Below are 72,089 nucleotides of genomic sequence, written 5' to 3'. Positions count from 1 at the left end.
CCTTACCTCGCTGCATCAGAACACATCCGAGACCTTGGTTCGATGCATCGCAATAGACAACGAAGTCTTCTATCCCTTCGGGGAGGGATAGTATTGGTGCAGTGCACAAGGCTCGTTTGAGCGTTTGGAACGCTCTCTCCTGCTTTTCTTCCCAGTCAAAGGATACGCCCTTCGATTCTCGTTTAGGTTGCGTCGGCTAAAAATCACTCGATCTTTATTTCGAGTTTTTAGCTGTCTACCGCTATTCCGAAACTTAGAAAAATCATAACTTCCTCATACGAAGTCAGATTTGGGCGTTCTTTTTATGAAAGTTCTCGGTTTAACGAATACCACGACTTTCATTTAGATCACCAAGGCTAAAAAGTAGTTTATCAAAAACTCACTTTTTACGTCATTCAGCGTCGTACCGGTTCTGTCACGAAACTTCGATTGGCCATAACTTCTTCTTTATAACTCGGATTTCGATGAGGTTTTCGCCTAAATGTTTCTAACGGGATTCTCTACAACTTTCAATAATAAAATTTTACTTATTTCAAATTTTATATTTTCGTTAAATTCCAATATTAGATTGGAATCTCATAAGACTTCCAATATTTTCCGATTGATTCTAAACATAGTTTTACTTCATTTCTAGTAAAAACCATCTGTTAGAACTCAATACTCAAATTTCATATAATATTATTCACTTTTAAAATTACATAACACGATAACTGAACGTGTATGTTACATGAGTTCCCCAAAATACCACACAAATCGCATTAGCCTCTCATGGCTATCTCGAATAAGACCCTCCGGTCAATGTGTCTCAGTGGAACCCTCTGGTCCCACAACTCGGGTGGACCCTCCGGTCCTAACTCAGTAAAGCTCAAAATAATATACAACATAAATCACAAAGACAGAATGCATAATATCACATAACTTAACATAAGTACCTAAGACCCTCTGGTCATAACTCAGTATATACACAGAATAATAGCATAAGTCACAAAGACAGGATGCATGATATCATATATCACAGTATAAGCAAATAAGACCCTTCGGTCAATAATGTAATAAGACCCTCCGGTCAGTAATGTAAGTAAGACCCTCCGGTCAGTAGTGTAAATAGACCCTCCGGTCAATAATATGAATAACACATTTCTCTGTATAAGCACATAAGTGATGGGTTTTAGGTACAACAAATAAACTAGAAAACAATTCCTAAGTTCACATGCAACCTACTTTGGATCTATGTTTTAACTATTGAACATACAACTTTGAATTGCAAAACTAGAACCCTAGAGGAGAGAGGCTAATTTCGAAATTAACAAACTAGGGTTTAGGGTTTACATACCTTTCAATTGTTATAGCAAACAATTGATATTCCTTTGATCTTGATCTTGATCTTCTTGGAAGCTTCAGCACCACAAGTGTAATGCCTCTAATGGAATCACACCCAATGACTAGCAAGAAGGAAAGTAGAAGAGAGAGGGGAGAGGGAGTATGCAAAATCTCGGCCTTAGGGTTTCTTCAAAAGAAAGAGTGACCAAAAACATGAACCAGGAGGCTCCTTATATAGCTGAGGGATCTAGGGTTTAAGGGAAACCCTAGTTATCCTTTGCTTAGGGCCTAAGCAAACCCAAGGGCCTTATCCAAGCCCCTATGGACGAAATTATTAGGGTTTCCCCTAAAGATTTCGTCCACCCTCTTCCAAGGGGGTTCTAGAGCCTTCCACTCAACTATTAGATAATTGCAAACTAGTCCCTGCACCTTATAATTAATTCTTTTAACCCCAAAATCAATTCTGATTAATTTCTGGCTAACAATTAATTAAACATAATGATTTCTAATTAATATATTAATCCATTAACATATTAATAAATCATTTATATATATATATTAATTTATTAATCTTATAAATTAATATCTCTCCTTTCATAATTTCCTTGTCCAGTTGCTAGGTTGAGGGCAACCCAAAAGGATTGTGCTGCTATCAATTCAAGTACATACCAATTATAGTTATGGGCTTAGACACCTAATCCAACAGTCTCCCACTTGGATAAGTCTGTAACTATATTTGCTAGTATGCCTTCTAAATTTGACCAGCAAATTGTAGCTTCCAAAAAGCTGCTGCCGAACTCTGACCCAGTCAGTTACGTGTCCTAAGATAAGTGATCATATAACCCTTCGTTCTGCTTGATATCCCCAGACAAAAGACATGGAATGTAATCAATCTGTTTGTCCAGAATCTATGTTTCCCGATTCCTGATTTGTGATGATGTAGGACTTCTAATCGAACACATCAATTTAGTCCTGGCTGGGCCCAGCATATAAGTCAACACCAAATCATCGAGGGGCCCACATATATCACTTTTCCTGTTAGGGCAAAAGGAACGAATAAACGTTGACTCATATGCTTGTATCTTTTACTCATCAAATTATGCATGACAATACGTTTTATAACACCAAGTTACTGATGCGTTTTCGTATCACCGATGCACAACCGACTTGTAAATTACAACTCATATATCTTCGTTTCAAGATTATAAGATATTATCGTCTCAGTATTACTCGTGATGAATTCCATGAAGTAATACTCTGAGCGAGGGTTTATCCAATACTCAAATCTCAATTTCTGAGTACTCATGAACGTTGCAGCAATTCTATTGCCATGTCTATCCTTAGACAATCTGCAATCCAATTCATGACAGTCTTAATTCACTACTTACTTCCAAGAGTACGAGCGACTGTGGAGTTTGAATAATCTCATTATTCAGGAAGTAAAACATGCAAAAATGAAACACAATAATAAACAATCGACAAAAGGTAGTAGCCAAACTTATAAATAATACTTTATTATTTAATCACCAAAAGTCAATTACATTTACTTTGTTACAAGTTTCAAAAACTAATCTAACTACTAAAACTAATATCATCTTTCAGTCCTATGCTCCGAGCATGCTGAATATGCTTAGCCCTACTCAGACCCTTTGTGAGAGGATCTGCTGGGTTATCTTTAGATGACACCCTCTTTACTATAAGATGGCCTTCTTCTACTCTATGTCTGATGAAATGGTACTTTCTGTCGATATGTCTGGTCTTACCATGATCTCTTGGTTCCTTTGTCAAGGCAACCGCTCCTTCATTATCGCAGAACAGTTCCATAGGCTCCTGGATGGTTGGAACAACTCCGAGATCCCCGATGAAGTTCCTCAACCAAGCTGCTTCTTTCGACGCTTCACTTGCTGCTATGTACTCTGATTCACAAGTAGAATCAGCCACCGTATTTTGCTTGGAACTCTTCCAAGTAACTGCTCCTCCATTCAGTAAAAACACCCAGCCTGACTGAGAACGGAAGTTATCTCTATCCGTCTGAAAGCTGGCATCACTGTAACCATCTACTCTCAAAGTATCACTGCCACCAAGCACAAGGACCCGGTCCTTTGTCCTTTGCAAATACTTGAGTATATTCTTAACTGCTACCCAATGAGCTCTACCTGGGTTTCCCTGATAGCGACTGACCATGCTCAAAGCAAATGCCACATCAGGGCGAGTACATGTCATAGCGTACATGATCGATCCGACAGCGGAAGCATAAGGTACACGACTCATGTCATCTATTTCAACATCTGTACTCGGGCATTGAGTCTTACTCAATTTGGTATTGCTCTGGATAGGTAGCTCTCCCTTCTTGGAGTTTTCCATACTAAACCTCTTTAGTACCTTATCCAAGTATGTGCTCTGACTAAGTCCAATTAGTCTCTTCTTTCTATATCTCAATATTCTAATCCCAAGAATGTAGGCAGCTTCTCCAAGGTCTTTCATGGCAAAACACTTTCCAAGCCAAGACTTAACTTCTTTCAAGGTTGGAACATCGTTACCAATGAGTAATATGTCATCGACATATAACACCAGAAAAGTTACTATACTCCCACTAGCCTTGATATACACACAAAACTCATCTTCACTTCTAGAGAAACCAAACTCTTTGACTTTCTCATGGAAGCAAAGATTCCAACTGCGAGATGCTTGTTTCAATCCATAAATGGATTTCTCAAGCTTGCACACTCTATTGGGGAACTTTGCATCAACAAAACCCTCTGGCTGACTCATGTAAACATCTTCAGCCAACTTCCCATTAAGGAAAGCAGTTTTGACATCCATTTGCCAGATTTCATAATCATGAAAGGCAGCTATGGCGAGCAATATCCTAATAGATTTAATCTTAGCTACTGGTGAGAAAGTCTCATCATAGTCAACCCCTGGGGTTTGAGTGAAACCTTTTGCAACCAGTCGAGCCTTGAATGTGTGCACATTTCCATCCATGTCTGTCTTCTTCTTGAAGATCCATTTGCACCCAACTGTCTTGCGACCTGGTGCACTATCAACCAAATTCCAAACTTGGTTGTCATACATGGACTTAATCTCGCTGTCCATTGCCTCTTTCCACTTGGAAGCCTCTGGGCCTGCCATTGCTTCCTTATAAGTGACTGGTTCATCTAAGTTTACCAGTGTTCTGTCACTTATGAATGTGTCACCATCTGAAGTAATATGAAAACCATACAACTCAGGTGGCACACTCACCCTAGTGGATCTTCTAAGAGGTAATGAGTTATCAATTGGTTCAACAGGAACTGTTTCCTCTGGTTGAGTGCTAGTGTCATCTAAGGTTCCCTCATTGGCTGACTCTTGAATTTCTTCAAGGTCAATAGTGCTCCCACTGTCCTCTTTGAATATGAGCTCTCTTTCAAGAAAGACTCCTCTTCGTGCTACAAAGACCACGTTCTCACTAGGCCTGTAGAACAAATATCCAAAAGACTGCTTTGGGTAACCAATGAAAACACATTTCTCACTTCTAGCTGCTAGCTTGTCGTGAGTCTCTCGTCTTACGAAAGCTTCACAACCCCAGACTTTAATATGCGCTAACGAGGGAACTTTCCCTGTCCACATTTCGTGAGGTGTTTTGGCAACCTTCTTTGTAGGGACAAGATTGAGGATGTGGGCGGCTGTCTCTAAGGCATACCCCCAGAAGTGAATAGGAAGCGAAGCCCGACTCATCATAGAACGAACCATGTCTAACAAGGTTCGATTGCGCCTCTCAGCTACACCATTTAACTGTGGTGTCCTAGGAGGAGTCAATTGTGAGACTATCCCACATTCTTTCAGATAGTCGTTAAACTCGATACTAAGATACTCCCCGCCTCTATCGGATCTAAGTATCTTTATCTTTCTGCCCAATTGATTTTCGACTTCATGCTTAAACTCTTTGAACTTTTCAAAAGTTTCTGACTTATGCTTGATCAAGTAGATATATCCATATCTGCTATAATCGTCAGTGAAAGTCACATAGAATCGATTAGCATCTCTTGTAGTTGATCTGAAGGGCCCACACACATCCGTGTGTATGAGATCCAACAGACCTTCACCTCTTTCACAAGACCCTGTGAATGGTGATTTTGTCATCTTTCCCAAAAGACAAGATTCACACATATCATTTGATTTTAGGTCAAATGATTCCAACACTCCATCCTTTTGGAGTTGGGCTATGCGTTTCTTGTTAATGTGTCCAAGACGACAATGCCACAAGCATGCCTTGTCTATACTATTAGACAAGTCAATATTAAGTACACTATTTCCTAGGCTATCAACACAAGTCACTGTTTCATACACACCATTACAAGGCAAAGCTTCAAACATAAAAACACCATTCTTATAAACAGAAATTGAACCATTCAAACCATTAAAAGAATATGTAAAACCTTGTCTGAACAATGCATGAAATGAAATAATGTTTCTCGTCATCTCAGACGAATAGCAACAATTTATTAAATCTAATCTAACATCATTACTAAGCAGAAGCTGATAAACTCCGATCTTGGTTACTGGTGAAGACTTTCTGTTTCCCATGATCAGGTTTATCCTTCCTCGCTCTATCTCCTCACTTTCCTTTAGACCCTGCAAATCAGAACAGATATGAAAACCACATCCTGTATCAAGGACCCATGAACGAGAAGATAATGAGTTATTAGCAGAAATAGTGTAAATACCTGCCGAAGATGGCTTCACTTTGCCATCCTTGATATCTTGCAGATATTGTGGGCAAGATCTCTTCCAATGCCCCTTTTGGTTGCAGTAAAAGCAAACTGCCTCTTTTGGATCAGAAACATGGGGAGTGGAACCATTGGGCTTAGCCTTTGGGCCATTACTAGATGACCCAGCTTGAGCCTTGCTCTTCCAGTTTTGCTTGGGAGGACCTTTCCTCTTTTTCCCCTTTCCCTGTCCAATAGCCAAAACAGGGGCACTCGTAGGTGTGGAGGGTATACTTTTACCCTTCATCCCTGCCTCAGCTGTCTGCAACAAGTTGTGCAATTGGGCCAAGGTCTGCTCAGTATTGTTCAAATGGTAAGTTAGAATAAACTGACCATAACATTCAGGAAGTGAGTTCAAGACCATGTCAATGGCCAATTCCTCATCAAAGTGAATATTGAGCTTGACCAAACGCTTTATGTAGCGTTGCATTCTTTGCACATGTGACACTACCGACTCCCCATCCTTCATCTTGCAAGCCATGAGTGACTTGACTACTTCGAACTTTTCTTGACGAGCTCGCTTATGGTACTTTTCCATAAGGTCCTTGTTCATCTCGAAAGGCCAGTAGTCCTCATAGTACCTCTGCAGTTCTGGGGACATAGTTGCCACCATGATGCATGCCACTTTGGTAGCATCATCGTAATGTTTCTTGTAGGCAGCAAGATCTTCAGGAGTAGCTTCATTCTCATCAAGCTCTTTGAGCTCCTTTTCAAGAACATATTATTTGTTCTCGAAACGAAGAGCCATCTTGATGTTGTGCATCCAATCGTTATAGTTTGAGCCATCCATAACGACTTTGGAGCAGATATTGAGCAAAGAGAAGTTCTGGTTGGAGGAGGATGAAGCAGAAGTGTTTCCAGGAGTAGACATCTGAAAAGAAAGAAAGTTTTAGTTAGATTTCAAGATACCTTAATAGAATAACCCAAAGATATAATATCAAGGTTAGGATCCAACTATGAAGATTCACAACTTAGAAATGGGATGCCGAGATCCAAGTGCAAATTTCATAAAGGTAGGTGAATGACGATTCACCAATTCCACCATTAGACGAAACAAACGAAGTGAAATTCCTAATTCTTTTGAGATACATTGAAACTATTCAATGGCATGTTTTAATCTCAGATTATGCTCTTCTATTTGTGACTGGGATGCCGAGGATCACAAACAAGATGTGAATAACCATGCAAATGTGCTTGGTAACCTCATTGTCTTTATCATTAACTATTGATGTGTTGGTAAACCACACACGCTCCATCAAAATGACAATTATGAGATACCCATTACTACTCTTTATTAGTGCCTTTTAGTGTGCTGGTTAACCACACACGCTCCACTAACGACCAATAAAGCATAATGTGCAATTTCATGGATTAGCATACTTTTCACATTTTTCCTAAAGTAACTAGAGTTGGGATTTTGAAAATAATGTTCTAGTACTTTCTTTAATATCATTATACTTTTAATGAGAAGTAGTTGTCCTATCAAATCCGTTCTGCTAACGACCCTCCACTAATCAAGGAAGCGGTGGGTGAGAGTGGACACCCATTCAACTACCATTTTATAGGCAGTTTCCTTATACCCCCCTTATAGATTAGCTTCGTGAATGAGGCATACTAGCGATTTGACTGACCATGTTCTTATACATATATAATATTAAACTTTTAATTATAATATATATATATAAGGTGTGTTTTAAAACATTTTAAAACTTCAAGGGTTTATAAATTTCGAAATTTAAGCTATTAAATTTAAATTTAAATAAACCAATTAACTAGATTTAATATTTATCTTTTAATTAACTATTAATCAAATTATTAAATCTTGTAAGGATTATCTAATTAAATTAATCCATTAATTTAATCCTAATCCTTATCCCTCTAAATTTCGAAAAATAGGGTAAGGATAATTATCCAATTAATCTAATTAAGCAACAATTATCCAAAACAAGAAACCCTAAAACTTCTAAGCAAATTTCGAAATTTACAAGGGAGGAGGCTAGGGTTTTCAAAACCCTAACCCTAATTTCGATTAGGGTTCTTTGGAGGCTAGGGTTTTCGAAAAAACCCTTTGATCCAAAACCCTAGAAATCGAAAATTTTGGCCTTTAGGGTTTAATAGCTATAAACCCTAATTTGCAATTCAACAATTGTAGCAATTCAATTTAAAACAACAATGGCTCTGATACCACTGATGGGTTTTAGGTACAACAAATAAACTAGAAAACAATTCCTAAGTTCACATGCAACCTACTTTGGATCTATGTTTTAACTATTGAACATACAACTTTGAATTGCAAAACTAGAACCCTAGAGGAAAGAGGCTAATTTCGAAATTAACAAACTAGGGTTTAGGGTTTACATACCTTTCAATTGTTATAGCAAACAATTTATATTCCCTTGATCTTGATCTTGATCTTCTTGGAAGCTTCAGCACCACAAGTGTAATGCCTCTAATGGAATCACACCCAATGACTAGCAAGAAGGAAAGTAGAAGAGAGAGGGGAGAGGGAGTATGCAAAATCTCGGCCTTAGGGTTTCTTCAAAAGAAAGAGTGACCAAAAACATGAACCAGGAGGCTCCTTATATAGCTGAGGGATCTAGGGTTTAAGGGAAACCCTAGTTATCCTTTGCTTAGGGCCTAAGCAAACCCAAGGGCCTTATCCAAGCCCCTATGGACGAAATTATTAGGGTTTCCCCTAAAGATTTCGTCCACCCTCTTCCAAGGGGGTTCTAGAGCCTTCCACTCAACTATTAGATAATTGCAAACTAGTCCCTGCACCTTATAATTAATTCTTTTAACCCCAAAATCAATTCTGATTAATTTCTGGCTAACAATTAATTAAACATAATGATTTCTAATTAATATATTAATCCATTAACATATTAATAAATCATTTATATATATATTAATTTATTAATCTTATAAATTAATATCTCTCCTTTCATAATTTCCTTGTCCAGTTGCTAGGTTGAGGGCAACCCAAAAGGACTGTGCTGCTATCAATTCAAGTACATACCAATTATAGTTATGGGCTTAGACACCTAATCCAACAATAAGACCCTCCAGTCACACAATATTACCACTCAGGTAAGTATAGTGAGAAGACTCACCTCGCAGAGTAAAACAATGTATCCCACACTCGAGTTGTTGGTCTAATCTCCGCCCCTTCATGGCCTCCAAAATCCACAGTTGACCAAAACCCTAAAGTCAACGGAAGTCAACAGTCAAAACTGACCCAACTCTAAAAGTCAACAGTCCATGTTGACTCAACTCGCCGAGTACAGCTCATGAACTCGTCGAGTCCCTCATCACTCAGTAAATCGCGAAAACCTGAGTCTACTCGCCGAGCTGCTAGTCAACTCGTCAGGTCCATACAGTGTCCAAAAGACCAGGACAACCCCACCTACTCGTCGAGTTGTCTCATCAACTCGTCGAGTCCACTCTGAATCCATAGGCGGGTAAACCCTCTCAACTCGTCGAGTTGTCTCACCAACTCGTCGAGCCTGTAACGCGTCCAAATCATCGGGGTAAACCCTAACCGACTTGTCGAGTTGGCTCATCAACTCGTCGAGTCACGTAAGTCCATTTTCTCATTCAGACGATTTAAGGCAGAACTATAACCCCAAACTCTAGATCTAGCCTCCCAAGGCTGAAATACCACATAAAGCTACGAGCTTTACGTCCATGCATGACATCTAGGGCTCGAAATGTCAAAACAAGCTCTACATAGGGTTTAATGCATAAAAGCTTGCCACTAGCTTGATAAAGCTTGGACCTTTGGGCTCAAAGAACCTCCTATAGTCCAGATATGAGGTTTCAATCTCATGACATGCTCAAGTGACTCAGTAGCCAAAAGATAGATGGGAGAAAGCCCTAAAGCTCCCTAAAATGAGATCTAACAAAAGAATGGGCAAGCTGGGAGCTTTTTACCTCCAATCAGAAGCTAATCACTGAAGAATAATGGATCCAAACGTCCCTCCTCGATCCAATTTGTGTTTCTCTCCAAATGCCTTCCAAAATTGCATAAGAAAACTCAAAATAATCTCTCTCTCTCTCTCTCTCTCTCACAATGAGTGGAACTGGTCTAGGGTTTCTCACAAGGCTCTCAAGTGACAAGGGAGGCGGATATGAAGGGTTAAGGTCCTTTAAATAGGACACAAACCTTGAAAACTATGGTTTTCTCACCCAGCCCCAACTCGTCGAGTTGGTTTCTCCGACTCATCGAGTTGGTTTCTCCGACTCGTCGAGTTAGTCACTAAAACACACGCGGCCAACTCAGTTCCTACTCGTCTAGTTGGGGCCAACCAACTCGTCGAGTAGGCTCTATATTGTGCATTAAAGCTCTCAAGTTTCACATCCAGGATTCGGGGTGTTACAATTCTCCCCCACTTGAATTAGATTTCGCCCTCGAAATCGCTCCTTAACAACACATAGCTCGAAACTAATAACCCGAGAAGCACCACCGAAAAATCTCATATCATACAACAATCTCCCTCCCACGACACCCGAAACCAAACAGGAATTCCCAACGTGAAGAAGGACGGACCCCCTTAGTCGTTGCGGTACCAGTTCTGACTCTCCAGAACCTGGAACTCTAGTGGTCTGTCTCCCTGCCAGACCGCCCATGCAAAATATCATCATGTTAATCGCTCATCGAATAACAGATTCTGATAACACACTTCCAACTCTGATTATCTTGTTGCGACTGATGGGAACAAGTCGTTGACTAATAATTTGTTGTTGATCACTCATGTCAGACATACTAATCGATCCATATCGTAGCTCAAAAGGTATGGAAGGGTCACATCTCACCAAGGACCCACCACCTGTACTGCTATCAAAACCCATCTGAAAATGAACCTCAATACTTTCTCCTCAGACACAAGAACAAAATGATCGTTCCCGCTCGGAACCATCCTCTGACATCCATAATCATAAGCCCCAGCTTTCTCTCAAATGTCCCTTCCAACACTAAGCACCAGGTCAGCTCCCGACCCATCAGTTGAACCTCCAACGGCTACCCCTTGCACACCCAGTGAAACGACTCTACAACCTTCCATCTCTCAAAGGCTATCTCAACCCCTCATATGGCACACCAATTCACGAAGTTCGCTTTACCCCCAAGCGATTACTACAACCTCTCTGAAGTTGCCTCACCTCCGTCCACTGTCGTCTACCACAAACTAGTTCCACGCGTCACACGGTTTTTCCCAAACCAACGAACCGACCTACTCAGGTCTAAAACATCAGATGGTAACCATTACTTCTCAAAATGAACCCATCCGGAAATCCAGAATCTCATCCTGCCTACTCAATACACAAATAAATCCAAACTCAGGCTCGAGAGTCTGTTTCAATAGCATAATTGGAAACACTCCTATCCAATCTGATACTCAACTCACGACCCGTAATCCGCGAATCTACGTGTACATTACTTCTCCAATCCCTTCTGATTTGCGACAACACCTCCCTAACTTGAGATATAATGGTTCCCGACCATCACAGAGACCCCATTTTCGCCCCTGGTCCGGCCACCAGACTCCCAAAGACTCAATCGTCAAGGTTACCCAAGCCTAAGAACCCCAATGTGTCACACTCTGGCTAGTAGATGCTACGGCTCCCTGCAGTCCTACAACACTCTCTTTATCACCGACTCATGAATGCTACGGCTCCCCGCAGTATTACGATACTCTTTCTCACTGTCTCGTGTATGCTACGACTCTCCGCATTCACACAATACTCTTCCTCATTGTATCGTGAAGGCTACGACTCTCTGTAGTCTTACAACACCCTCTCACTCGTCGTGGGCTCATCCCACGGTTTTTTCCCGACTGTACTAGGTGATTACTCCTACCCGGATCCACTCACTCTCTTATCACCCCACAATCTCCACATCAAGTCTTCACCACATTGAGTTCACTAACTTATGCTCCTCGTTCCAACATAGTGTAACACTCCGTTTGAAATTAAACAAAATGAGTAAATAAATAATAAACTCTAAGCCCTGAGATGTAATTTTTATTATTATTTTGTAGCCCTAAGTCCATATTAATTAGTGGAGTGTTGGTTTTGGGGAGCCGGATGTTAAAATTTGGATTATTCGGGGGTTAAAGCGTAATTTCGGGACTTATTTTGTAGAGATTTTTAGAGGACAAGGTGTGTTTGGTATCATATGGACTTGATATGAAAGGATTTTGGATGGTTAGGGCAAAAAGGGTAAATAATGTACCTTAGTTGAAAAGAATTTGTCAAGCAAGGGGCTGTTTTGTAAAAATTCGGACTTAATTAGTAAAGGTTTTAAGGGGCAGGGTTTAAATGGTAAATTATGGGCTTTATTTGAAAGGAATGAGGTCGGAGGGACTGATAATGTAAATATGGTAAAGTAGTTCATAATCGGGTATATAACCCATCCCGTAAACCCTAAACCTAATAAGTCATCGGCCGCCACCCTTATTTCTCCCGTTTTCGGCCACCAACCTCATGACCCCCACCACTGGTCATTGTTTCCTCGCATGCTGAAGTCGGAGAACCACCAAAATACACCGTCGTCACCCCTGTCGCTGTTCGGTTGCGGATGAAGTCGGCGAACGGATCCTGTTCGCTGTTGTGTGGTCGTGAGCGGCCGAAAATCTCCGGCCAGGAAACGGAAGGGACTCATCACCACCACCTGTTGCCGCCGTTCCACCACCTGATGTCGCCGCTCCGCCATTGTTAACCACCATCTCGGGTGGCTGTGGGCTTCGGTTGCGTTTGGATTGATACTTGGAGTACCTTTGGTGTTTTGGCCGGAAAATCAAGAAAAAGGCCACCACCACCACCGTGAGGTGGTGGCTGCCACCATGTGTCACCGCCGGCCACCACTAGGGTGGTTGCGTGTGTGTTTGTATTAGTGTCTTTGTTATTCGGGTTTTTCCTTGTAATATTGTAACCGATGCGAAATAATGAAAAGAAAACCCGTAACCACCACCGTGAGGCGGTGGCCGCCGCCGTGTGCCGTCGTTGACCACCACTACCCGAGGTGGTAGTGGGTGGTGCCCAACTAGCGAAACCCTAATGGGCCTAAGGACTTAGATTTTGGGCCTAATTGGATTGTAATGGGTTAGAAACCCTAATTAGGGTTTAGAAAACCCTAATTTTGGGATTATTGGTTTGGACTTATCGGACCCGCATTTTGGACCATTGAGTGAAGATATGACTCAAGTCCGATTTCATTGTATGTTTGGACTTAATGGATTAAGTCCTTAATGGGTTAAGAAGGAACACTTAACCCTAATCGTCATTTCATGTGAAAAACCCTAATTGGGTTTTTGGTTCTTATTAGGCCATTTATTGGACTAAGCTGATGTGGGCCTTTGTGGGCTAATTGGGAACATATTTATGGACTAAGGAAATTATTGGGCTTTAGGATAAGACCCATTGGAAAGGCTTGGGGCCAATTTGGAAAATTGGGTCATAATTGGGCCTTGCGGTTTATTAGCTATTGGGCCATCAGAATGTCAATTGTTTGGGCCATATGTTGGGCTTTGGTCCTTTACTTGTCTATTGGGCATTTGGAGTGTAAGTTGGACCTTGGGCTTGGAACCCAATTATTAATTGGGTGTCATTTTGATGTTGACAGTTCGGGAATCTGTCAACCAACAATGGGAGTTTTATCCGCGGGACTTCAGCAGTGCCAGGTGAGTCTTCTCACCATACCAATGGGTCTAAGGCACCAAGGTCGGCCCATTCTATGATATGTGGTATATATGTTGTGTAGAGATGTGACATCCCCAAATTCACGGCCAGAAAAGACCGGTTTAATTTATGCTTTTGAAATAATTTCAGAGTAATCATTTGATTAAAAGTGTTGCGGAATTTGTTCCCAGAAAAACATAATAAATATGTTATCAAATCATTTCCGAAGAAATGTATTTTATTCACTTAAACCATTGGGATGTCATTATCAATACAAAAACATAAGCATAAACAAAACTTACATTCATTTATACTAGTGACCTACTTCTCTTTTAATCTCTCAGTGTAAAGCAACTTCGTATCGATACCTGTGATACAAATAAACTGAGTGGGTCAGGCTTGGGAGCCTGGTGAGCATATAGGGTTTTCAACCCACAATAAATAATAAACTTATTAAGTTCTCAATCAACAATAAATTTATTAATTTCATCAACCAAAATAACCCTAATTACTCATTCCCATTATCCTCACTTTACGTCCCTATACATTTTCGTACTGCCGGGATGAATCGAGTACATGGTCTTGTGAGCTTCTTCCATCAGAAGATCTCTTACTCCTCCCATATTAGGTACCCAAATCCTATCTTTGAATATCTTCAATCTTTGACCGTTTGTATCAAACACTAACGTTTTTCCCAAACGTTCCTTCTTTCGGTCATTTTTCTCTAAAGCTTCCTCTTGAGCTTTCTTTATACTTTCCACAATTGTCAAGACAACTTCAATTCTCAACGCTCTTGGCCTTTTCTTTTCAAGATTTACCTTCTGACTGAGAGCATCAACAACAACATCTGCTTTACCAGGGTGGTAAAGTATCTCACAGTCGTAGTCCTTAAGTAACTCTAGCCAGCGCCGTTGCCTCATGTTCAATTCCTTATGATTAAAGAGATATTAAAGACTCTTATAATCAGTGAAAAGTTTGCATTTAGTACCATAAAGATAGTGCCTCCCTATATTTAAGGCGAATACTACCACTGCCAACTCCAGATCATGAGTGGGGTAGTTCTTTTCATGCTCCTTCAATTGCCTCAATGCATACGCTATCACTTCATCCCTTTGGGTCAGAACACAACCTAACCCAACTTCGTTAACAACGAATGCGATACTTCTATTGATCGCTTTGATCATCCTTTACTTCAATTCGGCTTAAGTCAACTACTACATCGAACTTGGTTCTCTGAACCACGCAATAAACTCATCGTAGTCGGACTCAATTTGATATGACCACTAGGGTCGGAATAACAATCATCTTCTTAGTCATTACCGAAACGATGGTAACGACAGACTAGAATAAGACGGAATCAATTACTAACTCCTTGGTAACCTTGTGACTTTCCCTGATCCAAGTGTGAGTCCTGTGCTTCCAGTAGTATAGATCTCTACTACTATTCACACCTACTCATACTCGTCCCAAGTACTGTCTCGCAGTCCCCAAGTCCTAAAATCACAAAACAATTTAACACATACGAATGTGTCCAGTTAATCATAAAATTTTCCTAGACTCTACTAGGACTTCTTCCATGCGTATCTTCAATCATCAATTCTACTTCAACTTGGTTGGTGATGGAAATTCCAAACGATGGGACAACTTCAAGAATTACACCAATCGTTCCATCATCCTGCCAATCGAAGGTGTACTTCAGACGTACCATACTCCTCTCAACGTTTCATTATTTTATCAAACATATTCTAAAGATAAGATACCACTCTTACGATATCTTCTGATAGGTATCATTCACTATCATAAGCTTTTCATTTCCTCCATCTACTCAATTATTTACGAGTCTTCACCATAACGTTTTGTACATCCAAGCAGACGTTTGGTGTACCAGGCGAGAATTTAAGATAGGAAAACTTTATTTACGATAACGTATAAATCTCCTTATCATTTCGAAACGTTTACATGTTAGTTCTAATCTCGTAATCATACGCTTAGAATCCTACACACATAAGGTTTCCAGATCCGGTCGGCAACAGACCATAGATCCGAACAAATAATAGCATATAAGGCATCCTTATAGCTATAAAATAAAATATTTAACACATAAAACATTTTAGGCATCTTTCCTAAAATAAACTTGTGCTCGTGTCTACAATATAGCAGGCACTCATCTCACAATCATCATTTAGCATTCTAAGTTTAAGTCTAGAAATCCTACAAATTCCTAGTTCGCTTAAACTAATGTTCTGATACCAACTGTGATATCCCCAAATTCACGGCCAGAAAAGACCGGTTTAATTTATGCTTTTGAAATAATTTCAGAGTAATCATTTGATTAAAAGTGTTGCGGAATTTGTTCCCAGAAAAACATAATAAATATGTTATCAAATCATTTCCGAAGAAATGTATTTTATTCACTTAAACCATTGGGATGTCATTGTCAACACAAAAACATAAGCATAAACAAAACTTACATTCATTTATACTAGTGACCTACTTCTCTTTTAATCTCTCAGTGTAAAGCAACTTCGTATCGATACCTGTGATACAAATAAACTGAGTGGGTCAGGCTTGGGAGTCTGGTGAGCATATAGGGTTTTCAACCCACAATAAATAATAAACTTATTAAGTTCTCAATCAACAATAAATTTATTAATTTCATCAACCAAAATAACCCTAATTACCCATTCCCATTATCCTCACTTTACGTCCCTAAAACAACTATCACAAGGGACCTAGCCTAAGGATTTTCACAAGGGGTGACAACATTGTTTTCCTCAGCAATTTATGTCAAACAAGACATCCTAACATAAAACAACCAACAAGGTGACAACATTGCTTCCCTCTGCAATATATGTCAAATAAGACAAACATCGGGGTGACAACATTGCTTTCCTTCAGCAATTTATGTCAAATAGGCACGAAGTCACATCGTCGCCATGTGCTAAGTTTATAGCTCTTGTTCATCGACGGTATTTCCCACGGGAGTTCCCCCCCCCCCCCCCGCAATACATGTCAATGGGTTTTCCATACAGCTGATGAACATACTAAGGGGTTTCCCCAACCATAAATGCACTAAAGGCACTCATGAGGGGAATAGAGTACAACGAATGAACACTCAAGTCCATTAACACCTACAGGTTGCGAGCCTGCTAGTGTTCCACAGACCGTCTAGAACAGTCCATGGTTGTCATCCATACTCTGCTGAATGACGGGGGTCAACGTTTGGGTAAGGGCTTTTCTCATATTGCACCACTCACGCCAACGTCTGAGTAAGGGCTTTTCTCATATTTCACCACTCACTCTCAACTCATGATCTATATCACTGATCATCTCATCTATCCAACTCACCTTTCATCACACACCCACTATTTAACTCATGATCTATATCACTAACTCACGAAGCTAGTCCGATCACTTCATAAAAGAACAAAGACTCCAAAGCTCTTCCAAATAAAAGTATAGGGAAAATACTGATAAAGTACTCCCGTACGCTCCCGTACCCCGACACGTAATAGTGTCAAAAAGAAGAACTAATGGATGAACACATAGTTCAAAAACACGTAATGAACATATAGTTTAAGAACACTTTATGAACATATAGTTCAAACATACGTACCGATTACAAGTCTACTAACGTTCCACTGGACTATCTAAAATAGTCTGTGGCCGTTGTCTATACTCTGCTAGATGACTAGATCATCTTAAACATCGATACCTCTCATCACTTTTATTTCATCACACATCATCTAATTCATCTACCCATGTTTTACCCAACATATTTGTAGATAAAAATATATATATATACAGTTTAAAACTTGTATAAAACATCTATTCAACAGTCACCTTAATTAAACAATCAATATAATTACACATAGCACGTATTTTAAAGAAAATACTTCATATATATGTGTAAGGTGAAAGTAACTACACACTCACTTGATTTAACGATAACCGGGCAGCACTTCGTTGCCTAGAATGACCGTTTCTAATAAAACCGGGAGTTTTATTGAGAAACCGGGCTCTGCGAGGGTCGGGCTTCGAAACCGAAAAAAATAAATTTCCCGGGCTTCTCGGGCACTCCGGGACGTGTTCCGGGCATTGGAAATGATCTCGGGGCATCGGGGGAAGCGAAAATGGCTAAAATATTGAAAAAGGGGGTGAAAATGACAAATTTCCAAAAGTACCCGGGCAATCTCGCATGCCCTCTATTTATAGGAGGGGAGATCCGGAGTCGGCCGAGAATAGGCGGTGCCAGCGAGGGTTCGGACGCGACACGCGTCGCACATGCGAAGGCGGCAGGTGGCAGCCGCGGAGCGAGGCCAGGTGGAAGGTGCGAGCTTCGGACACGCGAAGGGCACGCGACACCCTCGGATTGGACCAGCGAAGCTCGGATGACTCAGCTGCTTCGGTGACTCAGCAGATCGGAACAAGGGCGACACGCAGCTTGCTTCGGTTGGGCCTCCCTTCGGTCGAATCAGAAGCGAGCACGTGGCTACTGTTCATGCGAGGTGACTCATCCATTTCGGACACGTGGCACTCATACAACGAAGGTGACGTGGCCTATGCGAAATTTCTCGGATTTTAAAATAATTTCTCGATTTTCGCTCCAAAACTTCTAAAATCCATAACTTTCGCATACGAGCTCCGTTTTTGACGTTCTTTATATGCACGCGTAGGTAAAATTACGCTCTACAACTTTCGTTTAGACTTCGTCGGCTAATTTTGACTTTAATTTTTAAATTATTATTTTTAACAGACCGGGACAGAAAATCCGTTAAAAATTCATAACTTCTTCATCCGAAGTCCGTTTTCGTCAGACTTTTTACCGTTGTGCTACTATTTACGAGACCTTCGATTCTCGTTTAGGTTGTGTCGGCTAAAAATCACTCGATCTAAAATTCGAGTTTTTAGCTGTCTATTGCTAAGCTGAAACTTCGAAAAATCATAACTTCCTCATACGAAGTCAGATTTGGGCGTTCTTTTTATACCTACTCTCGGTTTAACGAACACTACGAGTTTCGTTTAGATCACTAAGGCTAAAAAGTAGTTTATCAAAAACTCATTTTTTATGACATTCGGCCCCGTGCCGGTTTTGTCGCGAAACTTCGACATGTCATAACTTCTTCGTTATAACTCGGATTTCGGTATTCTTTATATATCCGTAATCCTTGTCACGCCCACTACAAGTTTCTTAATAGATATTGGCTTTATCTAATATTTAATTTTGACGCTCATTTTTATTCTTAATTAATTAAACCCTAATAATTAAGCATAAAACACGTAATTCACATAAAATTCACATAATTCCCTTTCATTTCTTCAAAATGAGTTATAAAGGTTAACCTAGACCATTATGTCAATATTAATGCCTAGCCTAGAAACACGGGCGTTACAAGAGATATGTGACTTGTTGTGTAGAGATATGTGTGATGATTGCTAGATATGCTTGGTATTATGCTAGTTATATGTGTGATGTTTGCAGGGAAGACCATGGGAGGAGCCCATGACACTTGGATGTAAGACCATGTGGGGGATCCCATGGTTTTCCAGCTGAAGACCATGGGGAGCTCATGACACTTAGGTGTAAGACCATGTGGGGGAGCCCATGACATCCTGGAGTAAAACCTTGGGGGAAGCCCACGACATCCTTATATGTTTATGTATGTGTTAGGTAGCATGATAGATACCACTGTGATATATGATATGCTAGTTGATTATGTATGTGATTTGCATGGAAGACCCCGGGGGGAGACCGTGGTAGTTGGATATAAGACCATGTGGGGGAGCCCATGGCATTCCCAGCTAAAGACCATGGGGGAGCCCATGACACTTAGGTGTAAGACCATGTGGGGGAGCCCATGACATCCTGGAGTAAGACCTTGGGGGGAGCCCACGACATTCTTATATGTTTATGTATGCATGGATTATGTGGTAGAGATAGCTTGTATAGCTAATATGATATGTGGTATGTGGTAGAGATAGCTTTTATAGCTAATATGATATGTGTTATGTGGATTGTGTGTGGGGTATGCTCTGGGGGACTCACTAAGCTTTGTGCTTACGGTTTACAGTTTTGGTTTCAGGTATCATCGATTTGGAAAAGGAGGGCTCAGATTGATCGCAGTGCACACACCTATGATTTCCGTAATGAATGATTTTGGGATGAACTCTGATAAATGTTTTACTTAACGATGATTTGAAATGTTTGAAATAAATGGTATCAATGTTTTAGCTATATTAAAATAAATTTTTTACCCTTGATTTTTGGGTCGTTACAAATTGGTATCAGAACATTGGTTTGAGGGATTCAGACATACTTTCGGGTGTGTCTGAACTCAAACTGAGGATCTGTAAAGTTTTCAAAAGAAAAATGTTTTAAGGAAAGAATTTATAAGACAAGAAAGGGTGTGGTGCATGCAATCAGCCGAGCTCATGTAAGTTTCCCCAGAATACCCACATTTGTTATCTGTTATGATTTGATTATGAATTTGTGAATCGCATGCTAGTTAGGGCTAGGAGAGATGCTAGTTTTCAAGGAATAAAACGTAATTAATTGCTTAGTCGAGTTGGTTAGGGTCTTCGACTTTTGTGGAAGAGACCCGGGTTCGAGTCATGGCTTCTTTTTTTGTGGTTAATTAATTTTTTGAGCAAACCAAACATACTCTAATCTTAGAACCAAACATCCCCTAATGTCATGGAAGGGTAAAATCGGAAAAGAGAGCAATTATCACAATTTTTGCCCAATTGTACAGTTATTGCGGACATAAAAATAAACTTAGGATATAACCGAACATTTTTTGAAAATTTGAAGGTCTTTATGGCATTAGCCTTTTCATTGTGCCCCTTTTTTATTTATTTTTGGCATAATTTGTGTTGGCATACAAAGCATTTGATGTCAACTGCTAAAACAATTAAGGTCAACGAGGTTTCCAACATCTTATATATTAAAAGAAAAAACAAACGGTTTTGTGGGGGTTTTCCGTTTTCCCGAATTGATCCTTATCAAACCCTTGATCGGAAAACCGGATTTTTGGGTTGGATTTATCATCCGATTGGTATTTGCGTATATATTCGACCAATCATCAAGATCTTAGCGTACAGTTCTCCACTCTCTCAATCGGATCAGTGATCAATCAATCATGAACATATTCAAGAAGAAACCAACCCCTAAAGGTACGTCGTATGTGCCCTAATTCCTTGTTTTGTGATTGAAATTGATTGTCTTTACACGATTCTTAGTTCAATTACTTCACCTATTCGTGTTTAATTTCGGAAATTATGTTTTTAAACTTGTTAATTCCGTTTTCGTGGCCGGATTCAAGCTTGAACAAGTCTAATCACTTTAATGATAAGTTTTTTTGGGGTGTTTTTGACTGCCTATTCCCAAATTCTTTATTGGACGTATTAATTGCAATATAGTTTCCTTCTAAATCGTTTGCTAATATGTTTTTCTTTCTTATATGATCCAGAAGCACTTCGAGAGAGTAAACGAGAGATGTCCAATGCTACTAGAGGTAAGTTTTATCTTATAGTTAATTGAGTTTCTCTATTAAGTTTTAAGCAATTATTGAATTGCAACATTGTATGTACTTTGTAATTTGATAATCATCACTCAATCAACAGTAATCTCCATTGATATGAGTTTAGACCATACTCAATCTTGTATGTATGGGCTGCTGAAAGTTGCTGTACTGAATAGCATATCATCAAATTTGATGAAGATTTGATAATTTAATATATGCAAGTGCTTTACTAATCACTGAGATTAAAAAATCACATAACAACATGCTACAACATTGATACAAGAGCATGCTTATTAATTAGAATCCAGCATTTCCATCTTGTTCCACACCTGGTTTTCTTCCATCCCATCTTCAAACTAAATGGCATTCTCGAGGTGAACTACAGAAGCATCTTGCTTGATCACATGTTGATTTTCCACTCAAAGTGTAATTCATTTGGAAGGTAGATGATGCTAGTTTTGAACCATATGCCTGTTTTCTGTGATTCAGGTATAGAGAGGGAAATCACAGCATTGCAGTTAGAGGTAAGCTTTTAGCTCCAAACCCCTGAAATATGTAAAACATCAATGCAATCTTGGTCTTGACACAGCAAATACGTTAATTACCACATTGGATTTGATGTATATTTAACTTGCATGTATCCAAATACTAGCACTTTGTTCCTTTAAAAAAGAATGCTAGTATCTTATACATATAAACTCGAGCAGGAAAAGAAGCTTGTTGCCGAGATAAAGAGAACTGCTAAAACAGGAAATGAGGTTAGTTGCTTACTTTTAAGTTTAAACTCACATAGCATATATATAAGTAAAAGTATATACTTTGTTGATTATATGAAGATGAAATTTTTGTGCATTAACATTTGGTTTGTGCAGGCAGCAACAAAGATTTTAGCACGCCAATTGATCAGGCTTAGACAACAAATAGCCAACCTACAAAGTAGTCGGGCTCAAATGAGGGGCATAGCAACACATACACAGGTAAATTTTTAAATGCCAACTTTTTTTTTTTTTTTTTTGTCATAAATAAATTATACCATTTGATTGACTTTCTATGGTTTTAACTTCTCCCAGGCATTAGCTGCACACTCTTCTGTGGCTGTTGGGATGAAAGGTGCTACCAAAGCAATGGCAGCAATGAATAAGGTTGGTTATACAGCAACATATATTTTATATTTTTCTGTTTTCCTCAACATCTTTATGATGTGAATGTGTTGTTTGTAGGAAATGGCTCCTGCAAAGCAAATGAAAGTGATGCAAGATTTCCAGAAGCAATCTGCACAAATGGATATGACTGTAAGATAGTGCATGCCCTTACAATATAAAATTAAAAAAAAAAAAAAAAAAAAAACACTTAGGATTCATTTATTTAGTTCAATTCCTGCTTCCATGGTGTGAGGGAAAATGGAACTTAATACTGGATTATTTTTTTTGTGCAGACTGAAATGATGTCAGATGCGATAGATGATGTTCTTGATGATGATGAAGCTGAGGATGAAACTGATGATCTCACCAACCAGGTAAACTCTATGTTGTTTGGATAAATGATGTAAGAAATATATTAAAGAAAAAAAAAATTGGATGAGGGCAGATTTATAAAAAGTTAGGGCTTAATGGGAAAGGCCTCTTGTGATTTTTTTAATTGTTTTTCTGCATCTGGTTAAAAAGAAACACTCATATATAGCTTATGGAATCAAGTCCATTAAGTAAAAATAAAAAAAAACACCATGTTTTTCACCCAGCATTATTTTTTACCTTTTCATATATAAATGTTTGAAATTGCAGGTGCTAGATGAGATTGGTGTGGATGTGGCTTCACAGGTTTGTAGATATAATTATTACATTGTACTCTTGTTAATCAACAACATGTTTTGTATTTAAGTTTTTGTTGACCTTTTTGCAGTTATCCTCAGCTCCCAAAGGAAAAATTGCTGGGAAAAATACCGAGGATGCTAGCAGGTAAAAAATATTTAAATCTTTTTGCTAACATAGAGCTATTCATCCTAAAATAAGTGCAACATTTTCTTGTCCCTAAACTTTCAAAAACCAGAATTATTATTATTATTTTTTTGTTAATATCTTCATCTTAGTGATTATGATCTTCTTTGTTTGTATGTATATGTAGTTCCGGGATAGATGAACTTGAGAAAAGATTGGCAGCCCTACGAGGTTAATATCAAATATCATACCATTATATCATCAATGGAGAGAGCTTTCCGCAACTTTTTTTTTTGTACATGTTCCATCATATTTCATGTTTTCATGTTGATGTTACTCAATTCATCTTAAATCAATGTTTGTTGCCGTAATTGTGTTGAAGATTAATCCATTTTATCTGAGGTTTTGATGTGTATATCGTTGCAACCAAATTGACAAAGATTTTCACAACATTGATTACCAAACTATTTTATGGAAAACAACAAACAACATATATATTATCCATGTTTCGTCATCACCTTAACATTACATTGCAGTGTAAAAACACAAACTCTCATTTTTTACATATAATTATTATAGTAATTTTTTTTTTTTATATCATATCTCTCTGTTATTATTACTTCCTGATTTGGAGGAACTCGAAGCTTCGAAGAGGATCTTCCCGGCCAGGCTTTGAAGTAGTGGGTTGGGCTCCTCTTTGAGTGGTTGATAAACGGGACCCACTGCTTGAAATCACTCGGCTGGATCTGCCATCTGTCGCCTCTGCTGAAGAACCCGGTCTGCTGCTTAGGTGTTTCGACAAATTACCGTTTCGAGAAGACCGCACTTTTTCAGAATCAGTTTGCTGCTGTTGCATCAAAAAATACCAAAAATTAGGTCACCCAGTCTACCTACAAACATGAGAGAGAGAGAGAGAGAGACGTTTTCCGAAATCCTGGTTCTGGAATGTTCCGGGCGGGTGCCACCTGGCGGATTTCTTCTAGAGTATGGTGCGTCTACTGCACCATGGAGTCCACCTACATCACAAAAAATAAGGCAGGCAGGCTAGTTTAGTTTATTGGACTCGCCTTATACTTGTACTGCATTGGACTGGGACTGAAAATGCAATTCATGTCATGTTCCATCCAAACAGGTACAGGTGACTTGCTTTTTATCTCTCTCCTCCCTCCTATGTGCAAAAAACATAAATGCCCTTTTTCTTTTGGAACCATAGCTTTTAAGTGAGATAGATACCCGAGGCTCTTCCTGTTTTTTCCGCGGATGTCCCAACATTTTGACCACCAGCACCGGCAGCATTCCCAGTTTGTGGCTACAAAACAAAAACAAAAACAAAAACAAAAACAACACAAGATTAGTGTATTTATTTAGTATTATCGTTGTTGTCTTAAATAATAAAATCCACTAACTCGTTCTCGTGAGCTGGCTCCGATTTGTGGATATTTCAATATTGTCCAATCGAATACATAGTCGAATTGATAGCCTGATAAAATAACTCAAATCTCAATCATCAAAAATATCATAATATCAAGATTCAAGACTTGTTTAGTCTTATTCGGTATTCACCTTCACGAATAAACAAGTCGCGGAAAAGCCTTTTCAAATATGAATAATCCGGTTTGTCTTCAAATCTCAATGATCGACAATAATGAAAGTAGGATGTGAACTCTGGCGGATATGATTTGCACAGCACCTGTTGAATAATTAAAATTATTTATAGAATAGAATATGTATATAAATGGCTTGAAATATACCTACCTCTATTGGAGTCAACATCTTCTTTTCACTTATCCTGTCATATTTCTGTTTTTTGGTTCCCGCTTTCAGTCCCTGCCATGGAAGGCTAATGCAAAAACACACATACATGTAATGTAAATCATCCACATACTAATTACTAATTACTAAAACTAAAATATACACTGCTGCATGCATACCTTCCTCTTAAGAAATACATAAGAACATAACCAAGAGATTCCAAATCATCCCGCCTACTTTGTTCTACAATATTTAAACGTACTTGATATTTAATATTTATTACCTCAAAATAAAAATAAATGAAAATTTTGCCAGACAAATCACTTACCAACCCCAAGGTGTGTGTTGACACTAGCATAACGAGCCGTGCCAGTCAGATTCTTGTTTTCCCTACAAGTCAAGTCGTACACTAATAAATAGAAATACCTTATATTATAACATTAACAGGTGCCAATAAACAATAACATCCCCCAAATCATGACTTATTTAACAATATAATTCCAGGATAGCTAAGCTAACTTACCTGTAAGGTATGTGTCTATGAGTTTGAAGATCCCTATACTTTTTTGCAAGCCCAAAATCAATGACATACACCTGCCATAACACACATTCATGCACCATTATTACAACTTCTTTTTTTACCATGCAAAATACTACAATTATTTAGCTTCTGTTTCTTTTATACTTAATGATCTTAATGGGTTAAGCACTTAACCTGGACAGCTATACATGGCAGTTTCATTTTGACTTCATCCAGACGGAATTACTTATTGGGTTAAGCCAAAAACATGACTTAATGTATTAAGACAATCATTGATCAATAGTATACTAATTATATGTACCCATAAGGGTAAAATGGTCATTTAGTCTCATTCCAATGATTTATTCAGTCTAGAAAAGAAACAGACTGACAGACAGCAATTTATCCAGACACACATCATTACTCATTCAGCCACTTTACTCATGACTGAAGAGGGGAAAAAAAAACAGCCCCTACGACAACATTTTTCAATCACATTGAAACTCTACATATAAATAAACCAATAACATAAGCATATAGTGTCCCAAAAGATCAACAAATTTGACAATCACCTGATTTGCTTTGCGGCCCAGGCCCATTAAAAAATTGTCAGGCTTTAGGTCACGGTGAAGAAAACTCCTTGCATGCATGAACTCAACTCTATTAATCTGCATTATAAGTAAGTTGCATAAATAAATGAGAAATGATTTTTAAAATATAAAGATAGCACTTACTAATTGATCTGCAAGCATTAGAACAGTCTTCAAGGTAAATTTTCTATTGCAATAGTTGAAAAGATCTTCCAGACTTGGTCCAAGGAGGTCAATCACCATGATATTGTACTCACCCTCAATTCCAAACCACTTAAGACTAGGTACTCCCGCTTCATTAACAAGATAAACAAATTGTCATTTTATTTCTAAATTTTGTATTTACTTTTTGCCCCAATTAGATTGAGCATTTGAGTGAGAAAGACTCACTTCCTCCCTGGAGAAGCATATATACTTTCGATTCATAATGAAGTTGAGGATGTTTTGTCTTCGTGGGTTCCTGGGAATGAAGCCACAACATGCCTGTTAATGGAATAATCAAGCAATCATAACATCCAAAGCTAATAGTCAATCAAATACCAGTTTAACGCCAACTTCTTCCCCACTTTGAATATTAACACCTGCATATCATCAAACAAAGAACGAAAATGAATGGATATGAAGTACTAAAAACACAGATATAATACCTGAAATTGATGCTTAAAACAGAGAATCTGGAACATACCTAAATAAAGCTCACCAAATGATCCGCTCCCAATTTTCCTCCCAAGCTTAAACTTTCCACCAACAATATGATCCATGATTATTGCTTCAATTAACTCCAGCTGTAAACATGAACTGCTAAACTATACTCGGATCTATATATACCTAATTACACCTAGACTAGGGTTTGTAAAAAAAAACTCAACCCAACTTGATAATAATCATATCGACCCTCGATTTCTACCAAAAACGATCCAAATTAACAATCGATTCCGGTACAGTATCTACAGACTATACAAAATCAAAGCATCCTGATAAAAATCAGAACCCTTTTCACGGAACGCATCAAACCCTAATTTCAACAAGCAAAACATCAGCCTCTTGACAATAACATAATTGAGAATAATACGAACCACAATTCTTCAACACCGACTAAAATTCAAAAACATCATCGAAGCGCATTGATCGACATATGCATGCAGATTGACCCTTCGCTTTATTTGATTGCAGGGGGCGAGTGAACGAGGATCGGTGAACCCCGGATGAAAAAACGAGGAACGGATTGCGATGAATTTGTGCTAGGAAACAGAATCCGATAAAGAGACAGAAATGGAAGAGGAGGATATGATATGTAATGAAGGATGGATATGCGAAGGGGAGAATGAAGAAAACAAAGAGAGAAGGCAGGTGTCGTTATTCTTCGTTTTCTGTATTTATTTATATTTTAGAGTAATAAATAATTATTTATCGAAAATTTATTTTTGTGGTTTAACTGAACAAAAATATGTTATAAAATTCCTATATCAAGTATTGTAATTTTTTTTATAGCAGGTTAAAGATAATAATAAATATATATCCAAATTGAGTGGCATTGGTAAAAAAAAATATTAAAATTATGTGTTCATCAAACTTTGACAAATATATATATATATATATATATATATATATATATATATATATATATATATATATATATATATATATATATATGATGAGTTGAAAAACTCTTAGATCGATTAGATCTTCAACAGGTTAAACAATAAATGCAAACAAACACAATCAACACGATAAAGAATCAAGTAATGCTTAATGATTCAAATGTAGTCACGCCTCAGCAGAGCTCGATTAAGAACTTCCACTGTAGAGGCGAGCTAGGGTTTACAGTACTATATCAGAATAATAATTAAAAGCGCTAATCATGAAGGATGCATGCATGCACCTTAAATACTAAACCCTAATAAAACAAACACGGTTGGACATGCCCAAACCGGATAACAAAACTGGGTTAAGGACCGAGCCCAAAGACGCAACACTATTATACCCAACAATCTCCCCCTTTGCGTCAAAAGAGGCGAGAGACTACTTCGGTTGAGTAACCTTGACCTGCTTCACAACCGAGGGATGATCGCAAGAAGTGTCTGCCGAAACTGAATGTACCAGCGAAGCATATCGGTGAACAACTTCTTGTCAGCTTCACTGTTCTGATTACACCTGTGTATGATCTCCAAAATGTGCTCCAAGCAAGCAGTTGAGAACAGGTGCTTGTCAATAAGAGCGAACAAGCACTTTTGACCTTCGCCCCTAATGAACATCACAGTATGAAACTTAAGATTGATTTTGCCCTTGATCATCGCATTCACATTGCCCGTTCTTCCAATCGGTTTTATCGTAGTTCGCTTGTGAATGACAGATGCGATTTCTTGATCCATCTTTGCCACTTCGTGAATGTAACAAACAAGCATTCGCTTGATGTGATCTATGATCGGCTGATACTCCTGAGGATTAGACAATAAAATATTGTTGAGGAGTATCCAGTCGTGCGGGTTCAAGTTCGGCAGATCAGCCAGGGAAATAGTATGAACCGAGCTATCTGAGCCTCGGGTTACTTTGAATTTAACATTAACAAATTTCCCAGCCGAAGAGGGCTTCAATACCTTGACCGTTGTAATCTTCTTTGTGCTCCATGTCAAGTATTGTGGCTGAGCAAACTTGTAACATCCCAATTTCCAAGCCCGATTTTTTTTTTTTAAAAAATTTAGTAATTCTCAACATAGTTTACCAAAACATTTCCCATGCCATATCATTTGCAAACAACAATATAACAATGTGTCTGAAATCATAATGTCAAAGTAAAAATCAATCAGAGTACAATCCCAGAAAACTCCATGCGGAAATCATATGTGTGTGTGATGCGCTGCTACACTGCCGGCTCCTTCCCCTTAGACGAAGAGGTACCTGAAACCAAAACTAAAACTGTAAGCACAAAGCTTAGTGAGTTCCCCCATCATACCACATACCATACAGACATATCGCATACATACTGTCGGGCAATTTTGGGGTGCCCGACCTACCCAGTATGGCCATTCTGGGGTGCCGACCTACCCGTGTCAAGCCATTCTGGGGTGCTGACCTACCCATGTCAAGCCATTCTGGGGTGCTGACCTACCCTTCGGTCCTATCAACCGAACCTCGGGGACTATTCCACCCCTACTGCTACTATCACATATATCATAACGTAAACATACTGTCAGACGTTTCTGGGGTGTCCGACCTACCCTTCGGTCCTAACAACCGAACTTGAGGACTATTCTCTCCCTACTACCACTATCACATATAACATATCATGCCAGCATATAATCATATCATCACATACTGTCAGACATATCTGGGGTGTTTGACCTACCCTCCGGTCCTAACAACCGGACTCTACTACTGTCACATATACATATCATGCTAGCATATAACATATCAGGTAGTAGCAAACCTAGATGATATCACAAAGACGATCATCTAACATACAATTCCTACTGGTGGGCCGGCATTGTGGCCGTAGACCCACAACTACTGGAAGGTAACTCACCTCGAACGAGTAGCTACTGATAATCTGTGCGGGAAATCTCTGTCTGCTGCTGCTCCGGAAATCCTCCGGCTATAATCCCCACAAAACACTTAATCATAGTCTGATATCTATTCTTAGGGTAAAATGACCATTTTACCCATGACCAAGTCCAAGTCAAAGTCAAAGTCAACTTCCAGTTGACCCGATTCGCCGAGTTGGGCCGCCAACTCGTCGAGTCCCTATCTCTTCAACTGTCCTCATCCACGACTCTACTCGTCGAGTTGGGCCGCCAACTCGACGAGTTCTCCTTCTAACACCACCCCGGATGAACCTTCATCCGACTCGCCGAGTTGTATGAACAACTCGTCGAGTCCATCTTCATCCTATGAACACGTCCTGTCCTCGGCTCGCCGAGTTGTATGAACAACTCGTCGAGTTCATCTTCAAGAGTTGGGAGATTACCTTGGACTCGCCGAGTCGACTCATGCACTCGCCGAGTCCTATGAACTCCAGGACTATGGCTTATCCCGATACGTTGGGTCACTCTCCTGGACCCTCTAAAACCTTTCTTTCACTCAACTGGGTCTCTTGGACCATAAAAGAAAAAAAGTCAAGCCTCGGACTCGCCGAGTCCCAAGGATGACTCGCCGAGTCGATACAGTCCCAAGTCTATTCCTTCGATTTCTGGTGTACAACTCTTGTCCAAATGATAGATCTAGGCCCCTAAACTCGATCTAGCACGTAAAGTTACGAACTTTACGTGCATGCATGGGACTTTGAGCCAAAAAGGCTCTAAAAGAGGCTCTTAAGTTGCATGGGGGCTTCCATGGGTGCAAAAGCAGCCCTTTTCTGCCTTGTAACTCTTCCATGGGCCTAGATCCGAAGCCTCAACCCCCAACCATGCTTGCAATCATGGTTGGTTACCAAGAATGGCTTATAAAAGCCCTAAATCTCCCCAAAAAGGGATCAAACGAATAAGCAAGCAAGGTACAGACTTTATACCTTTCAAACACTGCAAATGATGCACCAAACTCGAATCCTTCAGTCTCCTCTTGATCCTTCTATGATCTTCCTTCTTCCTTGTGGTCAAAACCCACAAAGTCACTCAAAAGCCTTAGATCTTGCACCAAAACGCTTAGGGTTTGCTATGGAGGGTTTCTGGGAGCATAAAGGGGCGATGGAGGTTGTATAAGGTTGTTTAAATAGGGTGCAAAGCCTCAGATTAGGGTTTTGTCCAGACAGAGCCTACTCGTCGAGCCGACTCGACGAGTCTCATACTTAAATCCCGCGTCTCATCCCGCTTCTACTCGGCGAGTTGGGCCTTCAACTCGCTGAGTCCCAGGCCAAAAATTCAAAATTACTTAAATAAAATACATACCAGGAACCAGGTGCTACAAATCTCCCCCACTTATTTTAGACTTCGTCCTCAAAGTCTGCTGCTCGTTCCTGGTAAAGCTCTGGGTAATGCTCCATCATCTCATCCATCGGCTCCCAAGTCCATTCCGAGCCCTTCCGGTGCTGTCATTGCACCTTTACCAGCTCGACCCTCTTGTTCCTCAGATCCTTCGACTTCCGGTCGAGAATCGCTACAGGCCGCTCGATGTAATTCAGGCTGTCATCGACCTGAATATCCTCTAATGGTACCACTGCCGAATCGTCCACCAAACATTTCCGTAACTGGGAGACGTGAAAAGTGCTATGAATCTGACTAAGTTCGGCTGGCAAATCCAACCTAAATGCCACCTTGCCCACCCGGGCTATAACCCTGAAGGGTCCAATATACCTGGGACCCAACTTGCCCCGCTTCCTGAATCGGATGACGCCCTTCCATGGCGACACCTTAAGGAGAACCATATCCCCGACCTGAAACTCCAGGTCCAATCGGCGCTTGTCGGCATAACTTTTCTGCCGACTCTGAGCAGTCTGAAGTCTACTCCGAACCTGCTGAATCCTCTCTGTCGTCTTGAGCACCACTTCGGTGCTCCCCATGACCCTCTGGCCAACCTCACCCCAACATATCGGGGTTCTGCACTTCCTCCCGTATAACATCTCGAAGGGAGGACGGCCAATACTCGCATGATAGCTATTATTATACGAGAACTCCGCCAACGGAAGGTAGGTATCCCAGCTACCTCCAAAGTCTAAAACACATGCCCGCAGCATATCCTCTAGCGTCTGGATGGTCCGCTCGCTCTGACCATCCGTCTGCAGGTGAAAGGCGGTGCTAAAATGCAGACGAGTACCCAGCTCGTCATGAAACTTCTTCCAAAACCTGGAAGTGAACCGCACATCCCTGTCGGAAATCACTGAAACTGGTACTCCGTGCCGAGCTACCACCTCTCGGATATAGATGTCGGCTAACTTTTCGGCCGAAATGCTCTCCTGGATCGGTATGAAATGGGCACTCTTGGTCAACCGATCCACGATTACCCAAATCGAATCCACTCCCCGTGCAGTCTTGGGAAGCTTGGTAATGAAATCCATGGTAATATCTTCCCATTTCCACAAGGGAATATCTAACGGTTGTATCTTTCCGTGTGGCCTCTGGTGCTCGGCCTTGACCTTCCTGCAGGTCAAGCACCACTCCACATACCATGCTACGTCCTGCTTCATGCAGGGCCACCAATAATCAGGACGAAGATCTCTATACATCTTCGTCGCTCCGGGATGGATAAAAAATCTGGATTTGTGTGCCTCCTCCATCAGGATCTGGTGCACGCCTCCATGATAAGGGACCCACACCCTACGGTGAAGAGTCAATAACCCTCAGCTATCATAGTCGAAGGAGGAAACCTGGCCCACTATACGCTCGCTCTTCCGATGTTCCTCCTTCATAGCCTCCTGCTGAGCCTCCCGGATCCGCTCCAACAGTGGAGTTACCACTGTCATCCTCAGACAGATGTCCCTGATTGGCGCTGCCTTGCGGCTAAACGCATCGATCACGACATTGGCCTTCCCCGGGTGGTAGAGGATCTCGCAATCATAATCCTTCACCACATCCAGCCACCGACGCTGCCTCATGTTCAGGTTCGGCTGATCCATGAGGTACCTCAAACTCTTGTGGTCCGTGTAAATGGTACAACGAACACCATAGAGGTAATGACGCCAAATCTTGAGGGCAAAAACAACAGCCCCCAGCTCCAAATCATGCGTCGGGTAATTCGCCTCGTGAGGCTTCAGCTGCCTCGAAGCGTATGCAATAACATGCCCTCTCTGCATTAGTACCACACCCAAACCTGAGATGGACGCATCACAATATACCACAAAATCCTCCATGCCCTCTGGCAGGGCTAAGATTGGCGCCTCACACAATCTCTGTCTCAGTGTCTCGAATGCGGCCTGCTGCTCAGGCCCCCAGCGAAAGACCACGACTTTCCTCGTCAGCCTGGTCAGGGGCACGGCTATCTTGGAGAAGTCCTGAATGAATATCCGATAGTAGCCTGCTAATCCCAGAAAGCTCCGAATCTCAGATGGAGACCTCGGAACTTCCCACCTTGTCACGGCCTCAACCTTGGTCGGGTCCACTGATATCCCGTTCTGGTTGACAAGGTGCCCGAGAAACTGCACCTCGCGCAACCAGAACTCACACTTGGAGAACTTAACATACAAGCTCTCCCTTCTCAAAGTCTCCAGAACCTCTCGTAGATGCTCCTCATGTTGCTCTCGCGTCTTGGAGTAAACCAATATATCATCAATAAACACTATCACAGACCGGTCTAACATCGGTCTACACACGTGGTTCATGAGGTCCATGAACGCGGCAGGAGCATTGGTGAGCCCGAAAGGCATCACCACAAACTCATAGTGGCCATAACGCGTCCGGAACGCAGTCTTCTGTACATCCTCCTCTCTGACCCTCATCTGATGATACCCTGATCGCAAATCAATCTTGGAGAACCAAGATGCTCCCTGTAGCTGGTCAAAGAGGTCATCAATCCTCGGGAGTGGGTAACGGTTCTTCACCGTTACCTTATTCAGCTCCCTATAATCTATACACATCCGATGCGACCCGTCCTTCTTCTTCACAAATAGAATCGGGGCTCCCCAGGGTGAACTGCTCGGTCTAATGAAACCCTTGTCTAACAGCTCCTGCAGCTGTGTAGACAACTCCTGCATCTCAGGAGGAGCCAACCGATACGGTGCCTTGGCTATCGAAGCCGCACCAGGGACTAGTTCAATCCTGAACTCTACCTGCCTCTCCGGAGCTATCCCAGGCAACTCCTCGGGGAATACGTCCGCAAAATCTCGTACCACGGGCACATCGCTCACCATTGCCTTACCCATCTCCCGGGTATCCATCACATAGGCAACAAATCCTGCGCAACCCTGCTGAAGGTAACGCCTAGCTCTCGCTGCTGAACATAAAGCAGGTCCTTGCTGTGGCCTCTCGCCCTGAATCACCAGCTCTCCCCCACTTGGGGTCCTGATCCGCACCAACTGTTGCGCACAGTCAATCACTGCCCCATTGGGGCTTAGCCAATCCATACTGATAATAACCTTGTTCCCCCGCAAAGGTATGGGAACCAGATCTACCAGATAACGCTCCTCAAACAGTCGCAGGACGCAATCTCGGTAGACCTCTGATGCTCGCACTGACTGGTCGTCCGCAATCTCGACCTCTAGAGGGCAATCCAACGTGCCCGACGACTCAGGGAACTTCTTGCTAAGCACAAGAGAGACAAACGATCGGGTAGCACCCGAATCAAACAATACCTGAACTGGGATACCGTTCACATGGAACGATCCTAAACAGAGCACATACATAACATATCAAGATCACAGCGCCATAAAATAAAAGCATAAGAAAGGAATCATACCCGTCACTACATCAGGTGCAGCGCGTGCCTCCTCGGCTGTCAACTGAAATGCTCGGCTCCGCACCACTGGAGCCTCTGTCTTGGCCTTCCGGCCATCTGCAACCCGCGCTGTCGCTGAAACCGGCGCCGCTGCTGGCGCTGCTGTCAATCTCGGGCAATTGGCCTTTTTGTGGCCCCTCTGATTGCAATGGAAGCAAATCAGGTATGTCATCTGTACTGTGGGGGCGGGGGCAGTACAATCCCTGCCAAAGTGCCCCGTCTTGCTGCACTTGTAGCAGCCTGACGATCCTGCTCTACAAGCTCCCTCATGCGGCCTGTCGCACTTCCTGCAGCGGCTCTGGCCCGGCTGGCCCTTCGACCTAACGTCGGATCCCTTGGGTTTCTTCCCCGAAACCCCTGTAACCTGCTCAGACTCAGCTTTCCTCTTCCTCGCATGCTCTAAATCGAGCTCCCTCTCCCGCGCCCTGGCAATCATGGACTCCAGGGTCGGGCAGGCAGAGTAGCTGACATGCTCCCGAATATCAGCCCTCAACATATCATGGTAGCGGGTCTTCCGCATCTCCTCATCCCCCGCATACTGAGGTACCAACAATGCTCTCTCCCGAAACTTGGCGGTGATTTCCGCCACAGTCTCCGTAGTCTGCCTCATATCCAAAAACTCTCTGGCCAGCTGCTGAAGCTCTACAGCTGGCGCAAACTCAGCTCTGAATCTGGTCACGAAATCTGACCACGTCATGGCCTCGACGGATGGGGCTCCCAATGAGTCACCAATCGACTCCCACCAGTCTCTAGCTCTATCCCTCAAACATCCCGCAGCAAAGCGGACCTTCGACCCTTTCGGGCAGAAGCTCGTCAACTGCGCAGACTCAATGTCTGCGATCCATCTCCTGGTAGCGATGGGGTCTTTCACCCCGTGATAATCCGGCGCACCACTCCCACGGAAGTCCTTAAAGGACAGTGTGCGCGTACTCGTCTGGCTAGATGTCATATCACTCCTGAATGCCCGGAGGCGATCCTCCATCAGCTCAACAATCCCCTCCTTGATCGACCCGAAAATGACCGGGGTCGACTCAAGAATGCCTCTCGTGATCTCAGACGCGATGAACTCGCGCAGCCCGTCATCAACCTGCTCAGATCCTGCACCCGAGCCTGATCCTGATCCTGATCCGGAACCTCCTGCTCCATGTCGCGTGGTCACCATACTGAAAAATACACGCATAAATGTCAGGGTCATACATACTCTCGAGAGGTCTAACACACTCTCCAAGTTTCCCGGTTCTGTCTCAACCTTCCTTGATTCGAGTACGGATCCTCTGCTTCCAGTAGTACGGGCCCATACTACCTTCCACATCTATCTGTACTTTCCTCAAGGGCTGTCTTGACTTCACCAGGTCCCTTAACCAATATCCCTTTCCATCTAGTCTCATCCCAGGCTTTCTTGGGGCACTCTCTGACCTACTCTCCGCCATCAGCTGCACTAGGAGTCCCTACTTCCCTTCCCTAACTAGCTTGCGAGTACTGTTAAATATCCGCTCACTAGTTAGTTAAAGTTAGCCAGGACCCCTTAAGCACAAAGCAAGCAGCATTCGTGCATCGAGTAACCGCATCAGGCATAACCTAATCATGCTATCCTACTGCTGACTAAACAGTCCTAGCATACAACTCATACAACAGGCATATAAGGAATCCTTCCTAGATCCTTGGCCCTACTCTAGCATGCAGTTCTCAGAATCATATACATCAGGCATACAAGGCATCCTCCTAGATCCTTATCCCTAATCTAGCATGCAGTTCTCAGAATCATATACATCAGGCATACAAGGCATCCTCCTAGATCCTTAGCCCTAATCTAGCATGCAGTTCTCAGAATCATATATCATATAACTTATTATAACAAGTATGGGTATCTTGGGGGAAAACTTACTGGAGCTCGGCTGGTCGCACGCATCACACACCTTGTTCTTTCTCAAAACCCTTTGACTCAGATTTTAGAAAACCATTTTCTTTGTAAAAATCTTTTAAATCCTTCGGTTTGGGTCCAGACACTCCCGAGGGTGTGTCCGAATCCCTCAAACGAGGGCTCTGATACCAACTTGTAACATCCCAATTTCCAAGCCCATTTTTTTTAAAATTTAGTAATTCTCAACATAGTTTACCAAAACATTTCCCATGCCATATCATTTGCAAACAAAACTATAACAATGTGTCTGAAATCATAATGTCAAAGTAAAAATAAATCAGAGTACAATCCCAGAAAACTCCATGCGGAAATCATATGTGTGTGTGATGCGCTGCTACACTGCCGGCTCCTTCCCCTTAGACGAAGAGGTACTTGAAACCAAAACTAAAACTGTAAGCACAAAGCTTAGTGAGTTCCCCCATCATACCACATACCATACAGACATATCGCATACATACTGTCGGGCAATTCTGGGGCGCCCGACCTACCCAGTATGGCCATTCTGGGGTGCCGACCTACCCGTGTCAAGCCATTCTGGGGTGCTGACCTACCCATGTCAAGCCATTCTGGGGTGCTGACCTACCCTTCGGTCCTATCAACCGAACCTCGGGGACTATTCCACCCCTACTGCTACTATCACATATATCATAACGTAAACATACTGTCAGACGTTTCTGGGGTGTCCGACCTACCCTTCGGTCCTAACAACCGAACTTGAGGACTATTCTCTCCCTACTACCACTATCACATATAACATATCATGCCAGCATATAATCATATCATCACATACTGTCAGACATATCTGGGGTGTTTGACCTACCCTCCGGTCCTAACAACCGGACTCTACTACTGTCACATATACATATCATGCTAGCATATAACATATCAGGTAGTAGCAAACCTAGATGATATCACAAAGACGATCATCTAACATACAATTCCTACTGGTGGGCCGGCATTGTGGCCGTAGACCCACAACTACTGGAAGGTAACTCACCTCGAACGAGTAGCTGCTGATAATCTGTGCGGGAAATCTCTGTCTGCTGCTGCTCCGGAAATCCTCCGGCTATAATCCCCACAAAACACTTAATCATAGTCTGATATCTATTCTTAGGGTAAAATGACCATTTTACCCATGACCAAGTCCAAGTCAAAGTCAAAGTCAACTTCCAGTTGACCCGATTCGCCGAGTTGGGCCGCCAACTCGTCGAGTCCCTATCTCTTCAACTGTCCTCATCCACGACTCTACTCGTCGAGTTGGGCCGCCAACTCGACGAGTTCTCCTTCTAACACCACCCCGGATGAACCTTCATCCGACTCGCCGAGTTGTATGAACAACTCGTCGAGTCCATCTTCATCCTATGAACACGTCCTGTCCTCGGCTCGCCGAGTTGTATGAACAACTCGTCGAGTTCATCTTCAAGAGTTGGGAGATTACCTTGGACTCGCCGAGTCGACTCATGCACTCGCCGAGTCCTATGAACTCCAGGACTATGGCTTATCCCGATACGTTGGGTCACTCTCCTGGACCCTCTAAAACCTTTCTTTCACTCAACTGGGTCTCTTGGACCATAAAAGAAAAAAAGTCAAGCCTCGGACTCGCCGAGTCCCAAGGATGACTCGCCGAGTCGATACAGTCCCAAGTCTATTCCTTCGATTTCTGGTGTACAACTCTTGTCCAAATGATAGATCTAGGCCCCTAAACTCGATCTAGCACGTAAAGTTACGAACTTTACGTGCATGCATGGGACTTTGAGCCAAAAAGGCTCTAAAAGAGGCTCTTAAGTTGCATGGGGGCTTCCATGGGTGCAAAAGCAGCCCTTTTCTGCCTTGTAACTCTTCCATGGGCCTAGATCCGAAGCCTCAACCCCCAACCATGCTTGCAATCATGGTTGGTTACCAAGAATGGCTTATAAAAGCCCTAAATCTCCCCAAAAAGGGATCAAACAAATAAGCAAGCAAGGTACAGACTTTATACCTTTCAAACACTGCAAATGATGCACCAAACTCGAATCCTTCAGTCTCCTCTTGATCCTTTTATGCTCTTCCTTCTTCCTTGTGGTCAAAACCCACAAAATCACTCAAAAGCCTTAGATCTTGCACCAAAACGCTTAGGGTTTGCTATGGAGGGTTTCTGGGAGCATAAAGGGGCGATGGAGGTTGTATAAGGTTGTTTAAATAGGGTGCAAATCCTCAGATTAGGGTTTTGTCCAGACAGAGCCTACTCGTCGAGTCCAGGACCCGACTCGACGAGTCCCATACTTAAATCCCGCGTCTCATCCCACTTCTACTCGGCGAGTTGGGCCTTCAACTCGCCGAGTCCCAGGCCAAAAATACAAAATTACTTAAATAAAATACATACCAGGAACCAAGTGCTACAAAACTCCAGATAAAACTACAATAAATCCCGATCTACCTTCGGGTCTGGAGAGGGAACGACAGCCGTTGAGTCAAAGCAATGGAAGATAAATACCTTTCGGGTGATTGACATATCGAACGGAGCATCCTTCAAGTTCTCAAGACCGAACGAGATAACAGGTTCAAGCCAGTGAGTACTCGGTTCATCAATGACTTCCCTTCGGAGCTATTCAATGGTCCATTCTGGAAACATGGACTTCTTTTTCTCTAAGAGTTCTTTTTCTTTTAACTCTTTCTCCAAAAGATTCATCTTCTCCCGAATCTCTTGATCGGAAGGCTTGGTTTTCTGATGAGGTTTAGAAGGATTCCCTTTCATGATGTCTTCAATATCATCATCTTCATCTTCATCGTCTTGTCCAATCTTCTTCTTTTTCTTTTCCCTCTTACTGGCCGAAGCTACATTATCCTTCGGTCCAGCAGTAGCTTTTGGTTCTGGAGGGGGTTGAGGTTGAGCCTTGCCAGCCTTGCCTTGGGGAACCTTTTCTCCCCCTTGTTTCGGAAGAACAGTGGTCTCCGGAACACCTTCAATTCGACTTAAGATATCCAAAGCATGTCGTAGCTTTTCAGCTAAGTGGCGTCGAATGGAGATAGTCAAAATTGAGTCATGGGCGTCCAGTAGATGTAATAAGATTGAATGTACATCGCCCACTGAGCTTCGAATCACCTCTCGTTCAGACTTTAAATCGTCAAGCTCTTTGGTTGTGGTTCGGAGCTTTAAGTTCTGAACTTTGAGCTGGGAAGTTCGCTTGTCCAGCTCATCCATTATTTTGTTTTCGACTGCAAGCTCGGCCTCAAGCTGAGTTAAGCGATCATCAACTTTAGTATGAAGCTCTTCGTTAGCAGCTTCAATAGCTTTTCGAGCCACTTCAAGTTGTGTCTTCTCTGCCTCCAGTGAACGCGTGAGATTGTCAACAGAAGCATTGACTGTCTGAGCGTTTTTCTGAGCAGCAGCTTGCAAAGAATCCAAGAAGAGTTGAGCCTCTGAAATTAGTTTCTCGACCTTTGCGGTCGCTTCCTTGCAGTCTTTTGTGGAGGCTTCAACAGCAAGCGAAGCCTTCTGACATTGGGAGGTAGAAGCATCAATAGCCTTTGCAGCATCAGAGATAGAGGTATCATGTTCTTGTACGACTGAAGAGAACAACGCTTTGAGGGCTGCTTCTGAATAAGCACCAGCAGAGGATGAAGAAAGTAACTGATCAATCTTATCAGCAACAACCTTGAGATGTCGCTTGGTGAGAGGAGCGTCTTCATCATCATCGCTTTGGACACGATAAGGACTGAAGTAAGTAGAATCAAACTCCAAGTCCTCACCTCCAAGAACGGTATTGGTTTCTGTGGATTGGGTAGGTGATAGAGGTTTGGTGGTAACAGGGGTTTCAGGTGCCGAAGAACGAGCCCCCGTATTAGATACGTTGGTCCGAACTCCAGTAGTGGTGGTAGTTGTAGTGTCAGTGAAAATAGGTGTAGATATAGGAATGGTAGAGGAAGGTTGTGATGTGATGATAGGGAAAATGGGAGGTAAGGAAATAGGAATAGAAACAGGTGGAGGAGAAGGTGCTTTGGAGCGAACATGTACCTCTGGTGTAGGCGAACGAGGTGGAGTATCTCCACGATCCAAACCTTCATCATCTGAGCTTTCGCTCTCAGATTCGCTTGGAATGGTTGATTGATGACCAGGAGGCACGTACTCAGAGTCTGAGTCGCTTGATGATTGAAGAATAAGCTTTCGAGCAGGTTTCTTGGTCTTCTTCTGCTTGGGCTGGGAAGGTGCTGCCTTCTCAGACTTTCACTTCCTTGGAGTCTAAATCTTTGAGACTTGACCTCCTTTATCCCCCTTTTTTGCGTCTTGCTTCTTGCCCCGTTTAGCAGGTTTGTCTGCTTCCTCAATAGATTTCACCATTTCAGGAGTGAGTTCCATTGGACCAGAAGAGGGAAGCTTCTTGTACTCCTGAATAAGCTTGCTCGAAGGAGACACACAAGCATACATTGTCTCAGGAATGGAGCCAACGAAGAGATACTTAGATGGATGAGTGACTATGATGTTGGTGGTATGAAATGTAGCAATAGAGGAAAGCTGTGAGTCCGCCATGATCGGAACATGATAACACTCCATAACCCATTGAGTTATAATCGTCCAGAACCGAGCACATGAAATCTCTGTGTGGCGAGAAGAAGATGACAAACTCTGGACAAGCTGAAGCCACAAGACTAGTCCATAATCAAGATTGAGACCATGGTACAACCCATAAAGCAGAGTCATGAAAGACTTGCTAGCACCATCAGATCCTGCACTTCGTTCAGAAAGCCCTTTGACGAGAAGAGTGAAGAGGCCATTCCATTGACGAGGAAGGCATGACTTTTTGAACTTGGTCACAGTAGTTAGGGTTTCAGTGTACCCCATGTTGTAGAACATCGAGAAAAGCTGACCTGTTGAGATGGAATCAAGATTCACCATGGATTCTTCAAAAGAGAGCCCTAGTAACGAGCAAATCGATTCTTTGAGATTGAAGCTTTCTGGTTGAGAATGTCAAAGTAAATCTTGTCTGCACCTTTGTCGTATGTGGCAGTAGAATAGATTCGAGAGAGACAGGCCATTGGAACGACTTCCACCGTCGATAGAGCTTTGACGAGTGGGGAATATTTCAGGCATTCCACCACTTGATACCAGTGTTGCAAAAATCGGTCTAGGCGGCCGATTAATCGGCGCCTAAACGCTTGGCGGTCTCCAACCGCCTACGAATAGGTCTTAGAGGGTTAGCTAATCGCTTTTGGTCAATATCGGTCAAAGTCGGTCCAATTCGGTCCTAATCGGACTAAATCGGACCAACTCGGACTCCAAATCAAACCAAATCGGCTCACCTAAATATAAAGGACCCACCAGCTGAAAGGAGTCGGCTAGCCCAAAGCTTAGCTGGTTTAATTATCAAAGGAGCTTGCTTCCCTTTTTATAGAATAAGTTTTTCCTTCATCTGTTATCCCACCAGCGATGTGGGATGAACTTTTAATTGTTTCATATCTCTTCTTTGCATCTCTTTCTTCCCCACTTTATATCCTGTTCTTCCCCACCTTTCTCTCTCGATCGAACAACCCCTGCTCAACTGTTAGATATATACAGATGCAACCCACCGCCGAGCTACCTTTAATTCTTTTATCACTCCCTTTCAAGGATTTGAGTGGTGAAATCCGTTCTAAAATTTTGGATATGGAGAAATTAGAAGTGATTGATCTTGAAGGTAATTCGATTCACACGACAATTAGAAGTAATTGATCTTGAAGGTAACTCGATTTGTGATTTCGTTTTCTGCGAGATCGAAGGCTGCAATTGGGACGAGGTTTGCTTTCTGGTGCGATCTGTTATTCCGATTCACCTTCAATTCAAACTCACTTGATTGAAATCGTTAGCCAACCCTGTATGAAATCGTTTGTTCTTTCTTCATTTGCTTTCTAAAATCGTTGTTAATTTGCTTTCTAAAATTGTTTGTTCTTTCTTCATCTTTTTCTGGTTCGAGGTTTGTGTCTCGGTTGTAACAGGTAGGGCCGAAGTGGTGGTGATGTTTGGTTGGAATGAAAACGAAGAAGCAACTCCGACACTGTAGCATCAGGTAAGCAGTGGTTTTGTGTATGAAAAAGATTGTATCTACATGAAATCTTTAATTGTTTTGTGTATGAAACCGTCTGCCCACCAAGTGTTCGATCAATTGCCTGAGTGAATGATGATAAGGTGCAACAACTGTGTAGTGGATAACTTCTTGTTAGAATTATCAAGACACATTAAAATCTCTACACAACAAGGTTCGTTCCAAGTAATTCACATCAAAGTTTCCAACATAGAATTTCAAATAAAAGTTTTTTTTTAAATATTATCACACATTTTACAGGGACAACTTGCTGGCTTTTTTGTTGATGAAGCACATTGTGTTAGGTATAACAATGTCTGATTCTACTTAGTCTTATAAGTCTACACTATGATATATAAACATACATACTCATTGTTGTTTATTCAGCAATTGGGGACATGATTTTCGTCCAGATTACAAAGTGTTGGGGTGACTAAAGCAGAATTTTCCAAATGTTCCTGTGATGGCATTACCTGCTACTAAAACAACCTTGAAAGTTCAGATCGATTCAAAAACTCATTAAAAGTTGGTTATTTAGATGTATTAAGTGGTTGAGAAAAACAATGTAGTACTTGGTTATTTAGATGTGATGTATTAAGAATCAATGGGTTTTTTTTTGTAATCATGTTCTATTTATTAAATTTTTAATAATTTTTTTAATTGATATGGTTATATTTATTAATGCTATATTGAATGTTATATTTAGTGTTATATTCTTAGGATTAATGTTATATTTATTAATTTTTTAATATTTAATGGTCCCCGATTAATCCCCGCCTAACCGATTAATCCCTTGACCCCAGTCCACCGTCGAGCCTACGTCGAGCGTTTTCTGCAATCTTGCTTGATACATGTAAGTATCGTAGAGAAACGGTGTAAGATCGATCAACAAGTTCTGATTGGGCTTGATTGCAAGAAGAGTGGAGCGTGCAGTGGTTTGTTGAACAGAGGAAGATTCTGCCATTGTTGAAGCTTGTCGAAGAAGAAGATGAACAGTGAAAATTAGGTCGCTTTCTTTTGCTTGAGAGAGTTGAAGTGTAGTAAAGAAGAATCCCACAGAAATCAAACCCTTATATACGATTTTGTAGAGAGAGAAAAATCGCAAGCAATGATTCCTTGAATTTGGGAAACGACGCCTAAAAATGCGTGATTTGACAACTAGCAACCCCGATAAAGCAGTGATGACGCATGAGAAGGTAACGGTTCAAATTCTCGCGCCTTCCAAACTTATCCATAATTCAAATTCCCAAGCGATTAAACTTCCTGCTGAGTCACCGCTTGAATCTTCAATCAAATCTTTATTACCGTAATAACCAAGGACGTTACACTAGCATATCTCTTTGTTTTAAAACAACTGCATTACATCGTGAAGAATCGAAGCCATATATTGAGAAATAGCTTTTTAATAACCAAACAAGACTTTTGGAAAATGCAAGATTTTCGTGCAAGATAGTGTCAAAGATAAAGAAACAAATCAAACTATTTGTGGGAATTAGTGATGTCATTTAAGACGCAAAGCAGTGGATCCCGGGCACGAATCTCTTCCTTCAAAGTCAAGAGAGACTTCAAAGTGCTTGTTTGGATTCCCGTTGGATTACGATCAAGTACTTTTTGAGAAGCATTGAAAGGCATCTTTTATATATAAGGCTATTAAGGGTGGCTTTCGCTTCAATTCTTGAGTTCGATACTTGATATAAGACCGAAATAGAATGAAGTACTTGTGAGACCGATGTGGCCTGTTAAACAAGTAGGTTTGGAACATATTCAGTGACTTGTTGAAAACTGTTAATTAGAAATCTCAAAAAAATGAAAATTTTGGGTTTCACTTAGCACGTAGTGGCACGAAACTAAGATCATTAACACAGAAGTTGTGTAACCGTAAACCTCAGTGGTAATGCTGAGAGTCTCAAGGGTTACAATTATGAGATGAAGTATGATGGAGAATAAATAAGAGGTGGGTAAAGAACCGAATGTACCTCTGCTATAAAAGATAAACCAATAAGAAAAACTCTGAACTTAATTTGAGTAGAGTAAGGTAGCTCATGATTAGAGTGAATTGGACAGCCTGATTGGGAAGACATGATTGGTATATATCAAGTCATTAAGGCTTCACTCAAAATCTTTGGAGGCTTGGGTCAACATACATCAGCATGCTTCTAGGGACACTAAGCTAGTACAAAGATAAAGAATTATACCTGCCCCAGCTCCATCATTAATAATGGTCTTTGTATGCAAATTATATTAAGAGTAAAGAAAATTACAATAAAATGAAAGAAAATATTTTTGATTTTTGAAGTTTTTGAAAAGAAATAAAACAGAAAAGAAAAAATATTTTTGGATTTTATGAAAATAAAAGGAAAAAACATAAAATAAATTGCAAGAAAAGAGAATACATACTATACAACCGAAACCATCTTTTGGAAATGAGGAGCGAACCGAGCCCGGTGAGACCGAATCCAAAATAGGCCGAGCGTTCGGTTCTTTTCGGTTCCCGGAAGAACCGAACCCGAAATGGACCGAGCGTTCGCTCTATTTCGCTTCCAACTTTTATTGAGACAAACGAGATTTCGGTACAGATTCAGCTTCCATCATACCTAAGCCTTGCAGGATTTTATTAAAACTTGCTTCAGGCAAGACCTTGGTAAAGATGTTAGCCAATTGATCAGTGGTCCTTACGAAATGAATTTCAACGTTACCATCTTCCACATGATCCTTGATAAAGTGATACCTCAGTGCTATGTGTTTCGTCTTTGAGTGTTGCACTGGGTTATGACAAATCCTAATTGCACTTTCTGAGTCACAATATAGTGGGATTTTCTTCATGTTCAGGCCGTAGTCTCGAAGTTGACTTTGTATCCAAATGACCTGAGATGTGCATGATGCAGCGGCTATATATTCTGCTTCGGCAGTGGAGAGAGACACACAAGTTTGTTTCTTGGATTGCCAGCTAACAAGTTTGCCGTCCAGAAATTGGCATCCTCCAGTGGTACTCTTTCGGTCCAATCCACATCCCCAAGATCAGCATCTGAGAATGCTTGGACAAAGAACCCTGATTTGGCAGGGTACCACAAACCGAGAGAAGAGGTTCGCTTCAGTTATCAAAAGATGTTCTTCACAGCTAGCAGGTGAGGTTCGCGTGGATTAGCTTGAAACCTGGCACAATAACACACAAAGAACATTATGTCTGGTCGACTTGCTTTTAGATACATGAGAGACCCTATCATCTGACGATAAAGGGTCATGTCAGCAGCATGTTTGTCCAGAGAAGGTGTTAGCTTTGTGCCAAACGCCATAGGAACCTTTACTTTCGAATCTCCCATCATTCCAAACTTGGCGAGCAAGGTCTTCGTGTAAGCCTCTTGGTTAATGAATATGCCTTCGGGTCCCTGTCTTATATTCAAGCCAAGGAAAAAGTTAATAGGACCCATTGAGCTCATTTCAAATTTAGTCTCCATCAACTTCCTGAATTCAGCTATTAAGCTAGGATTTGTGGAACCGAAGATGATATCATCAACATAAATTTGAACGATCATAAGGTGATCACCCTCTTTCTTGCGAAAGAAGGTTGGGTCAACCGAACCTTGTTTAAACTTAGACATTTTGAGAAATCTAGTTAGAGTTTCATACCATGCCCTTGGTGCTTGCTTGAGACCATAGACTGCCTTGTCCAGAATGTAGCAGTGATCTGGATCCTTCTCGTTCACGAAACCCGGTGGTTGCTCCACGTACACCGTCTCTTCCAGTTCGCCATTTAGAAAGGCACACTTCACATCCATTTGGAACACTTCAAAGTTCTTGTGTGCAACATAGGTGAGAAAGATACGAACTGATTCTAGCCTTGCTACTGGAGCGAAGGTCTCTTCGTAATCTATGCCTTCTTCTTGACAGTAACCTTTCACAACCAATCTTGCCTTGTTGCGTATCACATTTCCTTCCTTATCCATCTTGTTCCTGAAAACCCACTTTAATCCAACCACAGAAGCATCCTTTGGTGTTGGAATCAGTCTCCACACTTTATTTCGCTCGAACTCATTGAGTTTGTCTTGCATCGCCTGTACCCAATCAGAGTGATCGAGTGCAGTCTTGATCGTCTTTGGTTCGAATTTGGAGACGAACGAATTAAACATGCATAATTCTACTTTAGAGAAAAGTGCAGTTTGTTTCGCTTTCATCTGTGATCGTGTGAGAACCTTTTCAGTCGAATCACCAATAATTTGTTTTTGTGGATGATATTTGGTCCATTTGGTGAGAGGAGGGTAACTAGGATCATATGAGGGATCCGGTTCAGCATTCACTTCTTCTTCAAGTTCTGACTGAGTATCGTCATCGTTTGTATTTGCATTCTCCCCCTCGAATGAAGATTCTTCCTCAGTCTTAGGCTCAGAATATTCCCCCTGGACTCGATTTTTGATTGGAATGAATGATGATGAGCTCTCCCCCTGGATATGAGAACTATCTGTTGGGGGATCGCTTGTGTCTGGCTTTTTGTTACAGGTTCTTCTTCTACCATTTTCTTCGCAACATCATCAATTATCTGCTTCAAGTTATCTACCTTGTTGTCTGCAGCTTTAGATTCAGAGAGAATAGCCTTTTCTGGTTCATCAAATAGCAGCATGTATTGTTCAAAGAGGTTTGAAATTGGTACCGTAACTTGACCAGATTTTGGAAATATTCCCTCCACAGAGCCTTCGGTTGTCTTCAGTTTCTTGACGTAGTTATCATCGAAGGTAACATAATAGGTCTCCTCTATTTTCTTTGAACGCTTGTTGAGAACCCGATATGCTTTAGAGGTTAAGGAATAACCCAGAAAGATTCCTTCGTCTGCTTTGACATCAAACTTGTTTCGGTGCTCCTTTGAATTGAAGATGAAGCATCTTGAACCGAACACGTGAAAAAACTTTACGTTAGGCTTTCGGTTGTTCAAGATCTCATAAGGTGTGATGGAGAAGCGTTTGTTGAGATAAGATCTGTTCTGTGTAAAGCATGCAGCAACAATGGCGTCAGCCCAGAAATATAGAGGTAGCGAAGCGAAGCTCAGCATGGTTCGGGCTGCTTCACACAAAGATCGGTTTTGCCTTTCGACAATTCCATTCTGTTATGGAGTATATGGAGCCGAGAAGTTATGAGTTGTTCCCTTCTCTGCAAGAAAATCTTCAAAGTCTTTGTTCTTGAACTCCAACCCGTTGTCGCTCCTTATATTTCGAACTATCTTCCTTAGTTGAACTTCTATCTGCTTGATAAAGAGTTTAAGCTTGGGAGTGGCCTCTGATTTCTGCTTCAAAAAGAACACCCAAGTAAACCGAGAGAAGTCATCCACTATTACAAATATATACTTGTTACTGCCAATACTTTCGATTGAAGATGGACCACATAAATCAATGTGAAGTAATTCAAGTGGTTCAATAATTTTCGTATTGACTCGAGAAGGATGACTCTGTCGACTTTGCTTTCCCATTTCACATGCAGCACACATGTGTTCTTTATCAAACTTTAGAACATGAAGACCTCGAACATGATCCCCAAGCACCAGTTTGTTTATGTCTTTAAAATTAAGATGGGAGAGTCTTCGGTGCCAAAGCCAGCTTTCGTTTAACTGAGCCTTCGTTAGTAAGCAGATTGCTGGTTTCCCTCGTATGGGATTGAGATTCAGAGGGTACATCTCTCCTTTTCGCTTTGATTTCAGCAGAATATTGTTCGTCTTCTTTTCAACAATCTCTGAGCCATCGTCATCAAACGAAACTTTTAACCCAGTACCAACTATCAGTTGAGAAACACCAATAAGGTTGTGTTGTAAGCCTTCAACGTACGCCACTTTTCTTATCGAGAACTCGCCATTGGTTATCATACCATAACCTTTAATCGTGCCAAAATAATTATTACCATACTTGACACTTCCACCATTTGTTAAGGACCGAAACTCCCTCAGCTCTTCCCTTCTTCCTGTCATGTGACGCGAGCAACCACTGTCTATGTACCATTCATCGTCAAACTGCTCGTCACGAATTACCTGCAAAAATTAAGCAGATTTAGGAACCCAAAGTTTCTTGGGTCCTTGTGAGCCTTTTACAGAACAGGGAATTGTAAGAGTAACGTCAACTAAAAAGGTCCTTTTTATTAAGGTTGTTTCGTCTTTTCTTTTTAAGGTGAAAACTTTGATTTTATCTGATTTGAGTGCTTTAGGTTCAGTTTTAGAATTTGAGAATTTGACGTTGGCAGACTTTCGGTTCTCGAAATTAGGTTTAAACGACGTCTTCTTTTTGTCTTCCGGAAAGAGCTTTCCTTTTCCCTTTCGATCATTATGTGAGTGAGAGTGAGAATGAGAAAGATGAGACTTGGGATCAGAGTTAATCTTTCGGTCATTGCTCTTACTTGGTTGAGAATCGGAACTACTTTCCATTCGGTTCCTCTCCTTGATTGGTCTAGGACCGAAACCACCCTTTTGGTTTCTCTCATGTTGATGACCGAAGCTTCCTTTTCGGTTGTCGTCCGTCTGTGGACTGGAACTCTTATTTTGATTGCTGTACCTTTGTGGACTGAAACTCTGTTTTCGGTTGTTTTGATTCTGAGGACCGAAACTCTTCTTTCGGCTGTTTGCATTATGTTGAGCGCAAGAAGCTGAGTTTGCTTTGGCTTCTTCCTTTGGCTTGGAGGGTTTTTCATAGCGAACGTAATTAGGATTTTGAGATCGCCAGAACTATTTCCTTTCAGTGAGATTCTTCTTGTACCTCAAATTTCGTTGATGTTTTCGGTCTAACACCTGTTTTGGAGTTTTGTGGATGTTGGCCTTTTTCATCGGTCTTTGAGCATGAGTTTCGCTCTTTAGCGAAGATGTTTCGCTTGACATCATGACCGGTTCACCTGAAGAACTTTTGGTACCACTTGTACTGGGCACATCAAAACGTGTTGGATCATTGAGCGGTTCTGGCACATATCTTCCTTTTACTCTCCATGATGTTTTCTGAGACAGACCTTTCGTTTCATCGGCGTTATCAATAGGTGCTTACCAGAAAAACTCATCACAGCCATCAGCATTATCTTCTGCTACTAATGTTGTCAGTTCGGATGTATGTTGCTGAGTAACTCCATGAACTGCATAAACTTGATTTGGAGTCGTTTGGACTTTTTGATATACAACAGCCTTTTCCTTAAGGACTTTGGTTTTGTCTTTGGATAAACGAGCGAACTCAACAGAATTTTCAGAAATAAGATTTTTATTGGTTTCGGGTTCGCTTTTGACAAACTCAGAACAGTCCACCTCATCTTCTACAAATATTACACTCATATCATCATCCTCATTGAATTTAGAAGTGTTTTCAAAATCAATTTTATTTTCTGAACTCAAATTGGCATTCAAGGAGTCAAATTTCTGTATAGTTTCGGTTTTGATATTTAATTTGTCATTTTCATCCAACAAATTTTTGAGCATGTCCTTATGGTCTTTTGACTTAATGAAGGACTCTATTTTGTCAAGAGCAATTTTGTAAGCAGGAGAAATATCATCAGAAGAAATAACGATTTCACAATTATATGCATCGGCATCGATTTCGTCCTCCTTTAACTCAAGGAAGGGTAAAATCATACAATGTATCTTCTTCCCTATTTCACAATCAAGATGCAATTGAGTAATGTTGGTATATAACCGTTTAGCAATTAAACAAAAAACATTTCGTTGTTTCAAAAGCTTCAAATTATCTCTTTGCAAATAAATTGTTTCATCCCTAGACCTAATCAACTCCTTCTCCTTCTGCTCAATCCACATACGCCTCTCCTCACTCTTTGATGATACCCTGCTGATTTGATCAGTTAGGTTAGAGTTTGTGACGCGAGTTTGAGTTAAACTGCCACTTAAACTAGAAAATTTAGATTTTAATCAATTTAGTTCTTTTTCATAGTTTGAGATGGGAATTTGTAAGGAAACAAGAATAGATTGTACCTTCTTAATCAACTCATCGCATTCGTTGATCTGCTCACTGACAGGTTTCGCTGCAAAACACCTGTCTTCACGCTCCTTCGCTTCATCCAGTTCTCCATAAGTGGCATAGTCTCGCTTTTGTGACACCCCAGACGTCACCATTAAACACTTTCCTGCAACATCTTCTTCTTTCACCAACAAAGCCCTGCCATGAGTAGGCTTCCTCACTTCATCTTCTGAATCAGTGGACCAAACTTCAACACCTCCGAACTCATCGTCAACAATATTTCCCTGCACAATAAGAGCATTCATAGTATTATTAGATCCAACTTTCTTCTTCTTGATTTCTTCCAATCGTCGTGTGAGGTTCGCTTCCTCGTCCTCATCTTCATTCTTTTCTGACATCTTTCTCAGCATACAATCTCTGGCGAAGTGATTTTTGCCTCCACATTAGTGACAATTAATCCCTAAGTCACCTCCAAGTTTTACTTCCTTCTTTGGTTCTTCAGTTTGAGAAACATTATTCGGTTCCTCCTTTGCTTTCTCGGCACTGTAGCTACCTTGCCAGTTTCGGTTCTTATTTGTTGGGAACCTTCTTTTGATGAACTTCTTGGGATTTGACACCATCAGAGCATACTCTTCATTTGTTAGATCATATTCAGAGAGATTCAAATCTTCTTCTTCTTCAGCAACACTCTTTCATTTGGAAATTAGGGCCAAGGAACCCATGCTAGAAACCACATTCATTTCTTTAGTCAAGGCACTCTCATGTGACTTTAATATTCCCACCAGTTTCACTAGAGAATAATTCTTGAATTGTTCATGAGCCTTCACAGTAGACACCACAACCATCCATTCGGGTCTAAGGCCATTCATGAATGTCACCTTCTGTTCAATGACTTTCCTTTCAATCCCATGCTTTATCATCCTACCAAGGAGATGATTGAAGCGATCGAAGGTTTGAATAAGCTTCTCTTCTGGCTTCTGCTTGAAGTCACCAAATTCTGAGTGCAGCAATGTTTGGATTGAATGCTCAAGATCTTCATCCGTAGAATACAATTCCTTCAATCTGTTCCATATTTCTTTTGCCGTTGTGCAAGAGCTTACTAACCGAAACGTGTCCGATTGCAAAGCAAACCTGATCATTCTCAAAGCTTTGATGTTGCACTGAAACTTTTCCTTCTCATCTTGGGGAATATCTTTCACATCACTGATGAGTTGATTGTACTCTTTTTGAGTTTTAACAACTCTTGAAGATTTTGAGTGAGCGAATGGACCTACAGTAATCGCCTCCCAGATCAAGTATCCATTGTCTTCTGAGCAATTACGTAATCTTCAAAGTGATGAGTCCAGACCTCATAATCCTGAGTGTACAATATAGGAATCCTTGTGGTCGATCCTATGCTGTTGGAGATATTGATTGGGTTAGACTGAGAATCATCCATAGACATGACGATGTTTGTTCAAAAACCTGCTTAAGATCAGACTTGTAAATAACGTTAGGGTAAGATCGAATATTTAAAGAACTACGTCAATAGTAAATGACGGCTCTAACAATATCAATTAAAGCGGAAAACCCTAAGATCTTCTTCAACAGAAGAGATGTGTATGAATTACACAGTCTCCTGCTCTGATACCAATTGATGAGTTGAAAAACTCTTAGATCGATTAGATCTTCAACAGGTTAAACAATAAATGCAAACAAACACAATCAACACGATAAAGAATCAAGTAATGCTTAATGATTCAAATGTAGTCACGCCTTAGCAGAGCTCGATTAAGAACTTCCACTGTAGAGGCGAGCTAGGGTTTACAGTACTATATCAGAATAATAATTAAAAGCGATAATCATGAAGGATGCATGCATGCACCTTAAATACTAAACCCTAATAAAACAAACACGGTTGGACAGGCCCAAACCGGATAACAAAACTGGGCTAAGGACCGAGCCCAAAGACGCAACACTATTATACCCAACAATATACATACCACCTTAACAATCTATATCATATTAAAATACTTACAATAAAAAATATCAAACTTAAATGATTTTATGATATATTTTGATTCATAATAATTAAATTATAAAAATAAAAAATAACAAAGACATTGTTAGGTATGTTGTCCTTTATTAAATATAATATTTAATTCAATGCATAATCATAAAATATTTGATTATCAACCTAATCAATATAACCTCATATTTCTACTAACTTTTATTGAAAAAGGCTATGTTATAAATTTAAATGGTTAGCATTTTAAAAAGTATTTTTTAGTAATTTATTTTTATCTTTCTCATATGTTATATAAACTATTCTCATATGATTTTTTTATTTTTTAAACTATTTTTTATTTTTTAAAAATAACATTAAATGATATTAATATTTTAATAAGTAAAAAAGATTAAATAATATGTTATGGTAATGTATTTTAATCTTTGGTATTTATATCATTTTAAAAAGGAGAAAATGACATAAAAGCTTATAAATTTGTCAGAAATGTATGGATTTACTATATTGCGTACTTAAGGTTCATTATAGCCAGAGGTTTGCAGCTTTTTTTTTAATTTTACTCTTTTACTTTTTTATGTATTTTTGGTTCATTTAAGTCCTTAAGTTTGGCAAAAATATTCGATTTTATCATTTTTTTTGGTTTATTAAAGCCCTTAATTTTGAAAGAAATATTTGATTTTATACTATTTATGGTTTATTAAAGCCCTTAATTTTACTCTTTTGTGTAACTTTGGCTCATTAAAACCCTTAAGTTTACCATATTGTTACCCCTAAAAGTATATTCATAGTTTCTTTTATTTTTTGTAACTTATATAGATTGTCAAACACACCCTTCTACTTATTAGATTTTAACATATAGAGTCAAGATCAAATAAAAAAGAAAATTTTAGTAGGAAGGTAAAAAGTTTTTTTCTACATATTATTTTAGCAAACAAACAAAATGAATCATTAGATGATTCATTTGTAAGATGATTCACAAAAAAAAATTCTCAAAAAAACATCTTCATGATTCATTTTTAAGTAAATTAAGAAAAAAATTACTTTTATGACAATTTTAGTGAATAACAACAAAAATCATTGTATAAATGAATCATCAAGATGTTTTTTTGAGAATTTTTTTTTGTGAATCATGTTATTTTTTATTCATCTAATGATTCATTTATTTTGTTCGTAAAAAAAATATATAAAAAAAAAATTCTTACCTTCCTACCAAAAAAAATTCTTACCGGATCTATATATATATATATATATATATATATATATATATATATATATATATATATATATTTCTATCTTTTTTAATTACAATGATATTGTAATTATGTTATCATAAAGTTATACCAAAAATAAACTGTTTGTATATAATGAATTTGAATTAATATTAATTTAATCAAAAAATTACTAAATAAATAAAATTATATTTATAACATAATTTTAAATAAATATTATACATGCATTTTATAGAAATATTAAACATGCATTTAAATAAACTAATACATATTTAATTTTCCCAAAATATCAGCTAACGTATATTTAGGCTGGAGTGAGTTATATATATATATATATATATATATATATATATATATATATATATATATATATATATATATATATATATATATATATATATATATATATATATATATATATATATATATCGAGCAAGAAATTGTTGGAATTTACTGTCTTCATCAATCGTCATTTCGACCACTATCGGTCACTTATTTTGCAATTTTAATTGGTGCGTGAAGACCACATTCATCATCGATTATCATATTTAATGCATGTAGTCGTTATGTCATGTAGTATTGTATGTTTTATTAGACATGTTAGCGTATTTGTAAGATATATTTCCATTATAAGTTTTTATAAAGTATGTTACCGTGTTTCAAATTCTTAGTATGTATTTAATTTTTTATATGAATTCGACAAATATATATATATATTAAACTTTACATTTATGACTAACTAATATTACAAATATTAAATATTAAATTTAAATTATAACTAGTAGATAAAAATAAACAAAAAATATATAAAATAAAAATAAAAAACTAAAGCCGACAACTAAAACTTCAATACCATTTTTGGAAAAATGAATAGTTTTCCTCGTTATTTGAAGGTATACTATCCGTATACCCAAAAATGAGATAGAGTTAGAAGAGAATGGAAGAAATTAGGTAAAAATGAGATTTGGGGTAGGTTGGACATGCTCTAACCTTTTCAAAAAAAAAAAAAAAAACTTTATCTTTTAATGGTAAAAACTTTTCGAAAGATTTTGAAAAAATTACCATTAAAGATGATTTTACAAGTTACGATAAATGTTAAAACTCTTGTGTTTTATCCCAAATTTCACAATGTTGTTATATTAAAAAAAAAGGTTTTTTTAATTAATACAATAACAAATTTTTTGCATAAATATCTCAAAATCACTATTAATTTCGCAACTAGACCAATGTGAAAGGATTTATGTGCCACAACATCGCAAATGATATATTGTGGTTTGGAGTAGCCCTCGAGTATGAACTTACTGGATTGTTATGGGTATCAACACCGAAACAGATAACTATGGGGATGATGGTTTTGAGCATGAAAAGCGGTGATGGAAGAGAAGATATGCCTCCCCCAACACCTGTCCATAACAACACATATAACCGTATATTTGGCCTACATTTGTCACAGATGGGGTTTTTGAGAACCAAAAAATTCAGTTGGGAAGGGTTTTGGTGAAAAAATAAACATACAACTTAGCCATTCAAAAATAAAAAAAAACAATAACTTATCAGGTAAATCAATATAATGCATTTCCTATAAGTTGCACTATATTTTAAGATGAAGATTTGCACAAAAACTCGCATACCACACCCCTTCATAACATATACATATATTATCCGTGTTGAAACCTATTATATAGTTTTTACAGTATGGATACAAGCATATAAGTACTCAAATGTAGTTTGCTTGCATACTTTTTGTCAAGACACTATGATCATATGGTTTTTACATCTCTTTTGTTTTTGTCCTCTGAACTCTGAAGCCAATTGATTCCTAATATATAATTTCACTTAAAACACAATGCAAATAATTTCTTGAAATAGTTGAAATCTACTACCTGATATGCTTATTGTTTTCTTTCTTGACATGTTTAGTCATGTTCTTCGACAAATGTAAAATTAAAATTTATTTTTGTATAATTACAATAATCATTATAAAACATCAACTAAAATCGGACTTCCACTTTTATATTCAATTCAAGGTACAACACAACACTGGGCTCTTTATACACAGGGTTCCCGTAGGCAACAGAAATGATTAAAACAAATGAAAATCAACTAGTAAAAGTAAACTATATCTACATTGAATTTTGATAGTAAAATCAAAAGAATATAAAAAAAAAAAAAAAAACACATAAAATTATGTAATTCTTCAACCAAATTTTGTGATCATAACAATTTTTACCCCTTGGTATGATTGAGACGTGTCCTTATGATGATTCTTGACTTGGTTCTTCCTCTGTAAAAAGAATCAACCTTTTTTAATAAAATTAAAATCAAACTGTTCGTAATAAAAGATCCAAGATTTAACATAATTCAGGTTAGCAATAATGATGGTACCAAATAATGACTTGATTGTTGGTCTCTTTGGTTTATTTTTCTTCTTTTTCAATTCAGCTGCAGCCATGAACAAGTACAAGATCAGTCACCATCTGTTACAAATGACCTATTTGCCCATTGTCATATTGATTATAAGTGTGTGTGTGTGTGTGTGAGAGAGAGAGAGAGAGAGAAAGAGATACCCATTCCAGGGACTTGATAGTCATTTACAATCTCAAAATTCTTGTATGTGTACCCAACAAAGTTAATATCCTTGGATGAAAGCATCTGGAGATACATAAATGAAAGCATAATGATATTAAAAAAAAAAAAACAATTAAATGAAAGTAGGTTGCTATTTCTTGCATTTAAGTGGTAAGAACAGAAAATTTACCCTTCTCCATGGTCCAGATCTTGATGAACTCTTAATTTGGTGTTCAGACTGAAATATTAAAAAAAAAAAAGTTAAATATAAAGTGGGATACAGAAAAAGAATAAATATAAATGAAGTTATAAATACCTCTTCAAACTTTTCGAAATTTTGAGTATCCAATTCATCTTTAACTTCAGGAATAAATGCAGCATCCATATGATATATTCTGTCCCAATCAATACCTTTAAACCACGGATGAACCTAAAACATTAAAAATAAAAGAAATCGAGTCATATTACTTAATTTTTTTTCTTAAATAATTCGTGTAACTTAGAATATGACACACCATACAAAACCTTTATTTCATGTGCCCCTTTTGAACCCAGCCTGTGATTGACATTACATAGCAGTCTGCTGATAAGATCTTTTGCTTCAAAAGAAAGCTGCGCTTCTTGAGGGAACTTCAAATGTGATTTCCAATGTACAATCTACAAATATATAAACAATAAAAATGAAAAACAAAATATTTATAGATATATAAGTTAAATCTTTGATTAAAACAACAAATCAATCACCTTCCTACAAGTTGACATTGGATCATCTGAGTAGAAAGGTGGGTACCCCACCAGCATTTCATACATAATAGCACCAAGAGACCACCTGAAAAAGAATAACAATATTTTATATTTTATATGAAAATGTAATTTAAAAAAAAAAAACACTCATAGTGATAGACTACTACTAAGTACTAACCAATCACATTCCAATGAATACCCCTTCTTCAGTAGAACCTCAGGAGCAATATAATCAGGAGTCCCAACAGTCGAATAAGCCTGCAATTCCCCAACAATTTATAATTTTATATTTATTAATAATATAAGTGGTATGGTATTAAAATATATATATATATATATATATATATATATATATATATATATGTGGCAAAACATGTAAAAATGCTTACAAGAGTCCTCCTATTTTTCTGCCAATGCTGCAGTTGTTCTTGTTGTGTGCGTTTAGGAGCAGCAGAATGGCCCTCACCTGTTGAATTGGAGACATGATCCCCTGTGGCAAAATCCGTCTCTTCCAGTGTACTACAATCTAACGGTTTACACAATCCAAAATCTGATAATCTCAAATGTCCATATCTATCAAGAAGCAGATTATCCGGCTTGATGTCTCTGTGTTGTTACAATCCCATATATAACAAAAAAAGGCAATAAAAATATTATTATTTGATAACAAAACAAAACAAGAATGAAGTTTATAAAACATATAACATATACCTATGTACATAATTATGCTTATGGATGGATTCGATTGCTAATACTGTTTCTGCAACATAAAATCTTGCTTCATCTTCGGTTAAGGTATCTTTTCTCATGAGCAATGTCATCATGTCACCACCAGGTAGATATTCCATTATCAGATACAGATACTCATTGTCTTGAAAAGAACAATATAGTTTCACTATGCAATTGCTGTCCACCTCAGCAAGGAGATTCCTTTCGGCTTTTACATGTTCAACCTGAAAATGGATTTAATGAATTTAAAGAAAGTGGAAAAGTATTAATGAAAAGAGGTATTATCTTTTATGTATGGAAAATTACATACTTGACCTCTTCGTAGCATTTCTGATTTCTTAAGCTTTTTCATGGCATATACAGTGGCTGTTGTCTTCTCCCTGCAGATTCTGACCTCACCAAATGCACCCTTTCCAATCATTGTGAGCAGCTCAAAATCATCAACTCCCATTTTGTGTCTTTGTAAACGCATGTATTCAGTTTCTTTCTTTTCTAGAAATCTAAGCAAGTTGTTTTGATCTTCTTCAGAAACATCTCCATCAGCCAATTTCTGCTCCAGTAAGATTCGCCTGTTCAATGAAAAATCAAGAGGAAGGGTTGCTTCTTTTTAGGAAGATTCTTCATTCATATGGTTTCATTAACAGTATTAAGCATGTACCTACCTTTCTCTCCTCTCCTGCAAATTCCTCATTTGTTCCTTGTAATGGTTTTCAATATACTGCTTAGCTGCAGCAACTTTCTGTTTTGTTATATTTGAGGCTTCTTCATCCATGGTTGGGTTGTTTGAATCTTCACCATCACTTATTGAATCCCTCCTTCTGGTATTTGATCTCAACCTTTCTCTAGGTTGAAATTTATGTAGCCAACTTCTTGCTGAATCCATCGAGTTCCCTCAGTCAGCCCAAGGGATTCATTGCCCTAGAAACCCGCCCAAATAGATATTTCAATTCCCACCCACCGGCTAACAGATTTCTGCAATCACTTTTACAGAGAATAAACTTAATCAATACGTGAAAAGAACACAGCAACAAAGAACTTACGTATACGCAAGATAACTCAAGATCAAAACATAACGCAATCCATGAATCTTTTGTTCCAAATGAAGGTCCATAATTGTTCCTTACACGAATTCGACAAAATATTTCGAGATCCAAGAACTTTTCAACAACGCACATATCAAGAATGTAGAATTACGAAATGAAAACCGAATTCTTCACAATATTAACGTTAATATTGAGATAAAACTCACCAATCAGAGCACTTCGCGGAAGAATATGACTCTCTGAAAAACTTCAACTTGCATTGAAGAAAGAAAATCAATCGTAAGAAGCAAAAGAAAAAAAAGACGAGGTTGAGGAAATTGAAAAAAAGGCGCTGAGATTGCGAAATTCCTGTTCCAGAGAGACAAAAACGCAAAATTATATCGATCGAACCAGAAAATCTTCAAATATACGATTACATATATATTAAATTGAAATCAGTGGATGTAATATGCGTAAACATACAGTGCTAATACGCCATTTTCGTCGTTGGTTTCTCTCTCTTTGAATTCATCTCCAATGATTCTCTCTGAAATCTGCACGACTGCACCTCTATATATACCTTCCTTTTTTTTTAATATTATTTTTAGCCCCCCGCTCTGCCAAATGCCACTTCACATTTTTTAATCATATATTTATTAAAATCAGATAAATATGTGGATTTCACCTAATTCATTCGTGGAATTTGTTATTTTAATTTTTATATTTTATTTGTAATCGGTTAAATTGGCATGGTGAAGAAGTTATTTTTTGTTGTATCCAGTTTTGAGCTCTAATACAAAATAAATGTTACACCGTATGAAAGAATCCCCAATAAGGATTTTTTTTTAAATAAATAAATATTATATCATCCCTAATAAAATTCCTATAGCATCCCTAATATGGGAATTGTATCATTTTTGTCCTATTTTTCTTGCAACCATATACATCACATCATATTTGTTATACATTTTCAATATTTTGCTACAGGCCGCAGCACTCATCTTTCATTATTCATATTTTTTTTGCCACCTAAGCCGCCATTTTATTTTTTCCTCAATCTTCAAGACCTAAAAAATTATCACACTTAATTTCCCAATATTTTTTTAAATATATTTTGTACCAATACTTTTTTTGTAGAGAATTTAAAAAACATAAATTTTAATATATATTTTTTAATTCTTTAGTATATATATATATATATATATATATATATATATATATATATATATATATATATATATAAACTGAAAAAAGGGAAAAAAAATAAGGAAAATTTAACATTTACTAGCCAACAGGTTTCAAATTTGAATTTTTAAAAGCGGTGGACAATAAGAAGGTTGATGGTATTTACATTATTTGAAAATAGGTTTAAAATTTGAAATTTTGAAAAAAAAACGGTTAGTTTTTTGAAAAAAAAAAATCTTTTGGAAAATGGTTAAAAAAACATATTACCCTCTTTCCTCTACACAGACTTGCCGAGTTTGAGTGCTAAACTCGACATGCCCAAATGATGGGATGGTGTGAGTCGAGGTGAGTCACCACATGTCGAGGTGGTGCCAAACTCACTCCTATTATTAGACATAAGTGATATTTAGGAGAATGTTAGATAATTTGTTGTTTTAAAAAAATAGTCTAAGAGTTCTTTGAATTTTTTTCCAATGAAAAAGTTTTTGAAAATTTAAAAAGGTATATTGGAAAAATCAAATAAAAAAGATCCGCCCTCCTAAAGCATCCACAATAAAAGTTTTTTCAAAAAAATTTCAAAATAGAAAGTTCTTTAAAACTGAAAATGCTATTGTGGAAGCTTTTTTCAAACTCATTTTTTTTTCAAATATCTTATTAATTACTAGGTTATTCACATAAATTTTTTTACTAATTGTGTAAATCTCATATTTCTTCAACCAATTATAATAAAACAACTAAAAAAATAACCCTCATAAAGTAATTTGAAAAAACTCTATTATTGTGACAATGAATTTTTTATATAAGGTTATTTCATGAAAAACTCATTGTATCTTATATAATAAGAGAGCATTTTCAAATTGCTTTTTAAAGGTTGTTTTTGTGTTACATATGTGGTTTAAAGGAAAGAAAAGCATACATGAGCATACATATATAATTTGCATGAGGATAATGTATATCAAATTTTGACAAAACTCGTGTAAAATAAAGTAATAGTTTACTCCAAAATCAAATAAAATATTTATATACACAAAATTCATCAAGAATATACTTAACATCAATAACTATATCTGTTTTACCCACTGTCATCTAGAAGGCTCGATCACTAGCCTTTTGATTAATATTTATTTTTAAAGTTCAAGGCTTGTTTAATCCTTGAGAAGGTCATCCCTCTAGGTCCATAATTTTCTTCTCAATACAACAATAAATTTCAAAGACATTATTTATCCCTATGTGGATCATGCTAATGAGTTTGGTGCTCCCATCATAAGTAAGAGGTTGGCATCCAAGTAATATCTTAAAGGAACATCATCGCTTCTCAAATTCATCACAACCTCCCATCTTCGAAGGGTTCACCCCTCCCTCAATAGGGTAACCTTATGTATTATTTTCCACTACCCTCTTTAACATTAGAATCATGACAACTTTTTTTAAGGAGTTAGAGAGATTTTTTCTATATTAAGCTAACAGCACCATAGTTTCCTTATTTTGTTATGTTGGAATATGTTGCATGATTACATCATTTCTTCAATGGTAAGAAACAACATAGATTGAGACCGGACTTTAGAACTCTTTCCAAAAATCATTATTAATAGTTTGAGGTATCATATTAGCCTCAATTTCTTCATGGTTTTCCTAGCTGTTATGTATTCTCGTCATCTTAATATTGTACACATTAAGTGCACTTTAGTATAGTGTTACACATGCTAAATAATACACAATGATAAATATCAATAAAAATGATAATAACAAACTAGGGATGAGAATTTGGCCCGAAAACCCGAACCGAACCGAATTAGGCCTGAATAAGCAATTCGATTCGGGTTTCGGGTATCTATATTATGATTATTCGGTTCTCGGGTTATTCGGTTCGGGTTACCCAAATAAGAGCTTATTCAGTTCTAAATATCCGACCGAATAAGCATTCATCTTCCCCTTTCTCAGATCGACAAAAATCAAAATCACGATTTATACTTTTGTCCTCGTCGTTCATAACAGAAAAAACCCCTATGCTCGTTCTCGTCGTTTCAAAATCGATCAATCTTCTCATCTATTTCCAAACTCGAAATCACTTTTGTCGATCCTTTCCTCTTGTTTCCAACTTTCAAAAATTAATCTTTGCTATTGTCTCTAAGGATTCATGAATTCCTACTTTGTCTTGTTTCAAACTTTCAAAAATCACCCCTTGCTAATATGTTAATCTACTATATAAACGTTATTCTTTCAATGTGTTATTGTGTTATGTTAGTCTTTGAATGTTTTGTGTTGATGTATAAAAGCACATTGTTATTCTATTATTTGGGTTATTCGGGTTATAGAATCCCAACACGGTTTATTCGGTTTTTTCGATTATATTAGGTCCTTAATCATCTTGTACATATTATTTAGGTTATTCGAGTAATAACCGATCGAACCGATTAATACGTAAACCGAACCGAACCGAACCCGTATTGGTTAATCGGTTCGGTTTCGGTTCATGCAATTCAAGGTTGTAGAACTCGTTACTCGGTACCTGTTCGGCCGACTACCGAGTAGCGAGTACTCGGGGAGTACTCGGATTCGGTAATTCATGTAGAAATATTTTCAGGGAAATTAAAAATGTCAAAATCATAAGTTAAAATCATAAGTTGATTGAAATATATAACAAAATTAGATATATGTGATTACACAAAAACTAAAAAACACATAATGGTCTCACTTCGTGAGTATTACTGAAAATTTAAGATATATATGTAGTAATAATCACATGTGTATGTTAAATAATAAATCATTAAGTATATTATACATATTAATCACCGAGTTGATCGAGTTTTACAACACTGCCCAGTTCAGTAAGGAGTTGATCGGGGAGTACTCGGGATTCTGTAACTCGCCTCGGTAAGGGGCCGAGTAGCGAGTACTCGGAGGAGTAATCGACCAACTCGGCGAGTTTTACAACACTGATGCAATTACCCTTATTTGGTTTTCGGGTTATTCAGGTTCGGGTCGGTTCGGTCTGATTCCGACCCGAATAACATCCCTATAACAAACAATAAGATAAGTAACACATAATAGCATATAAGGTTCTCAAACTAAGGCATGTTGGTAGTCTTTTTTTAGAACGACTAATTCACACACCTACTACTGTATTCCTAAAAATCTATACCTTTCTTTCTAAACGGCACTTAAACCATCAACATTTCGCTAAGGAATACATTTTCGTCGACTCCTCATATCATCAGGCCACATTCCTTTGGTATGTAGGTACTCTATTATTGCAATAATTATCTTAAGCATCTATGTTTGAGTCTAGATACGTCAATCAATATCTAATTTACTTAAACTTATGCTTTGATAGCACATGTAACACACATTGCATGACCCGTTTTGAAAGAACAATATATTTTTTTGAAATAAAGTATTAAAACTTATTCTAATTATGAAAAATCTTAAATGTTTTAAACATTTAAAAGTTACAATAAATGTTTATAAAGGTGTTAGTGAGAGATGTGTCGGATTTATGTGCAATAAGCAAATATGTTAACTATATTAGTAATTGTATACAAATAATAAATAATAAATAATTTTTATGTGGTAAATAGTTTTTAGTCGATCAAAATAAATAATAAATAAATAGTTTTTTTATTTATTAGGCAATATAAATAAATTGTCTATATTATTATTATTATTTATAAGAATTAAATAACAAACTTGACTAATTAACTAATATGAGCTTGGATAATTAACTAGATTAAAAGGCTTAAGGGAATTAAAAAGCTCACCCAAGGAATATAGTTTTGAAGATTAGGGTTAATAATCATATTCTTAACTGGTGGCCCTCTCTTCTCTTTCTCCTTGTCAACAGTACAAATAGCCCCACCCCCACCCTTTAATCTATGATTTGGATGAAGACACGTAAAAGGATGATTCTAATTTCGAATTGATTCAAGAAACTATCATTCTTGGTTGCTCATGTATATACATGTGGAGGTGTTCATGTTGGATTAGTATCTAAGTCCATAACTATTTTGGTATGTACTTGACCTGATTATGAGCATGGTCCTTTTGGGTTGCCTTCACCATAGCAATATGTAGGATGAATTAAGGAGAGAAAGGTTTAATTATGATTTATTAATATATTATGAGAATAATATATTAAAGGAGAAATCATATTGTTTAATTAATATTAGTCAAGAATTAATAAAGAACTAATTTTGTGACTAAAAGAGATTAATTAAACTTAAGGGACTTATTGTGTAATTATAAGATAATTACATAATTGGGCTATGGATCACCTTGGAATAATAGGTTGGACGAATTCTATGGGGAAGCCCATTAGAAATCGTCCAAGGCATGTTCCAGAAGGGGTCCATGGGCTGCTTAGGGCTTAAGCAGTCAGATTAGGGTTTCCTAGCTGTAAACCCTAATAGCCAGCATATATAAGGAACCCTTATGGCCCCAAAAACGTGGTGAACACTTCCTTTAGGGTTTCCAGCCGTTTTTTGTGCCTCCCCTCTCCTCCCTCTTCATCCAAGTTGCTTAGTGGTGTTTGTGACTCCATTAGAGGTGCAACACTTGAGGCACTAAGCTTTCTGAAGCCAAGCATTGATTGTTATTGCTATATAACAATCAAAGGTAAGATCTAAACCCTAATTTCAGTTATAGTTTATTAGATCTAGGGTTTATGGCTTTGGATTATCAATTGCATGTTCATTAGACAAACTAGATCCAAAGCTATTAGGGTTTGCATGTACACCATAGGATTGATGTAGTGCTTAAAACCCATCAGTGGTATCAGAGCCTAAGGCTGTTTGTTTGATGTATTTGATGCTATAGTTGATTATTCATGCTTAAAATCGAAAATTTTTGGTTTCTGGGGGCTGGACTCGCCGAGTCCATGGCTGAACTCGCCGAGTCCACTGTGAACTCGACGAGACCAGTGCTGACTCGACGAGTCTGAGACGCAGAATGCTGTTTTTGCGGGATTTTGACCTGTTTTGGCTGTGGATAATTACCTAAAACGTTTTTTGTCAATAAAATCCGAATTTTATCTATATTGGGTGATTATCCTTGCCAAAATAGAAGATAATTGTCAAAATTTAGATAATCTTTTGTTTTATTAGATAAAGATTGATTATTTGTAATTTAGATTTGAATTATCTTGTGGAAAAGTTTCAATTTTCCCCTTTAGGTTTTATAGTTTAATTTTGAACTTAAAAGTTTTGTTTTTGAAATTTAAATAGTTAAACCCTAGTGTTTTGAAAAGTTTCAAAATTTGTCCTCAAGTTTTGGAATTAAAATTTTTTGATTAAAAGTTTTTTTTGAAAGATTTAAATTCTAAACCCTAATGTTTTGAAAAGTTCAAAACTTGCCCTCAAGTTTTGGAATTTAAAATTTTGATTAATAGTTTAATTATGTAATATTTAAATTCTAAAACCCTAGTATTTTTGAAAAAGTTCAAATTACACCCTTATGGTTTTATTAATTAATTAAGGTGTATAATTAAAAGAGATTTAATAAACCCATAAAGTTTTGGTTTACATTTAATTAAATTAAAAGTATAATTTATTAAATTAGACCACCTAGTATTTTAAAAGTGTAAAATACACCCTATACTATATATAACATTAAAAGTCTAATATTATATATATGTATGAGTAAACAGTCAGTCTTACCGTTAGTAGGCCTCATTCACGAAGTTGGTCTATAAGGGGTGTTTAAGGAAATTGCCTATAAAATGGCGATTGAATGGGTATCCACTCTTACCCACCACACTCATGACTGGTGGAGGGTCGTTAGCCGAACGGGTAGGATAGGACGAAACCTTCCATTATAAGTATAATGAAGTACAAAGTAACTAAATGCTTTTACAAATTCCCAAATCATAGTTACTTTAGGCAAAATGTGAATTTGTATGCTAATCCATGGAATTACACTTCACACCCTTGCCAAACGTTAGTGGAGCGTGCGTGGTTAACCAGCACACTAATTTGGGGTTGACATTGGTAGTGAAGGGTGGCTCGATGTTTATCATAGATCAATGGAGTGTGTGTGGTTAACCGGCATATTGATTAGGTGATAGTATCATTGAGTGCATCACGTAGATTTGTATGGTTATTCACACCTTGTTTGTGATCCTCGACATCCCAATCGCAAATTTGAAGGGCATAATCGAGATTAAACATGCCATTGAAAAGTTCAATGAATCTCAAAAGACCTAGGAGTTTCAATTCATTTAAAACTTAAACTTCATTTTTGTTTTTCATGGTGGGAATTGGTAAATCGTAATTTACCTACCTTCAAATATTCTGCAACTAGATTACGACATCCCTCTTCTAGGTTGTAGAATATTGTGTTGGATCCTAGCCTTGATGTTCCATTTGGGTGTTACATCAAGGATTCTTATCAACTAACTTGAATTTTCTCCCGTTTTGTAGATGTCTAAATCTTACAATGGTCTTCCCAAGTCCCTTGGAACAAGCTTTCCAAATGAAGATGACGTTCCACGATACGATCAAGGAAATGAGAGTCATACTTCACTTCCTCCACCTCCTCCAATTATTCTCCCTAACCCACAAGTTCAAAGGCTTGAAAAGTTCAAGCTCACTCAAGCCCTATTGGCAAGTAAACACGAAGATGGGAAACCTGTGTGTGCACACGTCTTGGAGATAAAGTCACACATTGGCAGGTTAAGGATGTTGGGTGTCGAGATTTCAGGTGAGTTGGCTGTTGACTGGGTTCTTCAGTCACTTCCTGAATCATATAGTGAGTTCGTAAGAGAGTACTATATGATGGAACACGACGTGACCCTCATTGATCTCACATATTTGCTTATAGCTGCTGAATCAGTAATGATTTGGCGTGCTGGTCAAGCAAATTTGTCTGGTGAATCAAACTCCCAAACTTCAATGGACACTGGCAACATTGGAAGTCCAGAAAGGACTAAGCATGAGATTATACCATGTGCTGTGCCAAAGGAGTCCATTTGCTTTTATTGTCTAGAAAAGGGGCATTGGAGACGAAGCTGCCCAAACTACCTGAGAGATCTAAGAGATGGGAGAGTCAAGGAATATGGCTCTACTTCAGGTAAAATCCATTATCTAACTCTGTAAGTTCCTATTCTTTGATTCTTGATACATGATGTGATAATATTACATTTTGATGTTTTTGCAGGATCGAAGAAAAGAGAGGAAGCTTAAGGAAGAAGCGTGCTGAATCTGATCATGAAGAAATGGATTTCGATCGCATGGATTCGAAGATCAGATTTTTTGAGCTGCTACTCTAGAGTTAGGATAGAATGATAATAAATATGAAATAACATAGTTTTCAGTTGAATTGCATTGTAAGGACAAATTTTTCCGCAATAAAATAAATTTTGATTTTGTCTTATTTATTTATGCTTGCAATGGTGTGTATGAAAAATTGATGTTTAATTGTTTCTATTATTAGCAATAATGGATTTGATTCTTAATTATGTTATTTGTGGAAATGTCGAGAATTTGCCAAATAAGGGAAGATTCTCAGAGTTTTTAACCATAATAGCATTATTGGAAAAAATATTTCCCATATTAGTGTTCTTTCAAAAATATTTACCAAAATGGTATTATTTTAATTTTAATACTAATATTATTGTTTTTAAAAAAAGAAAAACACGTTTTTCAGTTTTCCCTGGAACGAGAACGAACAGAAACAAAAAAAAATCCGTAAACGCTAGGGCTCACTTCATCGTTCTGTCGTCGCATCGCCCATCATCTCCGGCCGCCTGCACCTCCTCCATACGTCGCCGGCTGCTGCGCCTCCTCCATCGTCGCCGACGACCTGCAAGGTATGTGAAGTTATCGATTTTGATTCCGATTCTTAAGTTTTCTGTTTGCTTCTAAATTCCGATTGTTAAGTTTCTGTTTGCTTTTTGCTTCTCTATTCTTATTTATCTCAATTTTGCTTCTAATTAGGACGAATTGTTGATCAATTTCTGTTTTGATCATTTTTATCAATATTAATGTGAATTGTCAATAACAGTACGCTGCAAACGAAGCCTCAATCCCAAGTTCAAGAAAATTACTACACAATTGCTTTTGTAAATGGAATTGATTATTATTTTGATCAATTTCTGTTTCGATTTTGCCTCCTCCATCTTCACAACTTGTTTTTTTTAATCTTTGATGAAATTGATTGCATTATGTTTTTTTTTGTTATCACAAGTTCATATGATCAAATTTTGATCAATTTCTGTTTTGATGATTTGCTTTTGTAAATGAAATTGATTATTGTTTTGATCAATTTCTGTTTCGATTTTGCCTCCTCGAAATTCACAGCTTGTTTTTTTTTAATCTTTGATGGAATTGATTGCATTATATTTCTTTTTTTTTTGTTATCACAAATTCATATGATCATTTTTTTGATCAATTTTTGCTTGTTTTTGTTTGTTTGTAGATGAATTCTATTATATATATGATTGACAATGAGAAATTTTCTATAATTTCTCAAGCTTTTGTTGTGACTAATTTGATGAATATAGACAATGATGTTGAGTTAAATGAAATATTGGAAGATGAAATTGGAGATGAAGATGATGATGAAGCATCTTTTGACAATAATTTTGAATTATCTTCAACTTTTACTAATATGGAGGGAACAAATTTGACTATTGATGAAAATTGGATTATGACACAATCAACGAGTAAGAATGATTTTACGTGAGAGTTGGGAAAAGATTCTTTCAAGGATAAATAGGAACTTGTTAGAGCAATCAAGATCCATAGCAATAGGACACATAGACAATTTGAGGTCATTGAGTGACGCCCAACCGGGACATAAATGGCATGGATAAAGAGGAACTTGTTAGAGCAATAAAAAATGGCATGGAGTTTTTTTTGTGGTGTTTTATTTGTAAGAAACAATGTTGATGTGTCTTTTTTTTTCATTTAAAAAACATTGTATGTGAATGTTGGAATTTTTACGCCTTAAAATTTGATTATAGTAGTGGTTTTTGATGATTTTTTAATGTTGAGGCTAAAATTTGATGGTAAAAAGGTTGTATAAGAAAAACGGATATTAAAAAAAAAACAGAAAAAAAACATTTATTTTAAAAAACAGTAAAAAATGGTAAAAAAACTAAAATGAAAGCTGTCATTTATATATATATATATATATATATATATATATATATATATATATATATATATATATATATATATATATATATATATATATATATATATATGTAAAAAACAATAAAAAGATGGAATAAAAGAGAAAAAAAAGAGAAAAAAAATATTTAAAATAAAAAAAAAACTGAAAAGGAAACTAAAAAGTAAAGAAAAATGACAAAAACACTAAAATGGTAAATACTTTTAAAAGAACACTAAAATGGTAAATATTTTTTTCAACAACCCCATTATGGTCAAAAACTCAAGATTCTCATCGCCCAAATTTCAATTGGACAGAAACTTGGAATCATACAACTAGGTTGCGTGATGAATGAGAAACTTCATATTTGGAAATTAGACTATTTTTGACAAAGTGTCAAGAGAAGGACTAGGAGATCAAGTACACTAGGTTGTGCGTTGATCAAGTCCATCACATTAGTGATAAAGATATTCGTCATGATTTACTAAAAGTTTAGTAAATATGGTTATACTTATAAGATTAAGTATAATTCTGAGTTGATCGAAAGAGTTTCAATCAATAGCAGAACGACTAAGAAGAATTAAGTAGGCAGAAAGATAAAAGTTTCTCTATTCTAAGAAGAAGGGAGAGTACCTTTTATTGTGTTTTATGATAGGTCTTAATGATTAAGAACTATTTCTCAATTGGTCCTCTAAGTGAATCTTAGTGCATTTGCATGTCTAAGAAGAGGAATCGAGAATTATGGAAATAGTTAAATCAATAAGTCAATCATACTTTGTTCCAATATCAAGTCTTAAGAGTCAGACTCCAAGATTGTGACTTGAGTGACACGTCTTTAGTAGGTTTATAACACTCAACAAATGTGGAATAGGAAAAAGTCTTCTTATTCCTGCACATTTGAGATTGGTAAGTTGTGATGTCTTGGATAAGACAAAGACCAACTAGAACCAATTATGTGAAGTGATAGTCTTGATAAAAACTACACTAACTCTTGAATATTTGTTTTGTCAAGGAATGTTTCTTGACAAGAGAATCTTATATGTCAAGGAGTCAGTGGGAGTCTTAATGGTCTTGAAAGGTTTCAAGAACAAATCAAGAGTTAAACCTAGTTGATCATCACTAGCACACGACTTGAGGTTTAAAGCATATCGTGGATGACATACTCTTTTTCTGTGCCATTCCAATTGAGTTAATTATGCATGTGAGTTCTATGAGTTCTCATGTGAATGCATAAAGACAAAGCACCTTGATCAATGGAAAGTACATTGATAAGTAAGGATGAGTTGCTAAACCACTTGGAAGACATGGTGGGCACTCGTGTTACCATGAGGCAAGAAATCGAGATTGAGCACGTTCGGTCCATATGAGTTTGGATTTGTCGCAAACTTTGGTTTTGGCAAATTCACATGGATAGGAACACATACACTTTAAAATCTAAGTGTCATGAGGTTTCCCTCCTTCATGAAAATGATTGTGAGGAAATGCTTTCACTAAGAGAGATTTTAAGAAGATAGCAATTGTGATAATTGTATTTTCAAATTCGATTATGATTACGACATCCCTTTTCATAGCTCGAATTGTGAGATTTGGCAATTGGTCTGAACATTTGGGACTTAGTAACATAAATTCTGAATTGTTTAGACACACATGTGAGCTATCTAAGGCAAAGGTGTATGAGCTTAAAAAGCTTAGATAAAGGCTTATCAAAGCATTAGGTATTAGAAATATGAACTCAAGGAATTCAATAAGCATTGTTTTCTGGAAATTCAATTGTTTTCTGAATACATGTCAAAGCTAGTGGGAGCATAAGTGTTATGCTGGTAAGAAAATAATCATCATGTTAGTGGGAGCATGATTATTATGGTAAGTATTGCGAGTTAGCAATATTAATTATAGAAAACAAAGATTAACTTTGCAAAGTTGTAGGGGTTGAAAAGTTGTTTTGCTATAATTAAGGGAGAGAATATTATACTTCGTTTCAAAATTCTAAAGCTTAGATCGAGAAATGTTAATAAATTTAGTCAATGATACATAGTGCATTCTCAAAATTCGATTATGATTACGGCATCCCTCTTCATAGTTCGAATTGTGGGAACATGGCACATAAAATATTATGGCAGAAGGATGATAAAGTATCACGTCTTTATGTGAGACATTATGCATCGTGTCCAATACGCTTCGAGTATACGATCGATTGCATATGCTATAATATTTGACCATTCTAAAATTTTCCAAATGCCTAGGGCATTAAGAGGGAAAAAGGGACTAGAATCGGTTTTGACTAAAATAATTAAACAACTATCAAAGGACGATCCGAGGTTCACTGATGATTTGTCGCTTGTGAGTAGTTGGAAGTATAGTACTGGATGGACTATATTGACATTATTATGAATAGATAAGATTCTATTAAGAATGAGTTGTCATATAGCAAACATGGAAATGTTTCCATAATTGGGAGTTGGAAATTAAGAATTTATGTCTAGATTAGAAAATTTTATGCAAAAAGGATGTTCAAAGGAATGTACTTTGAGTGAGAGACATCACATCTATATAATTGTTTTGTAACAATTTCTGATAGAGTACCTTGTGATTTCATTGGCCGAGTCTTTATGACTTTTGTGCTATGAAATTACGAAAGAATCATTGCATAAAGTGTTAGAATCTGACATATTCTAAAAGTGGCAAGAATTTGGTATTCTTATACTAATAATAAGGATTGGGGATTGTGAAATGAGTTTCATTGGAAAAGTTTTTCAATTGATCTATTTCACAAAGTATGGACCATAGGAAACCAAAGTGTACATGCTTGGAGCATGGGACAATTGTGGTTATAATTCGAGTAATAAGTTGATTTTCTGAAACAGTAAACAATGAATAATGAGTAATCAATATGGTGTTTAAATAAAAGTGTTTTTATTTACACTCAAAAGTTTTGGGGCCATATAGGATTAATATTATTATTGTGTTTCACTTTGCATGTTTTCACTTCCAGAATAACTGGGTTATTCGAACCTCCACAGTCGGTCATACGTTGGAAGTAAGTATGAAGGAAGACTGTCATGAATATGTCTGTAGATTGTCTAGAGTGTTTAGACATAGCACAAGTTTGCTGCAGAGTTCATGAGTGCTTTGATAAGATTAGAGTATTGGATTAAACCCACGCTCACGTGAATCACTTCATGGATTATATCGCGAGTGATTGTGAGTC

The 72,089-nt window shown here is 38.3% G+C and overlaps 3 protein-coding genes across 8 annotated transcripts; 1 reads left to right on the top strand and 2 right to left on the bottom strand.

Annotated features, from left to right (window-relative positions):
• The first annotated feature begins 20,690 nt into the window (after positions 1-20,690).
• Positions 20,691-23,570, top strand: VPS2.3 (vacuolar protein sorting-associated protein 2.3). The gene is made up of 11 exons (XM_079067555.1): positions 20,691-20,915; positions 21,212-21,256; positions 21,755-21,789; positions 21,973-22,023; positions 22,138-22,242; positions 22,336-22,407; positions 22,486-22,557; positions 22,701-22,781; positions 23,047-23,082; positions 23,165-23,220; positions 23,387-23,570. Exons 1-11 carry the CDS (start codon positions 20,882-20,884, stop codon positions 23,433-23,435), a joined length of 636 nt encoding a protein of 211 aa, XP_078923681.1. The 5' UTR covers positions 20,691-20,881; the 3' UTR covers positions 23,436-23,570.
• Positions 23,571-23,630: 60 nt separating this feature from the next.
• On the bottom strand, positions 23,631-27,421 carry LOC145132666 (casein kinase 1-like protein 10). Of its 4 annotated transcripts, none has more exons than XM_079067551.1 (14): positions 26,747-27,421; positions 26,602-26,642; positions 26,452-26,521; positions 26,206-26,354; positions 26,044-26,139; positions 25,475-25,545; positions 25,280-25,341; positions 25,131-25,194; positions 24,955-25,039; positions 24,763-24,889; positions 24,606-24,679; positions 24,433-24,508; positions 24,267-24,367; positions 23,631-24,046 (listed from the first exon to the last, which is right to left on the bottom strand). In XM_079067551.1, exons 1-14 carry the CDS (start codon positions 26,820-26,822, stop codon positions 23,816-23,818), a joined length of 1,323 nt encoding a protein of 440 aa, XP_078923677.1. In that variant the 5' UTR covers positions 26,823-27,421; the 3' UTR covers positions 23,631-23,815. The 4 variants fall into 4 exon arrangements, with proteins under 4 accessions (XP_078923677.1, XP_078923678.1, XP_078923679.1 ...); XM_079067552.1 differs by having other exon boundaries at positions 23,631-24,043; XM_079067553.1 differs by lacking the exon at positions 24,267-24,367 and adding an exon at positions 24,121-24,215.
• A 28,099-nt stretch (positions 27,422-55,520) lies between these two features.
• LOC145132732 (uncharacterized) lies at positions 55,521-59,131 on the bottom strand. 3 transcript variants are annotated; one of them, XM_079067626.1, is made up of 14 exons: positions 59,075-59,131; positions 58,819-58,960; positions 58,232-58,550; positions 57,880-58,138; positions 57,552-57,793; positions 57,230-57,446; positions 57,019-57,098; positions 56,841-56,925; positions 56,622-56,753; positions 56,413-56,526; positions 56,287-56,334; positions 56,096-56,180; positions 55,914-55,970; positions 55,521-55,829 (listed from the first exon to the last, which is right to left on the bottom strand). In XM_079067626.1, the coding sequence occupies exons 3-14, from the start codon at positions 58,450-58,452 to the stop codon at positions 55,825-55,827; spliced, it is 1,545 nt and encodes a 514-aa protein (XP_078923752.1). In that variant the 5' UTR covers positions 58,453-58,550; positions 58,819-58,960; positions 59,075-59,131; the 3' UTR covers positions 55,521-55,824. The 3 variants fall into 3 exon arrangements, with proteins under 3 accessions (XP_078923752.1, XP_078923750.1, XP_078923751.1); XM_079067624.1 differs by having other exon boundaries at positions 55,521-55,812; XM_079067625.1 differs by having other exon boundaries at positions 55,521-55,812; positions 58,232-58,541.
• Between the last annotated feature and the right edge of the window lie 12,958 nt (positions 59,132-72,089).

This window comes from Lactuca virosa, chromosome 8, assembly GCF_052849685.1.
Source record: "Lactuca virosa cultivar CGN04683 chromosome 8, Lactuca_virosa_CGN04683_v6, whole genome shotgun sequence".
NCBI lineage: Eukaryota > Viridiplantae > Streptophyta > Magnoliopsida > Asterales > Asteraceae > Lactuca > Lactuca virosa.
Note: the sequence above shows the minus strand (reverse complement) of the source record. Positions and strands in the feature narration are given on the sequence as shown.

Excerpts from the sequence above, each read along its gene's own strand:
- LOC145132732 (XM_079067624.1), bottom strand. The coding sequence starts at position 58,452 with ATGGATTCAGCAAGAAGTTGGCTACATAAATTTCAACCTAGAGAAAGG. Across the intron at positions 57,794-57,879 it reads AAATGCTACGAAGAGGTCAA|GTTGAACATGTAAAAGCCGA; the intron begins GTATGTAATTTT and ends ATCCATTTTCAG. Across the intron at positions 56,754-56,840 it reads CAATGTCAACTTGTAGGAAG|ATTGTACATTGGAAATCACA; the intron begins GTGATTGATTTG and ends ATATATTTGTAG.
- VPS2.3 (XM_079067555.1), top strand. The coding sequence starts at position 20,882 with ATGAACATATTCAAGAAGAAACCAACCCCTAAAG. Across the intron at positions 22,024-22,137 it reads CTGCTAAAACAGGAAATGAG|GCAGCAACAAAGATTTTAGC; the intron begins GTTAGTTGCTTA and ends TGGTTTGTGCAG. Across the intron at positions 22,782-23,046 it reads CTGATGATCTCACCAACCAG|GTGCTAGATGAGATTGGTGT; the intron begins GTAAACTCTATG and ends TTGAAATTGCAG.
- LOC145132666 (XM_079067551.1), bottom strand. The coding sequence starts at position 26,822 with ATGGATCATATTGTTGGTGGAAAGTTTAAGCTTGGGAGGAAAATTGGG. Across the intron at positions 26,140-26,205 it reads TAATGCTTGCAGATCAATTA|ATTAATAGAGTTGAGTTCAT; the intron begins GTAAGTGCTATC and ends CTTATAATGCAG. Across the intron at positions 24,509-24,605 it reads GAGCCAGCTCACGAGAACGA|CCACAAACTGGGAATGCTGC; the intron begins GTTAGTGGATTT and ends TTTGTTTTGTAG.